The sequence below is a fragment of the Anser brachyrhynchus genome (genome assembly GCF_964034855.1).
Source record: "Anser brachyrhynchus genome assembly, chromosome: 38".
Lineage (NCBI taxonomy): Eukaryota > Metazoa > Chordata > Aves > Anseriformes > Anatidae > Anser > Anser brachyrhynchus.
Genome location: NC_137731.1, coordinates 111638 through 178934, shown reverse-complemented (window position 1 = coordinate 178934; position 67297 = coordinate 111638). Strand labels below are relative to the sequence as shown.

General features: G+C 58.3%; 7 protein-coding genes across 9 annotated transcripts in view; 6 read left to right on the top strand and 1 right to left on the bottom strand.

The window, feature by feature from the left end:
* Positions 1–2077: 2077 nt before the first annotated feature.
* Positions 2078–6838, top strand: LOC308184601 (kallikrein-8-like). The gene is made up of 6 exons (XM_080571804.1): positions 2078–2226; positions 3374–3432; positions 4533–4680; positions 5541–5794; positions 6039–6175; positions 6476–6838. The coding sequence occupies exons 2-6, from the start codon at positions 3390–3392 to the stop codon at positions 6626–6628; spliced, it is 735 nt and encodes a 244-aa protein (XP_080427930.1). The 5' UTR covers positions 2078–2226; positions 3374–3389; the 3' UTR covers positions 6629–6838.
* A 5940-nt stretch (positions 6839–12778) lies between these two features.
* Positions 12779–19454, top strand: LOC308184595 (kallikrein-14-like). 2 transcript variants are annotated; one of them, XM_080571798.1, is made up of 6 exons: positions 12779–12979; positions 13446–13568; positions 16445–16607; positions 17706–17953; positions 18298–18434; positions 19142–19454. In XM_080571798.1, exons 2-6 carry the CDS (start codon positions 13448–13450, stop codon positions 19289–19291), a joined length of 819 nt encoding a protein of 272 aa, XP_080427924.1. In that variant the 5' UTR covers positions 12779–12979; positions 13446–13447; the 3' UTR covers positions 19292–19454. The 2 variants fall into 2 exon arrangements, with proteins under 2 accessions (XP_080427924.1, XP_080427923.1); XM_080571797.1 differs by lacking the exon at positions 12779–12979 and having other exon boundaries at positions 13400–13568.
* Positions 19455–23071: 3617 nt separating this feature from the next.
* On the top strand, positions 23072–30690 carry LOC308184599 (trypsin-like). Its single transcript, XM_080571802.1, has 5 exons — positions 23072–23197; positions 25549–25711; positions 27872–28125; positions 28990–29126; positions 30446–30690. The coding sequence occupies exons 1-5, from the start codon at positions 23161–23163 to the stop codon at positions 30605–30607; spliced, it is 753 nt and encodes a 250-aa protein (XP_080427928.1). The 5' UTR covers positions 23072–23160; the 3' UTR covers positions 30608–30690.
* A 2120-nt stretch (positions 30691–32810) lies between these two features.
* Positions 32811–39913, top strand: LOC308184598 (trypsin-like). The gene is made up of 6 exons (XM_080571801.1): positions 32811–33000; positions 35969–36061; positions 36151–36313; positions 37049–37302; positions 38617–38753; positions 39561–39913. The coding sequence occupies exons 2-6, from the start codon at positions 35980–35982 to the stop codon at positions 39714–39716; spliced, it is 792 nt and encodes a 263-aa protein (XP_080427927.1). The 5' UTR covers positions 32811–33000; positions 35969–35979; the 3' UTR covers positions 39717–39913.
* Positions 39914–43304: 3391 nt separating this feature from the next.
* Positions 43305–50577, top strand: LOC308184600 (trypsin-like). The gene is made up of 4 exons (XM_080571803.1): positions 43305–44850; positions 45038–45681; positions 46257–46393; positions 47119–50577. Exons 2-4 carry the CDS (start codon positions 45228–45230, stop codon positions 47269–47271), a joined length of 744 nt encoding a protein of 247 aa, XP_080427929.1. The 5' UTR covers positions 43305–44850; positions 45038–45227; the 3' UTR covers positions 47272–50577.
* An 821-nt stretch (positions 50578–51398) lies between these two features.
* LOC308184597 (kallikrein-14-like) lies at positions 51399–59435 on the top strand. Of its 2 annotated transcripts, none has more exons than XM_080571799.1 (6): positions 51399–51509; positions 52643–52692; positions 54274–54502; positions 55760–56013; positions 57772–57908; positions 58361–59435. In XM_080571799.1, the coding sequence occupies exons 1-6, from the start codon at positions 51475–51477 to the stop codon at positions 58511–58513; spliced, it is 858 nt and encodes a 285-aa protein (XP_080427925.1). In that variant the 5' UTR covers positions 51399–51474; the 3' UTR covers positions 58514–59435. The 2 variants fall into 2 exon arrangements, with proteins under 2 accessions (XP_080427925.1, XP_080427926.1); XM_080571800.1 differs by having other exon boundaries at positions 51402–51509; positions 54277–54502.
* Positions 59436–59553: 118 nt separating this feature from the next.
* The window catches only part of LOC308184594 (synaptophysin-like protein 1), a 12997-nt gene continuing 5253 nt past the window's right edge, over positions 59554–67297 (bottom strand). Inside the window, exons 3-5 of the mRNA XM_080571796.1 lie at positions 66529–66739; positions 62925–63101; positions 59554–62607 (exon numbers count right to left, since the gene is read on the bottom strand). Of these exons, the coding sequence (XP_080427922.1) occupies positions 62494–62607; positions 62925–63101; positions 66529–66739 (502 nt within the window). The 3' untranslated portion in view covers positions 59554–62493. The remainder of the gene's footprint in view (positions 62608–62924; positions 63102–66528; positions 66740–67297) is intronic.

Genomic DNA, 67297 nt, shown 5'->3' with positions numbered 1-67297 from the left:
CACTTCCCCCATCGGGGCGAGGGCTGCCTCGGCCTCCCTGGTGCAGGGCACTGTGGGAGCTCCATGCAGGCTGGGACAGCCCAGGTTAATTAAAGCCGAGTAATTACAACCCTGCCGACTTGCCTGGAGCCCAATTAGCACCCGAGCTCATTAGGGGCCTCTTGACAAGCCTGGAGCTGGTTGGGCAACGAGGTGCCCAGGGCAAGTCGAGACGGTCCAAGAGGGCTGAGTCAGCCCAGCCCAGCCCAGTCCGGCCCAGTGACGGGGCAGGGTTAAACTGGGATTTTCAGAGAACTGGAAGGACCCGCTCGGGCCGAGAGCGGGGCCGCGGCAGCGGCTCCCTGCCCCCGAGGTGTCGCGGGGCCTGGGCGGCTCCCCAGGGTCCGCTGGGGTTGGACTGGGAGCAACTGGGAGCAACTGGGAGGCCCCGTGTGGAGGAAGGGGAGGAGACGTGGGCGCGTTTCCTCCTCCTCGGGAGGGAGGGAGGGAGGGAGGGAGGGAAATGGGGGTGTCCCTTGGTGTGTTCCCCCCCCACCTCAACCCTGATGCCTGGTGTGGGGTCACCTCCTCCCCATGGCCTTGGGGATGGGGTGGAAATGCCTGTGGGGTCTGCCCCGAGAGGTAGCCGGCAATGAAGGCAAGAAAGAAATCTGAGAAAATGAGGAAAATTCAGAAAAAAAAAAAATAATTACAGAAAATGGGACAAAAAAAAGATGAAGCTGCGTCCTGGTGCCACTCAAGCACCCTTGGCCAACCCCAAGTTGAGGAGACACCTTTGAGAGTTGACCTGCTGGAGGTGGAACCTGGCACGTTCTCAACGCGCCTTCTCCATTTCTGGATCCCACTTCCATCAAGGAGATGTTTTTTGGGGCCAACCCCTTCAGAACCAACGTCCTGGTGCACCTTCACCCATCCTCGTCCAACCCTGGATGAAGCAAGGAGATGTTCTGTGGTCCAGCCCCACCTAAGATGCACCCTCTTGACCGTCCTCATCCATCCCAAGGTCCCGTGTCCACCTTTGGGATTTGATCCCGTCAGAGCCACGCGTCGATGTTTTCTCATCCACCTTCTTCAAGCCCCAGGTCTTCCACCCAGCACGGAGCAACGTTTTGCAGATGGAGCCACAGGAGACGTGTCCTGATGTAACTCTCACCCAACATCATCCAATCATCGGTTCCTGCACCCAAGGGAGAGATGCATTTTGGGATCCAACCACATCAGGGCTGCATCCTGATGTCCTCTTGATGATTATTCTCCAGCTCTAGGTCTCACACCTAGCAAGGAGACACGTTTTGGGGTTGACTTCACTGGAGACTCGTCCTGGTGTCCTCTCAACCATCTTTGTCCAACTCGAGGTCCTGGGTCTAATGAAGAGCCATTCTGGGGGGGATTCAGCCTGGAAGAGCTGCATCCTGGGGCCTCAACCATTCTCCTCCACCTCCTCAACCACCTCAACCATCCTTCTCCAACCTCAGTGTCCAACGAGGAGCCATGTTTTAGGGTTGACTTCGCTGGACATGTGTCCTGGTGCCCTCTCAACCAACTTGAGGTCCCGTGACCAATTAGGAGCCACGTTTTAGGTTTGAACACAGCAGAGCTGCATCTTGGGGACTTCTTGATCATCCTCCTCCAAGCTCAGTGTCCAACGAGGAGCCATGTTTTAGGGTTGACATCACTGGACACATGTCCTGGTGTCCTCTCAACCATCTACGTCCAACTTGAGGTCCTGTGGCCAGTTAGGAGCCACATTTTGGGTTTCAGCCCAGAAGAGCTGCGTCTTGGAGCCTTCTCAACCATCCTCCTCCAACCTCAGTGTCCAACAAGGAGCCACAATTTGGGGGTTGACATCACCGGACACGTGTCCTGGTGCCCTCTCAACCAACTTGAGGTCCCGTGACCAATTAGGAGCCACATCTTGGGTTTGAATCCTGCAGAGCTGCATCGTGGGGCCTCCTCGACCATCCCCATCCCAACCCGGTGCCCCCGACCCATCCAGGTGCCACCTGGGGTCACCCCACGGTGTGGGCTTCCCAGAGCCGGGCGGAAGGTGCCACAGCCGTGGCCAGATTAGAAGCGAAGGCGGAGGAAGCTGTTTCCTCCTCCGGCCCCAGATAAAAACCCGGGGCTGGCGGTGGCAGGAGGAAGACGCGCCCGCGGCCGCGGCGCTTCACCAGCTCGGGTGGAGCCTCCCCTCCCCGTGGCCGCGCGGCCTCACGCCAGCCCCCGGTAGGAACGTGGGGCCTCAGGGTCGGGGTGGGGACATTGGGAGGGGGTGGGGGGTCCCTGGTATGCCCCAGGGGGAAATCGGGGCGGCTCCTGTCCTTCCCTCGCATCTCTCCTCCCTCCTCCTTTCCTTCATCTCGTCCTTCTTGTCTTCCCTCGTCCTTCCCTCCCTCCTCCTTTCCTATCCTGCAGGCCTCCTGTGCTCCTTCTCCTTCCTCCCTTCCTCCTTTCTCTGCTCCTTTCTGTCCTCCTTTCCCCTTTCTGTCCTCCTTTACTCTTTTCTGTCCTCCCTTCCCCTTTCTGTCCTCCCTTCCTCCTTTCTGTCCTCCCTTCCTCCTTTCTGTCCTCCATTTCATTTTTTGTCCTTCCTTCCTCCTTTCTGTCCTTCCTCCTTTCTGTCCTCCCTTACTCCTTTCTGTCTTTCCTTCCCCCTTTCTGTTCTCCCTTCCATTCTCTGTCCTCCCTTCCATTCTCTGTCCTCCCTTCCATTCTCTGTCCTCCATTCCATTCTCTGTCCTCCATTCCATTTTCTGTCCTCCCTTCCTCCTTTCTGTCCTCCCTTCCTCCTTTCTGTCCTCCCTTCCCCTTTCTGTCCTCCCTTCCCCTTTCTGTCCTCCCTTCCCCTTTCTGTCCTCCCTTCCCCTTTCTGTTCTCCCTTCCATTTTCTGTTCTCCCTTCCATTTTCTGTTCTCCCTTGCATTTTCTGTCCTCCCTTCCATTTTCTGTCCTCCCTTCCTCCTTTTCATCCTCCCTTCCATTTTCTGTTCTCCCTTCCTCATCGTCCTCCCTTCCTCCTTTTTGTCCTTCCTCCTTTTCGTCCTTTCTTCCTCCTTTTCGTCCTCTCTTCCTCCTTTTTGTCCTTCCTCCTTTTCGTCCTCCCTTCCTCCTTTTTGTCCTTTCTCCTTTTCATCCTCCCTTCCTTCTTTCTGCCCTCCTGTCCTCCCTTTCTCATCCTCCCTTCTTATCCTCATTTGCCTCCCGTCATTTCCTTCCCGTAACCTTCCCCTTCCTCCTCCTCCTCCCATTCCCATTCCCTTCCCCTTTCCCTCCTTCCCCAGTGCCCCACGTCCTCACCCCGACCCCCACCCTGACCCCCACCCTGCCAGGGCCCACTCAGGGTCAGAGCCAACCCCTTGCTGTCTCCCCACAGCTCCTGGCCCTCCGGTATGAAGGTCCTGGTCGTGATGCTCCTGGTGCTGGTGACTGCAGGTAGGAGAGGTCCTGGGGGGTCCTGCATCTGACCCAGGAATTCTGCGTCCACCCGTGGGACCCCCATGTCCACTTTGGATGTCCCACGTCCATTGTGGGACCCCCATATCCACCTTCACTTCCCTACGTCCACCCATGGGACCCTGTGTCCACTTCAGATGTTCCATGTCCGCCTGTGGGACCCCCACGTCCACCTTTATTTCCCCACCTCCACCAATGAGACCCCCATGTCCACTTTGGGTGTCCCATGTCCACCTGTGTGACCCCCGTGTCCACATGGGATGTCCCACATCCACCCATGGGACCCCCATGTCCACCTTTATTTCCCCATATCCACCCATGGGAACCCCGTGTCCACTTTGGATGTCTGATGTCCACCCATGGGACTCCTATGTCCACCTTTATTTCCCCACGTCCACCTGTGGGACCCCCAGGTCTACTTTGGGTATCCCACGTCCACCCGTGGGACCCCCATGTCCACTTTGGATGTCCCACATCCACCCGTGGGACCCCCATTGGTTGTCCCACATTCACTCATGGGACACCTATGTCCACCTTGGCTGCCCCACGTCCACCCATGGGACCCTCACATCCGTCCCAGGGGTCCCACACCTACCCTGGTGGTCTTGTGTGTGCAGGTGGGACCCCCACATCCACCCCAGATGCTCCTCATCTGCCCCAGGTCCCGTGTCCACCTATGGGACCACCCCATGCACCCTGGGACCCCTTGTCCACCCCATGTGCCCTCCAACCACCCTGGAGGCCCCACTTCCATGCGTGGGGCTGCCTCCCATCCACCTTGGGTGCCTTCCAACTACCCCGCGTCCACCTTGGTTGCCCCACATCTGCCTCAAGGGGCCACCAGGTGCCCCAGGATGCCCCCCACTATCCACCCTGGAGACCCCCATCTATCCCAGGTGCCCCTTGACCACCCAGTGGTCCCTTCCAGCCTGGGTTGGCCTCGTCCACCATTGATTCACCTCCTTGGTCGTGGCTCAGGGGACGTGTGGCAGTGGAGAGGGTCCCAGCCCACCCGTGTCCAGTGGTCCTGGGTCCCAGGCTGCCCACGTCCCCCCTGCCATGTCCCTTTGCCCCCACAGCCTCGAGGAACGTCCTGTGGGTGATCGAGGGGACCTCCTGCGACCTGCCCTGGCAGGCTGCCCTCTTCAAAGGGGACAAGTTCATCTGCGGGGGGACGCTGGTGGCCAGGAACTGGGTGCTGACGGCTGCCCACTGCCACGTCCCGGGGTAGGAGGACATGGGGGAGCAACGTCTGGGGGGTGTTGGTGGCGATGGGCTCAGGCCGCTCGGGAATCAGCCAGGGTTGACCTGGGGTCCTTCTCTGTGGCCAAGCAGGCTGGGGGGCTTGATGGCATCTCAGCGGGTTTCACTCTACCTATTTTGGGGCTACTGTACCCTTAACTCTGCCCTTTTCCTCCCCATTTGTACAAATAACCTTAACTCTGCCCATTCTTGACCTGCGAATACCCTTAACTCCACCCGTTTCCTCCCTATTTGTACAAATAACCTTAACTCTGCCCATTCTTGAGCTGCAAGTACCCTTAACTCTGCCCTTTTCCTCCCCACTTGTAAAAATAACATTAATTCTTCCCATTCTTGAGCTGCAAATACCCATAACTCCGCCCTTTTCCTCCTCATTTTTACAAATAACATTAATTCTACCCATTTTCTGGGCATGTGTAGCTTCAGCTGTTTCTTTCCCTTTTCTTTTTTCTATTTTTTTTTTTTGAGGGGGGAAGGGGGTCCATAAACTTAACTCTTTTTTTATTTTTTTTATGATTATCTATAACCTTAACTCTGCCCCCTTTTCCAGCCACTTATAACCCAAGCTCTGCCTCTTCAACGACGACATATAACCTTAACTCTGCCCATTTTATGCCTTTATATAACCTTAACCCTGCCCTTTTTATGACTCTGTATCACCTTGTCTCTGCCCTTCTCTGCTTTTGCTTCTTCCACCTTTGTCACCATCTTCTGGGACCTCAGCTCTGCCCCTGCCCCTGTTTTGTGGGGGTCCTTGGGGCCCCCACAACCTCTCCAACCATGATGGGTTTGTCTTGATGGGTTCATCCAACCTTTGGCTCTAGCTTCATCAACGTGCGGCTGGGGGGCCGGGGCCCCAAGGATCCGGGCATCTCCGAGCAGAGGCGGCTCTCGGCCAAGGTCATCAGCTACCCGCGCTATGACCCGGCCACCAAGGATGGTGACCTGATGCTTGTCAAGCTCCTCCAACCCGTCCACATCAACGAGCGGGTGAAGCCGCTGCCGCTGGCCTCCCACTGTCCAGTGCCTGGCAAGACGTGCCAGATCTCAGGATGGGGGTCCACCACCAGCCCTGAAGGTATGAAACCGGTAGCCTAAGACTCAGATGGCTGGGCATCCTGATACAACCCTTGGACGTCCTTCCAAGGATGTCCTTGGAGTTCCTTGGACATCCTTCTCCTCCCAAGGAACCCAGGTGTCCATGTCACCTTGGGGTTCCCCTTGGTGTCACTGAGAGAAACACGGGGACAAGCCCCAGGGCAGAGTCTGAGAGGTCAGAGTTGGGACCCTCCGTGTGACTTTGTGTTCTCCATCACGCGCAGTCACCTTCCCCGAGGACCTCCACTGCGCCAAGGTCACCATCGTCTCGGAGGAGCAGTGCCGGCGCATCTACCCCGGCTCCATCACCCCCAACATGGTGTGCGCAGGTGAACCCCGCAACCGTGCCGACTCCTGCCAGGTGGGTGCAAGTTTCGGCCACCCCAGACCCCTCTGATCATTTGGAACCCCACAGTGGTGTTGGGATGAGAACTGACACAACTCATTATAGCCAGCGGCACCCGGAGGGGATTTGGGTACGAGGGGTGGGAGGTGAGATGGCGTCGTGCAGGGATTGAGGAGAACATCTCCTTGGTGGGTCTTCATGTTCACCTCTTTGGAGTTCCCGGGATGGCCCTGAAATGGCCCCGAATTTGGGGTGAATCTATGGGGCAGACTGTGAGCCCCAGGCCCCCAAGTGCCACCCCTCTTTCCCCGGCAGGGTGACTCCGGGGGACCCCTCGTGTGTGACGGACGGCTCCAGGGCATAGTCTCCTGGGGCCCGGGCGTCTGCGGGGACCCCCAAAAACCCGGTGTCTACGTCAACCTCTGCAAATACACCCGGTGGATCCAGGAAACGATGAGAAGGAACTGAGCCCCCAGCCCCAGCCCATCCCCAGCTCCGATGGCCGCAGGACAGGCCCTGCAGCACCTCCTCCTCCTCCTCCCCGACGAAGGTCCCCGGAGCCGGCCGGTCCGAGCACCGGGACACGCGCCCCGGGGTGGGCAGGGGCCAGCCGCGGGGCCCTGTGGAGATGTTGATGAATAAAGTTTTATGACGTGGCTTTGCGCCATGTCTTCAGCGCGTGGAGTGCAGCTCTGGGAGCTTGAGGTGCCTCCGGTTGCCCCAGGTCTTGTAGGGGCAGGAGAGGACAACCAGCTTTGGGCCAAATCAGACGGCTCCACTGCAGCCAGACCTGTTGACACCACTGTGGGGTGGATGTCTCTTTTGGCCCCACCATGGGGTAGACACTTTGGCCCCTCTGCAGGTAGATCATTTGGCCCTGTCATGGGGTAGACCTGTTGACCTCGCCATGGGGTAGACATGTTGACCCCATCATGGGGAAGACCACCGCGAGGTAGATCTACTGGCCCCGTCGTAGGCCTCCTCACCATGGAGCAGACATTTTGACCTTGCCATGGGGTAAACCCATTGAATCTACCATGGGATAGATCATTTGGCCCCACCATGGGGCAGATCATTTGGCCCCACCACGGGGTAGACCATCACAACATAGATCTCCTGGCCCCATTTTGGATAGGTCTCTTGGTGTCACCACAGGGCAGACCTGTTGAACCCACCATGGGGTAGACCCGTTGACCCCACTGCGGGTAGACTTGGCATCACCATGGGGCAGACCCGCCGACCTTGCCATGGAGCAACTCCGTTGGCTCTGCTCCAGGTTGACCTCACCATGGGGTAGACCTGTTGGTCCCTTTATGGAGTAGACCCATTGGCTGTTTTGGGGTCGCCCAGGACCCCTCCCACCAACACGGTGGGGACAAAATCCATCTCAGCATCCTCCCCCAAGAGAGATGAGCCCTCACAATGCCCTGGGGTCAGACCTTCCTTCTTGGTCCCCCCACCCCAGCCGTGTCTCCATGGGCAGGCGCATGACCAGGGACAATTTCCCATCCCCAGAGGGGAGAAATTTCCCCGTGACTCAGCTGGAGAAGAAGGGGCCTAATTTCCCGACCTGGGGTAACTTTGGCGGCGCATCAGGGCTGTTTTGCTTCCCCGACAGGTATGCAACGGGCAGAGAGCATCCACCCAGGGCACGTTGGCTTGCGAGCGGGAAGAAATCACCTGCTGGAGGCCAAATTTACCTGTTTGCATGGAGCCAAGGCCTCTATTTTGAAGAACGGAGGGGTTGGGGGGGGGATTTTTTCTCCTCCATGTGGTCCACGCGGCCCTACCGTGGTGATGGGGCTGGATGGAGAGCGGTGCCAACCCGGCTTCACCGTGGTGGGTCCGTGTAAAGGGTGAGGGATTTTGGTGGGCTGCAGAAGCATGTCCACGCTTTCCCCCTTGCGGGAGGAGGTCCGGCGAGGTCACTCCAGCACGTGTTGTCCCTTGTGGCTCAGTGGGGCGGGGAGCGACGCCAGCTGCCTTGCGCAAGGTACCCCCTCCCTCTTCCCCCACGTGGCCAGGACCTGATGCACCGGAGGGTGTGGGCCTCGTCTAGCCACTGCGGCGGGGAAAGAGGTTTTGGTCCAGGTCCAAACCCCCAGGGAGGTGGAGGAATGGCTGTCCATCATTGCTGGGACCAACGGTGGCCACCGGTGGCTTCCAGCTCTTCGCTCAGCCTTTCACAAGGAGGTTTGAGCCTTTGGGGTTAGAGAATCCTACAGAGGTTTGGCGTGGAAGGTCCCAGGTTGGTGGCCATCAGCTGTGGTGGGCTACCACAGTGGGCTCTTAACAGCTCCTCCATCATCCATGGATGTCTGGTCAAGGTGCCTTTTGAGATCTATCAATGTGTCCTTGGAGGTCCAGTCAACATGTCCATGGAGGTCCAGTCAACGTGTCCTTGGAGGTCTGGTCAATGTGTCCATGGACATCTATCAATATGTTCATGAAGACACGGTCAAGGCATCCATTGGGGTCTACCCAACATGTCCATGGAGCTCTGGTCAATGCATCTAATGAGGTCTTCTCCCTGCACCCATGGAGGGTTGGTCACCGCATCCACTGGGGTCTGTGCAATGCAGCCGTTGAAGCCTGGTCAACGCAGCCCTCGTGGTCAGGCCAAGATGGTGACGGAGGTGCCGGTGACACAGCTGGGTCTGGTAAGTCACCACGTCCATGGAAGTGAGATTACAGCATCCCGTAGTCAACGGGACCACCACGGAGCCTGGTCCTGCTGGCCATGGAAATGAGCCACCAGAAGGAGACGTCTGTTGACCTTGGGGTGTCACATCGGGGGGGCTTGGAGGTCCTCGGGCACCCTGGTGTCCCCCACATCTGCCACTACCATGCCAGGGATAGCTGGAGTGCAACCACTGCCACCACGTCCACAAAACCGTCGCTGCCAGCACCCGACACCACTATTCCTGTGTCACCCGTGTCCCCTGAGCCACCCCCTGTGTCACCCAGGGCACTGCCACCCACGGTGCTGCCAGCCCTTGTGTCAACCAGGGCCACCCCCTCCTCCCTCCCTCCTGGGTCACCCAGGGCACTGCCACCCACGGTGCTGCCACCCCGTGTGTCAACCAGGGCCACCCACCGTGTCACCCAGGGCGCTGCCAACCCCTTTTGTCACCCAGGACCACCCCTGGACTCGGCACCCCCAAGGCTGTGAGGACACAGAGGGGACTTGTCAGGGTGGGGCGCATCCTCTCCGTGCCACTGAGGATTGGGAGAGGGGAGCGTGGGGTCCCCCGGCGGCCCTGGCAGTGGGTGGCAGGCCCGGGCTGGCCCTGGGGATAATTAGGTAATTAGCACTAATTACGCGGAGGAGATGGGAGCGGAGGAACTGGGAGAACCGGTTGGGCCCAGCCCCAACATCATCGTCATCGCGACCGGGGACGTGGCCCAACATGCACGCCCCCTCCCCGGCATCTCAGGGGGCCCCCTGTGTTCTTCTGTGGGTCCCCCTGTCCCCAACAGGTCCCCTCACATGACCCCATGTCTCCATGTCCCCCCCATGTCCCCTTGTGTGACCCCATGTCCCCTCACATCCCCACATGTGCTTCTGTGGACCCCCCCCCATGCCCCCTCTTGTGCCTTCAAGTTCTCCCCTGTCCCCTCATGATCCCCCCACGTGCCTCCACGACCCTTCGAGGTCCCCCAGTCCCTCCTTGTGCTCCCCTGTCCCCTTGTGTCCCCCCATGTCCCTTTGCGTCCCCTGTTGGGGTCCCACGTCCCCTTATGTGCCCCATGTCCCCTCATGGGCTCCCCCTGTCCCCACCACGCCCCTCATGTCCCCTCATGCCACCTGGAGACCCCCATAGATGGGCTCCCCCTCTGTGGTGGGAAGCCTTGTAGATGTGACCCTCATGGCCCAAGATCACCGCATCGATCCCGTGGGTGGGATCTCCCTGGGGACGAGATCTTTGCCCACCAGATCTTGGGGAACATGGCACAGGTGGGCCATGGGTGGGATATCCATGGAGGATCTCTGCTGTTGACCACTGCACGGACAGGTTCTCCTGGTGTGGAGGTCTCTGGTGGACCAGGACACCATGGATGGGATCTCGGTAGATGGGACTTCCATGGGATGGGATCCTCGTGGACGTGATCCTGGTGGACGGGTCTTTACGGACCACGACCACCATGGACTGATGGCTGGTGGATTAGGTCCCCGTGGACCAGACCTCCACAGGATGGGATCTCCACGGATGGCACCCTGGTAGGTGAGATCCTCGCAGGCCAGGCCTCCACAGATGGGCTCCTCAGCACCACGGCCTCTTCAGTGAGGACCTCAGCAGAGCAGATCCCCGTGGACTTACTGGGAACAGTTGCTCTGGGTTCGACTCCAGGTTTGGGACCAAACCCAGCCCTGGGCTTCCTCTGCCACCAGCGGAGAGCGAGATCAGCATCTCCAAAACGTGATTCATCTTGGCCCGGCCTTTCCTTTCGTCAGGGCTCAGCTCCTGGGCCTCTCCACCCTTAATTGCTTGGCAGGGGCTCTAATTGCCCCGCGAGCTGCTGGCGGCCTCAGCTCCTTTCCCAAAAGCTCTGCGAAAGACTTTCCTTCGCCCGAATCACGGCTCTGGTACTCTGCAACTCCAAGGATGGCCAAGCTGGGGTGGCACTGGAGGACCCCTGGGTGCCCAAAATCCTTCCAGGAGCTGTAAGATGCTGCAGGACGTGCTGGAGCTTGGACAGGGTTCTTCTGGAGGAGGGAAATCAGGTGGGATGAGAGCACCGGTGGCTTCAACTGCCCGGATCCTGGCTGATGTCCAGCACCAAACCCGCCCAGGGAAGGGCCAGGCAACGCCGAGGTCCCCGTGCAGCAGCGGGTGGAGATGCCCTGGGTGACCCTGGGGACAGTGGGTGACACTGATAACACCCAAGTCCCCATGGATGGAGACCCTAAGTCCCCATGGGGTGGAGAAGCCGGTGGTGACCTCCCATCTTGGAGACCTTCCCCTTGCCATCGGGGCTGGGGATGGACGGAAGGGGATCTGAGGTGCACGAGGGCTCGGGGACAATTTCCAGCTGGGGACAAGGTGGGGGACAAGTGTCACTCGCATCCCCGGTGCCCCCTTGACTCACCGGAGCCGACTCGCAGGGCTCGGTGGGGTTGGCACCAGGTCGTAGCCTCACCCATCGTTCACCCGCATCCGCGGCGTTACTCATCAGGAGGCGTGACCAGGAGAAGGTGGCACGTAGGTCCCCGAGGACCTCCGGCCTGGCGACGTCCTTGGGGACCTCCCGGAGCTGCAAACTGTCCCCCCTCGGAGGTGGCATCCCAAAGCTTGTGCCAAATCCCACACCCTTACACACACATGCACGGAGGGCATGTGCACACACGTGTGCATGATGTGAAGTCTACCCGGTGCGTAGCGGGTGGACGGACAGACGGACAGATGGAGAGGGAGGTGGATGGACGGATAGATCTGTAGATCTAGGTGGATCTATCCATCTCAGTGTAGACGGACAGATGGATTGAGGGATCCATCTATCTTGATGTAGATGGACAGATGGACGGACAGATGGATGGATAGGTAAACGATTGATAGACGGATAGGAGGACAGAGGGACAGACGGCCATCCAGCTTGCTGGAAGGACAGACAGATGGAGATAGAGCTGTACAGACAGACAGACAGACGGACAAAGCCCGGTGGATGGGCAGAGATGGACAGATAGACGGAGAGATGAGCAGATAGAGATGAGAGCGGATAGACTGACCGGCTGGTGGACAAACGGACGAAGAGATGAGTGGATAGACTGATGGACAGATAGATGCTGAAATAGCCACCTGGACAGACGGACAGATGGACAGCGAGGCTGCTGGATAGGCGTGCAGACAGATGGACGGACGGGTGGGCAGGTGGACAGATAGACAGATGGGCAGACAAACAGCTAGACAAAGCGGGATGGACAGATGGACAGAAAGACAGGGACGAGGGGACAGACGGACGAGGGGATGGCTGGATAGGGGTGCAGGTAGGTGGATGGACGGACAGACAGGTGGATGGATGGATGAGCAGATGGCCAGAGAGATGGCTGGACAGACAGACAGCTGGACAGACTTACAGGTGGATGGGTGGACAGACGGACGGGCAGACTTGCAGTCAGGCGGACAGATGGACGGGGAGATAGATGGATGGACAGGAAGGTGGAAGGACAGACGGATAAATACGGCCGGACAGATGTCCAGGCAGACTTACAGTTGCATGACCAGACAGACAGACAGACAGACAGGTGGCCAGGATAGATGAACAGACGGACAGACGGCTGGACCGGCAGGCAGATAAACAGACAGACTGGCCACACAGCTAGGCAGATGGACAGGCGGACAGCCAGCTGGACGGGCAGCCAGGGCGAGAGGCGGATGGACGTACGGACAGCACCCAGGCCATTCCATTTAACGACGCCCAGAGGCCGGATCCAGCCCATCCCACCCCAGCAGCTGTGGGGACAACCCTCCTCAAACCCACCCACACACCCACGAGGAAAGGGGGTGACCCAGCCAGTCCGTCCATCTGTCCGTCCATCCGTCCCTCTGTCCATCACGCAGGGCTGGTCTGTTTTCAGGCACGTCGGGAGGAGCGGGGCGGCGTTTTCCTCTGGGACATCAAAGCGGTAATCACCCGTGGGGCCGGGGAGACACCCACGGCCACGCTTGTCCCGCTTGCCGCTTGGACCCGTCGCCCAACCGCCCTTGAGTCACCCTGGCGGAGACACAACCTACTTTTTGGCCCGGTATAAATATGGCCCAACGACGGATTCTCGGCTTCCCGACGCACCGAGCCGGCCCCGTCCTTCTCCTCCAGCAGGTGAGTCCATCCCCACAGCGGGGACAGCGGCGGCCTCCATCTCCAAGGGGTCAGATGGTGCCAGGTGGGACTTGGGGGGTTCTCCAGGTTCTTCGTTTCTTCTTTCCTACGGGTCGGATCCATCCGTGCTGTGGTTTGGTGGAGGGAGCCTTCCATATCCCGGGTTGACTCGGCTCGCCCAGTTTAACGGGGACTGGGAGGGAAATGGTGCTTCCTGGGTTGCTGGAGTCACCGCCGGAGAGCTGAATTGGGCCAAAAGAGGGTGGAGAAGAGGGATTGAGGCCACAGCGTGATCTGTAGGGATGAAAGTTCACCAAAACACCAAGAGCATCCTGGTGGCGTTGCCTCTGTCCATTGTTGGGAGGTGGAAGGACAGCGCTGGGACTGTCCCCCTGTCCCCCACGTGGCACCGAGTGCTCTCCCATGGTCCCCGAGCTGGTCTGGTTTGGTTTCTCTGCCCCTCCAGGAATGGCTCGTGACGGGCATGGGGCCTTCAACTTCACCCCCATCTTCATCCTCATGGTGGGACTGCTGTCCGCCACCCCGCTGCTGGCACAAAACGGGAAGGGGGGCAATGAAGGCGATGAGCGTAAGTCAATCCGGTGGATGGAGATAGGGACGGGGACACTGCGGATGTTTCGCGGATGCGTCGCGGGGGAATGTATCCGGAGGGATGGGATGGGATGGGATTGGATGGGATGGGATGGGATGAGGAGATGCCTTCTGGCTCGTGGGAATCTTGCTGATGGGAAGGCTTGGGCAAAGCCCTGTAATTTCGAAACCTGTTTTCGTTTCGAGCTGAGATAAAGCAACCCCTCGCCGTAGAGAGAAAAGACACGGAGGAAAATTCCGTCACGTGGTTGGAGACGCTAGGATCCCTGGGACATCTTCCCTTCCTTCTCCGTGAGGTCGTACGGGGATTTCTGCCATGGAAAAGGAGACAAAAGCAGTCACCTGGGGCGAAGGAAAGCAAGAGAGACTTAATCCTGATGGGAGCATCCCCTTCTTTTCTTCTGGCTTCCAAAATGATGCTCTGACGAAGGGGAACCAGCACAGCCCCATGGATGGGTCCTGATCAGGGACGGAAGAGGAGGCCCATGATATATGCCCAAGAGTTGCCAAAACCTGGGATCTTAACCCAAATCGGTGCCCCCAGAGCTGAATCCGAAACTCCCAGATCCTGCTTAGAAGGAACGAGCTCATGTTCAGATGGCGCCTGGATAATTTGCCGTGTGGCTTTCCCAGAACTGTTTTCTGAGGGGGGGTTTCTTGTGATAAGGTTTATCACAGCTTGGTTTGGGGTGGAGACACCATCACCTTGGCTGGAGCTCTCTTCTGGAAATCCAGGCTATGGATCCCACCGCACGGCTCCACCTTCTTGCGTTGCTTCTCCACCAGCTGGCCTTCATCAACGGAGATCCTCCGGGCCCAGGGAAGCTGCCGAGATGTCTACAAGGAGCTCGGTGGAACCTAAACCTTCTGGATGGTCTCCAAAGGCCCAAGGACAGCCTTTGAGGTGACGAGGGATGCTTCCCCGATGAGCGTGCACGCTGGGATGGTTCCCACCCTCCAGTTTTGGCAGCTGGGACCGGATAGTGGCAGATTCCAGGCGGCCTGAAACTCGGGCGTCTCCCATTGCCACCCGTCACAGGTCGTAATCCCCACCAGCACAAACCAGTCCCACCAGTAAATTCCAATGTCCCAACGTGCGGTGGAAGGTGATTGCAGATAACCATGGACCCGAGCCACCTCGCACACACATGGATCAATACAGCTCTTCGCCAGGGCAGTCAACACGTGGAGGTGGCAACCACAACTTCTTCCCAAAAACACCCCAAAAGTCAGCTGGGATGCTCCAGGCTACAGCGTGGAGGACTCAGCCTCAAGACCCATGAAGACACCTGGGGGAACGAGGACTTGATGCCTCCCATGTGACAGAGGCAAAAGTCCAACTACTGCGCATTTTTTGGGTCAGGAGAGAGGATTTTTTGTTTAAAAAAATCTTTTTTTTTCTTTTTTTTTTTTTTTTTTTTTTAAATCTGGTTATCCTTTTGCTGTGAAGCTCATCTCCTGCTACTTGGACACAACTGATCACGAGGCGTCTTCTCCAGTAGAGAGCTTCTCAAAAATCCTGAGAGGTTCTTGCCCACATAGAGCTGTAGAGGGAGGGACACCAGGAGCACAGCGTGTCTGTTGTGTGGACACCCAAATGGAGTCTTGCATGGGCACGACCTCAAGATGGTCATCCCACAAACCTCATAAACATCCCAACATGGGGAGGGACACCTTGTCTTGTAGACATCCAGCGTTGGATGGGGTGGGATTGCCTCTCAGAATGGTCCCTCCCTCTCTCTGAGGACCATCAACGCTGGCCAACTCCAGTGGACAACCATCTGCTTCAGCGAGCTAAAGCAAGGGGAGATGCCTCCAGAGACCTTAAAGATTGAGAAACTCGTGTCAGAAATGGAAGCTTTGGGTGGTGAGACCCCTTTTTTTCTGCGATATGACCAAAGACCCCAAAACCAAGCTGATGGCTCTCTTCCCTGCAAACCTCATGGGACCAACGTGTCTTGGCTCCAGAGCCACGTAAGGACTCGCATTCCTGAGTGAGCTCCTGTTATCATTTCTCCCTGTGTCATGGCTTCTCCTGCTTGTGTTGATGCAACCGTCTTCTACCTCGGCCCTAACTAGGAGGTCTGGGTACATAACATGAGCCATCCAGGAGGTAGGAGTCTTTTCAAGCTGGTCCTACAGGCTTTCTTACCAACGGAGGAAGAAGAAATCAGCTCTTTTAGGGGTGCGTCATCTCCCTTTTAGAGTCCAATCTTGGGCTGGGAGGAATCTTAGAGGTGGAACGGATGCCCCTCCCCGAGGCACATGGCGAAACCGGCGGAGATAAGTGGCCCTTGGTGACTTCCTGACGCACAGCGATTTCCAGTACAGCTCATTGGCACAGCCTGGCATGATGGACTGGTCCCAGGGGGTCTTCTCGTGGGACCTCCCACCGCAACGCTCTCCCTGGGACGTGTGGTCGGGCCATGGAGCGGTGGGCTCCATCAGAAGGCATCGAGAGAATTCAGATCGTCGAGGACTGTTTGGGGCTACTAATGGTTGGATTTCAACTGCTCCTGGTCCAAAACCCATCTTTTTCTCATTAAAAAAAAAAAAAAAAAGATTTTGGTGTGACCTCAGTAGGTTAATAGATGACTCAGTGAAACAAAACAAAGCAAAACAAAAAAAGTTAATTATGATTTTGACTGTTCTGATGGTATTTTAAGGCTAAAAAAAATAACAAAACCCACGGGAGAGAGAGCTTTCCCTTCTGTGTCTCATTTCACAATTTTTAAAGTTGGTTTTATGCTTTTCAACCCAAAATAACATTTTTTTTTCTTTGGAAGGAGGCTTCCTGGCTGCCTATAGCCACGCAAGGTTCTCACGGTGCCCTTGGGTGCTCTTGTCTTGCAGTACCGGAGGTGGACGAGTCCCGTATCATCGGTGGGAAGCCCTGCTCCATCACCCAGCGACCTTTCCAGGTTGCCCTCATCAAGAGGGGACAAATCCTGTGCGGAGGAAGCTTGATAGACGCCCAGTGGGTCCTGACAGCCGCCCACTGCAAGCAGCCAGGCAGGTAAGCTGGCTCCGTGCTCACATTCCCCATGGCTTCCTACCAGCCGACGTCTCATTTTCCAAGACCCTTTAATGACTGAGGGGGAGAGTTGGGTCCCAGAGGTTGGTACCTCCAGGTATCGGTGCCCAGATGTCGGCACTTCCAGAGGATGGTGCCTCCTAATGGTGGCATCCAGAGAGAGATGCCCCAAAAGTCGGTGTCTCCGGAGTTGGCTGCTTCCAGATGTGGACACCTCCAGATTTTGGTGTCCAGAAGTTGGTAATGTTGAATCTGGTACCTTCAGGTAGCTCCAGAGGTGGGTATCTCCAGAGGTTGCTATGCCCAGGTAGTCCCACCCAGATGTTACCTCCAGATCTGATGTCCTGATGCCCAGAAGCACCAGATGTTGATGCTCCAGCCATGGGTATCTCCAGATGTTGGTATCCAGAAGCTGGTACCTCCAGAGGGCATCGAAGGCACAGCCAGCATCCCCAGGGAGACTGGAGCCGATGTCTCCTTTGCCAGGGGACAACATCTGGCCATCAACCCACAAGGGACTCAACCTCCCCCAGATTTGAGGCCAGGTCAACCCCCCTTTTTCCAGGTGATGACACCAAGTGGAGCAGGTCCCCCCACAGCCAAATTTCTCCAGCTTCCCCACAAGGCTCCATGAGAGGAAGCTTCACGTTCGGGAGGGGAAATAAAGATGAAAACCAAAAGAAATGTTGGCAAGAAGTTGGGCTCAGGGTGGCGTTGCTGGGATGTTGCAGGAGGGACTCCTTGCCTGAAGCCTGATGTGAGGAAGACGAAGGTGAAGTCAAGGAACTGAAGTCAAGACGTTCTCCAAAGTCCCATGGAGATGGGAAAGGCCCCAGGGTACCTGAGCCATCAAAGAGCTCTTGGAGAAGATCTAGCTCACAAATCCCCAAGGCATTTTCATTTTTCTCCTCGAGGACAAGGGGATGAGGTGGTCCCATGGACACATCACCTTAACTCTGCCTGCCGACTGGGTCTGGAGAAGCTTTGGGGGATGACCCTCAGTCATCCCCTTGACCCGTAGGGTTGTGCATCTCCTCTGGAGGAGCTGGCTCTGATTTCTTGACCTTCTTCTCCGGGCAGGGACCTCAGGGTGTTAATCGGGACGGACACGTTGCGGGATGGCACGGGGGAAGTGAGGATGATTTCGCAGTTAATCGTCCACCCGGCCTACAACCCCCGCAAGAACGACAACGACTTCATGCTCCTGAGGCTGAACAGACCCGTGCAGTTTAGCAACAACATCAAGAAGATCAGATTGGCCACGAGGTGTCCCATGGACGGGATGAGGTGCAGCGTGTCTGGCTGGGGCACGACCAAGTCCCCCGGAGGTACTGGCTCAATGTGGAGACGCCGGTGGAAGAGGTGGGATAGGGGGGATGTAATTTGGCAGGGAAAAGGAGGCCGAGTTCTCTTCTTGGTCAGGAAAATTGGATGAGGGAGGGTCCCTTATGTTGTCTTCACTCTACCCAACGAAGTTTCCCATGAAAAATGACTTTCCCTTGGGGTTGAGGTTGGGGTTTCCTTTGCGTTGGACTACCCACCTCCGGTGGAGGCATCTCCCTTGCCCGCCTCCAAAGGAACTTCACCAAAAATACCACAAGGTCTACTCAGGCCTCAGCACGAGGAGGCTGCCATTCCTCACCGTTTTTCTCTCCATCCCCCTCATCTGCAGCAAAGCTCCCCAGAAATCTGCAGTGTGCCGGCGTCCAAGCCTTCGGGAAGGATAAGTGCGCGAGGGCGTACGGGAGGTTGATCACCCCCAACATGTTCTGTGCCGGCGTCCCCCAGGGGGGCATCGATTCCTGCCAGGTAAGAGGTCCCTTCAGCCTCCTCCCATGGGGCCGTGAAAGGTTTGGGTTCCTTCACCATTATCTTCAAGCCATAAAACCGGGGAATGGCCTTAACACGTAGGTGAAGCTACATAATATTTGGGTTTCCCGCAATATTTGGGTTTCCCGCAATATTTGGGTTTCCCGCAATATTTGGGTTCCCCACAACCTTTGTTTTCCCAAAAATATTTGGGTTTCCCCACAACTACCTCATGCTTGAGGCCTGGAGCCAGGGATGGGCCACAACATGTAGATGGGTCCATGCAAGGTTTGGGTTCCTCCACCTTTATCTCCAACCCAAGCCATAAAACCAACAAATGGCCCCAGCATGTGGGTGAAGCTACACAATATTTGGGTTTCCCACAATATTTGGGTTTCCCACAACCTTTGTTTTCCCAAAAATATTTGGGTTTCCCCACAACTACCTCATGCTTGAGGCCCGGAGCCAGGGATGGGCCACAATATGTGGATGGGTCCGTGCAAGGTTTGGGTTCCTCCACCATTATCTCCAACCCAAGCCATAAAACCAAGGAATGACCAAGACACGTGGATGGGTTCCTACAAGGTCTGTCTTCCCCACAACTACCTCATGCTTAAGCCCCATAGACGGGACTGGACCACGACACGGGGTGCAAGGTCCATGGTGTCACCCAAATGAGCCCTACCCTTGTGCTCTTCTCCCCACAGGGCGACTCCGGGGGCCCGCTGGTGTGCAACGGGGTGCTGCAAGGCGTGGTGTCGTGGGGCATGGCTGTCTGCGGGCGCAAGGGGCAGCCCGGCGTCTACTCCAACGTGTGCCAAGCCGTGCCCTGGATCAGGAGATACATCAGGGGGTAGCGAGACCGACCCCCTCCCCGGCCCCACCACCTCCCCCCGCGCCCTCCCGATGACATTCTCGGCACTTAAATATTTGGGGTGGGGTGGGAGAAGCAAATAATTTCCCGGAATGCTCTTGGGAAGATGGGCGATTTGGGGAGAAATAAAGTAATTGAAAGAAAAAGGGGAAACTGAGTCATGGAAGAGTTTGGGGGGGGGCTCCAGAACCCTTGGATGTGGACCCCTCAGCATCCCCCAGGGTCCCTTTGCCTCATCCTTTGGGGAGGGGGACACCAGCGCAATAATTAATGAGCTATTAATTGCCATCCCGACAATAACCCCATCACTAGGAGGAAAACACTGTTTTAATTAGTGATTTCCCTCGTTAGCGTTAACGAGAAACCCTTTGGGATCTGAGATGGGGCATGGATCCTGTCTCCTGCACCCACACTGGGGGAAAGGGACTAATTAATAGAACTAATTAATAGGGATAATTAATCCCCTACACACCTACCGGCACCGGGAGCTTTCCTCTCCCAAACTCTCTAGGCAGCTTCACCGGCTGCAGGACCCCACCCTAATTAATCACCCAACTAATTAATGAATTACCGATGATGTTCGTGTTGGCCATGCTAATTGGGAGCGTGGCCAAAAGCCGAGGTCACCGGGAACGGGGAGGGGTGACGGTGACACGGGGACCTTGTGCGAGGTGCCCCCTCTGCAGGCATCCAGAAAGGGGCAGGGGATTTCCCCAAGGGAGTCCTCGTTAGGCCTAATTGGGCCGCTAATTAGCTGGAGGCCTGGGGGAGGTGTGGAAGGGACTGTCCCTAGGTGCCGGTGGTGTTATTTTGGGGACAGTCCCCGGATGTCCCCAGATCGTGGTGTCCTCCGGGACTGGAAGGGGACATGGGCGCCTTGGGGACATCATCCCTTTGAGGACATCATCCTGTTGGGGACATCATCCCTTTGGGGACACCGGCCCTTTGGGGACACCGACCCTTTGGGGACGTCATCCCTTTGGGGACATCGTCCTGTTGGGGACATTGTCCCCTTGTGGACATCATCCCTTTGGAGACATCATCTTTTTGGGCACATCGTCCCTTTGGGGTCATTGGCCCTTTGGGGACATCATCCCCTTGGGGACATCGGCCCTTTGGGGGACATCAACCCTTTGGGGACATCGGCCTTTTGGGGGACATTGGCCCTCAGGGGACATCATCCCACTGGGGACATCGACCCTTTGGGGACATCAGCCCTTTGGGGACACCAGCCCCATGGGGACATTGTCCCCTTGGGGACAGGATCCTTTTGTCCCTTAGGGTGTGGAGCTCCTGAGGACCTTGTAGGAGATATGGGGACACTTTGGGGACAAGGAGCACCCACCTGGTGCCAGCATGTCCACTGGTGCCCGTCCCCGTGGGGTGACATCCCCCTGAGCGCCACAGGGATGTCGAGGTGTCCCCTCAATTCTGCTTTGGGGTCCCCTTAATTTTCATTTCGGGTCCCCTCAATTCTCCTTCGGGGTCCCCGTAATTCTCTTTTGGGGTCCTTTTAATTCTCCTTTCGGACCGCCTTAATTTTCCTTTGGGGTCCCCTTCATTTTCTTTCGGGGTCCCCTTGATTTTCCTTTGGGGTCCCCTCAATTCTGCATTTGGGTCCCCTTAATTCTGTCCTGGCTTTGGGGTCCCCTCAATTTTCCTTGGGGTCCCCTTTTGCTCTGTCCTTGTTTTGGGGTCCCCTTAATTCTCCTTTGGGATCCCCTTAATTCTCCTTTGGGGTCCCCTTAATTCTCCTTTGGGGTCCCTTTAATTCTCCTTTGGGGTCCCCCTACTTCTCTTTTGGGGTTCCCTTAATTCTCTTGCGGGTCCCCCTACTTCTCTTTTGGGGTTCCCTTAATTCTCCTTTGGGTCCCCTTTACCCCCACTTTTTGGGGTCCTCTTTGCTTCTCCTTTGGGGTCCCGTTAACTTGGTCTCTTGTTTTGGGGTCCCCTTAACTCTCTTCTGCTTGGGGTCCCCTTAACCCCGCCCTTACATTGGGGTCCCCTTTATCTGCCCCTACTTTGGGGTCCCCTTTCTCTGCCCCTATTTTGGGGTCCCCTTAACTTCACCCCTATTTTGGGGTCCCCTTTACCTGCCCCTACTTTGGGGTCCCCTTAATTCTTCCCCTATCTTGGGGTCCCCTTAATTATGTCCCTCATTTGGGGTCCCCTTAATGATGTCCCTCATTTGGGGTCCCCTTAATTGCCCCTGCTTTGGGGTCCCCTTAATTCTGCTCCTATTTTGGGGTCCCCTTCCCTCTTCCCCCCAGAAAATTTGGGCAAAGGGGGAAACTGAGGCAGGGCAGAGCCTCCACTCATGGAGGGCCTCGATGGGAGGATTGTGGGTAATGCGGGGCTGGCACCCCACAGCCGTGTGGGCTGCACTGGGAGGGACTGGGAAGGACAGAGGGGGCACTGGGAGGGACAGGAAGGGCACTGGGAGGCACTGGAAGGGAATTGGGAGGCACTGGAAGGGACGGGAAGGAACTGGGGAGCACTGGGAAGGGGAGGGAGGGCACTGGGAAGCACGGGGAGGGAGGGCACTGGGAAGCACTGGGAGGGACAGGAAGGAAACTGGGAGGCACTGGGAGATGGGAAGGGAACTGGGGAGCACCGGGAAGGGGAGGAAGGGCACTGGGAAGCACTGGGAGGGACAGGAAGGAAACTGGGAGGCACTGGGAGATGGGAAGGGAACTGGGGAGCACCGGGAAGGGGAGGAAGGGCACTGGGAAGCACTGGGAGGGACAGGAAGGAAACTGGCAGGCACTGGAAAGGGCAGGGAGGGCACTGGGGGGCATTGGAAGGGTACTGGGAGGCACTGGAAAGGGCAGGCAGGACACTGGGAGGCACTGGAAGGGCACTGGGATACACTGGAACATGCTGGGAGGCACTGGAATATACTGGGAGGCACTGCAAAGTATTGGGATGTACTGAAAGGCACTGGGAAGCCTCTAGGAGACACTGGGAGGCACTGGGCGGTGCTGGGAGGGACTGGGAGGTATTGGAGGCCTCAGGAGTTCACTGGGAGGCACTGGGAGCACTGGGAGCCCCTGAAGGCACTGGGAGGAATTGGGAGGTACTGGGAGGGTGCTGGAAGGCATTGGAGACCTTGCGAGCAAACTGGGAGCACTGGGGGCACTGGGAGCCCTGGGGACACTGGGAAAACTGGTAGCACTGGAAGCTCTGGGGGCACTGGGACCACTGGGAGCACTGGGGGCACTGGGGGCAATGGGATCACTGGGGTACTGGGAGCACTGGGATCACTAGGATCACTGGGAGCACTGGGAGCACTGGGAGCACTAGGAGCACTGGGAGCACTGGGATCACTAGGATCACTGGGAGCACTGGGAGCACTGGGAGCACTGGGATCACTGGGGCACTGGGTGCACCGGGAGCACTGGCATCACCGGGGTACTGGGATCACTGGGAGCACTGGGAGCACTGGGAGCACTGGGATCACTGGGGCACTGGGAGCACCAGGAGCACTGGGATCACCGGGGTACTGGGATCACTGGGACCACTGGGGACACTGGGAAAACTGGTAGCACTGGAAGCACTGGGAGCACTGGGACCACTGGGATCACTGGAATCACTGGGAGCACTGGGGTCACTGGGGTCACTGGGAGCACTGGGGCACTTGGGACACTGGGAGCACTGGAAACACTAGGATTTGGGCACTGGTATCACTGGTATCACTGGTATCACTGGTATCACTGGGGGCACTGGGAGCACTGGGAGCAGTGGGCGTGTCCCCACTGTCTCCGCCCCAACCTGCCAGGGCGGGGCCCCCCCCGGGGATTTAAAGGGCCGGGCCCGGCCTCGGCAGCCTCCAGGTCCCTGTCCTCTGCTGCCATGGAGCGCCTCCTGCCCCTGCTGCTGCTGGCTGCTGGTGAGGGGACTGGGAGGGACTGGGAGGGACTGGGGGGCACTGGGAGGGCACTGGGGAGCACTGGGTGGGGACTGGGAGGGAGTGGGAGGGAACTGGGGGCACTGGGAGGGACTGGGAGGCAACTGGGGGGCACTGGGAGGGAACTGGGGGCACTGGGAGGGAACTGGGGGCACTGGGAGGGACTGGGGGGCAACTGGGGGGCACTGGGAGGGAACTGGGGGGGAACTGGGGGGCACTGGGAGGAACTGGAGGGCACTGGGAGGGAGCTGGGAGGGACTGGGAGGTAACTGGTGGGCACTGGGAGGGAACTAGGGAGAACTGGGAGGGACAGAAAAGGAACTGGTGGGCACCAGGAGTGGTTGAGGATATTGGGAGGGAATTGGTAAGGAACTGGTGGGCACTGGGAGGAAATTGGGAGGGAACTGGGGCATACTGGGAGGGACTGGGAGGCACTGGAAGTGAATTGGAGGGGAGTAGGAAGGGAGTGGGAGGACATTGGAGGGGTCTGGTGGGCACTGGGAGGGCGCTAGGGTGCACAGGGGGACTGGGTGGTACTGAGATGGTGCTGGGGGGACTGGGAATATGCTATAGGGAGCACTGGGGGGAACTGGGAGCTGCTGGGGTGCACTGGGAGTGAACTGGGGGGCCACTGGGAAGGTGCTGTGTGTGCTGCAGTGCACTGGGAAGGCACCAGGGGGCACTGGGATGGTGCTGGGGGGCACTGGGGGGAACTGGAAGGGAACTGGGGGGCACCAGGAAGGGGCTGGGAGGCAACTGAGGGGAACTGGGGGGACTGGGAGGTGCTGGGAAGCGACTGGGGGAAACTAGGAGGGCACTGGTGGGTGCTGCAGTGCACTGGGAGGGCACTAGGGGGCACTGGGAGTGCTGGGGGGCACTGGGAGGCCCTGGGAGGCCCTGGGAGGGCACTGGGTCACTGGGAAGGCATTGGGAGGGGGGTGAGAGGGAATGGGGGGCACTGGGAGTGTACTGGTGGCAGTGAGGCAGAATGAGGAGATCTTGGAGGCACTGAGGTGTACTGGGAAAGAGGTGGAGGTGAACTGGGGACACTGGGAGCATACTGGTGTGAGTGGGAGGGAAAGAGGAAGCACTGGGAGGCACTAGAGGGCACCGAGGGATACTGGGAGGGAGCTGAGGGTGAAATGGGGACACTGGGAGACAGTGGGAGTGTACTGGTATGGATGGGAGGGAAACTGGAGGCACTGGGAGGCAAATGGAGGGCACTGGGGGATACTGGGGCACTGAAGAAGGGCTGGGGGGCATGGCGAGCACTGGGAGCACTGGTGGGGTGTAGGAGGGACTGGGTTGGCAACCGGTTGCACTGGGAAGGAACTGGGGGTGAACTGGGGGCATTGGGAGCACACTGGTGGGGCATGGGAAGAAAAGGGGGGGAAGCACTGGGAGGCAACTGGAAGCCACTGAGGAGACAGCAAGGGTTTACTGGGAGGGAGCCGGAGGAGACTGGGGTCACTGGAAGGTACTGGGTGGGAACCAGAGGCTACTGGGAAGACCTGGCGGGCAGTGAGAGGCACTGGGAGTCACTGGGGACAATGGAGAGGAAGTGAGGCTGCATTGGGAAAGAAGTGGGAGGCACTGGGAGGGCACTGGGAGGTGCTGGGAGGGCAATGGGAGGCACTGGGAGGGCACTGGGAGACACTGGGAGGTAGTAGGTGGGAAGTGAGAGATCACTGGGAGAACTGGGAGGGAACGGGAGCAACTGGAAGGGCAGGAAGGTGACGTGGGGAGGCCCTGAGGACCCTTAGATAGGGAGGAACTGGGAAGGAAGGAACTGGGAAGGAACTGGGAGGCACTGGGATGGCACTGGGAGGCAGTAGATGCGAAGTGAGAGGTCAATGGGAGAACTGGGAGGGAATGGGAACAACTGGGGGAGCAGAGAGGTGACGCAGGGAGGCCCTGAGGACCCTTAAATGGGGAAGAACTGGGAAGGAAGGAACTGGGAAGGAACTGGGAAGGAACTGGGAGACACTGGGGCCCTTAGATGGGGACCCTTAGATGGGGAGGAACTGGGAAGGAAGGAAATGGGAAGGAAATGGGAAGGAACTGGGAGGCACTGGGATGGCCCTGAGAGACACTGGCAGGCAGTAGGTGGGAAGTGAGAGGTCACTGGGAGAACTGGGAGGGAACGGGAGCAACTGGGAGGGCAGGAAGATGATGCAGGGAGGCCCTGAGGACCCTTAGATGGGGAGGAACTGGGAAGGAACTGGGAAGAACCTGGGAAGGAACCGGAAAGGAACCGGGAAGGAAGGAACTGGGAGGAACTGGGAGGCACTGGGAGGCACTGGGAGGGCTGAACCCCGGTTCCCCTCCCACAGCGGCCACGGGAGACGAGAACCGGATCGTGGGGGGCCACAGCTGCCAGAAGAAGCACCACCCGTACCAGGCGGTCCTGCTGGGCCCCCAGAACAACATCCACTGCGGCGGGGTCCTCATCGACAAGTTCTGGGTGCTGACGGCCGCCCACTGCGACACCAAGAGGTGGGGTGGCCCCAGCTGGGGTGGGGATTGGTGGGGTGAGGGCCCTTCCCCTCCGCTGGGCCGATGGGCAGGTCTGGGAGAGGGTCACCAGGTCCTGGTGGGGATTGGTCTCAACGTGGAGGAGGTGGAGAACATCAAGGGTGGAAGTCGTGGGGGTCGTCTACTTGAGGTCCTCCTCCCCACCCTGCAGCCTTCTGGGGACCTTTCCCAGCAGCCACGATGTCACTTGGGACTGGGTGGCCAAGTGCTGGGCGGAGAGGAGGTCACCTCTATGGCCTGGAAGAACCTCTTGGCTTCCCATTACGACCATCCCGTTGGGTTGGCCAACAACTGTCCAGCTGGGCTCCAAGAATTACGATCTAACTGTGTTGGCCACCACAACCATCCAGTTGGGCTCCCAGTATGACCATCCCATTGGGTTGGCCACCACAACCATCCCATTGGGCTCCCAATACGACCATCCCGTTGGGTTGGCCACCACAACCATCCAATTGGGCTCCTAACATCACCATCCCATCAAGTTGGCCAACACAACTGTCCAGTTGGGCTCCAAGAATTAGGATCTAATTGTGTTGGCCACCACAACCACCCAGTTGGGCTCCCAGAATTAGGATCTAACTGTGTTGGCCACCACAACCATCCAGTTGGGCTCCCAACATGACCATCCCATTGGGTTGGCCACCACAACCATCCAGTTGGGCTCCCAGTATGACCATCCCATTGGGTTGGCCACCACAACCATCCAGTTGGGCTCCCAGTATGACCATCCCATTGGGTTGGCCACCACAACCATCCCATTGGGCTCCCAATATGACCATCCCGTTGGGTTGGCCACCACAACCATCCAATTGGGCTCCTAACATCACCATCCCATCGAGTTGGCCAACACAACTGTCCAGTTGGGCTCCCAGAATTAGGATCTAACTGTGTTGGCCACCACAACCATCCCATTGGGCTCCCAACATGACCATCCCGTTGGGTTGGCCACCAGAACCATCCCATTGGGCTCCCAACATGACCATCCAGTTGGGTTGGCCACCAGAACCATCCCTGAACACACCCAAGCTGTCCACAAAACCAGCATCTCCCCACCTTCAAGGTCCTGCAGGTCCTTCCCCATGTCCAAATTCTCCAAAATTTCAAATTTCCCAAAACCACCGCATCACCCCCCTCGGTCCCCACTCACCCATGGACGTCTCGGTCTTGTCCACACGCCCAAAAGGGGCTTCGAGGCCGCTGGGGGGTGGCCATGTGAGGTGCTTCTTGAAGACATTATGGAGAGGAGCTTCTCCACCCCCTTCTCCACGTGGGGTTGAGGGGAGAAGCAGGATGCGACCCCCTCAACCCATCCACGCAGAAGCCATTGATACGGTGGAGTTGGCCAAGAAGGACCTGAACTAACCCCAAATTTGGTGACCCCAAATTTGGTGACCCCAAATATGGTGGCCCCAGATTTGGTGGCCCCAGATTTGGTGACGGGTGATGTGGAGCAGCCTGAAGAGAGGTCTCCTCCTCTCCCCATTCCCACCAGCTCTCTGAACTGGACTAGAATGCGTTGAGTGAAGGGGGCAGACCAGTCTGGGGAGCTGGTGGTACTGGTGTGACTGGCCCGGGCATGGGAGGACCACGGGACCCATCCTCCCTGCATGACAGGGTCTGAGCCATCTCCTTGAGGGACACCTTTGGACTTCCCTCCGTTTATTTTTGGGTGGTCCAAGCTTCTCCCCACTGAGTCCTGACGCACAGGGCGTAGAGCAGGGAGGAGCTGCAGGAAAAACGAGGAAGAAAACACGAAATTTAGCATTTAGTTGAATGTGGTGGGGCCTGGAGAAGGGGTGAGGACACTTGGGCCTTCAAGGTGTAGAGGCTGGAGCTGGTTCTTCACCACCATGCCCAGCTTGGCACGGGCTGGGGAGGACCTCACGTCCCTTGCTGGGACATGCTGGGCCGCTTTTGTCTCCTGGCCTCGGTTTCCCCATCTGGTTCGAGATCCTAATGATAGGAGGGGAAGCCTTTTGCCCTACTTCCGCGGAGGCCGGGAAGCTTCGTCACCGCCCCGCTCCTCCCAGCCTCCCCGGCGTGGGCCTCCCCTCACCCTGGCCTCTGCCCCGGCCACCACCGAGCCTCACCGCGGTCCCTTTTCTCCACCTCCATGCCCAGGTCCATCCCCATCCGCATGGGCGACCACAGCCTGAAGACCAAGGAGGGGACAGAGCAGTGCATCAACTCGGCCCAGGCCTTCGTCCACCCCGGCTACAACCCCACCACCCACGACAACGACATCATGCTGCTGAAGCTCCAGAAGCCCGTGCGCTTCACCGACCACGTCCAGCCTGTGGCCCTCCCCAGGAGATGCCCGCCGCCCAACACCGAGTGCATCGTGTCGGGCTGGGGCAGCACCAGCAGCCCTGAAGGTCGGTGGAAACATCTCCTCGCGACGTGTGGTGGGGTCCCGAGGGACCTGGGGAGACAGCTGGGCGTCTTGGGGACGTCTCAGTGTCTTGGGGGCATCTGGGCAGGTTGTTTTGGGGACGGTTTGGGGACTTCTTGGTGTCTTGAGGATAGCTTGGTGTCTTGGGGACATCTTGGATTCGTGGGGACATCTCAATGTCTTGAGGACAGCTTGGGGACATCTTGCCCTCTTGGGGACATCTTGGCCTCTTGGGGATGTCGCAATGTCTTGAGGACATCCTGGTGTCTTGGGAATATTTGGGTGTCTTGGGGACATCTCAATGTCTTGGGGACGTCTCAATGTCTAGGGGACAGCTTGGGGACATCTTGGTGTCTTGAGGACAGCTTGGTGTCTCGGGAACGTCTTGGTGTCTTGGGAACATCTGGGTGTTTTGGGGACATCTAGGCATCTTGGGGACATCTCAATTTTTTGGGGACAGCTTGGGGACATCTTGGTGTCTTGGGAATATTTGGGTGTCTTGGGGACACCTTTGCTTCTTGGGGACATCTCAATGTCTTGAGAACAGCTTGGGGACATGTTGGGGATATCTTGGCATCTTGGGGACATCTCAACACCTTGGGGACACCTCTCTCTGGGCGGGGCTTCCTGGGTCCATTGGAGGTCTCCGTTCTCCACACCATGACCACAGGAGACATCAAATCACCTCCGCCGTGGCTGCTCAGCCCTGACCTTGGGCCGCGTCTCCCATGGTGGGGCCACGTCACCTTAGAAGGGAGACGGTCCCATTGCATCGGAGCCCTCTGGGGACCCTTCCCATGGGGTGAAGGGTGACCTGGGACCCCTCACCATGTCCCACCATCCCCAGGCTACTTCCCCGACATCCTCCAGTGCGGTGTGGTCTACACCATCTCCAACGAGGAGTGCAGCAAGCTCTACCCCAAGGGCATCACCAGGAACATGATCTGCGCCGGGCTCAGCTCGGGGGGCACCGACTCCTGCCAGGTGGGTCTGGTGGCAGTGGGATGGCCGTGGGGCGCTGCACCCATGGGTGGGTGCCTTCACCCGCCCTGTCCCCGGGGAGGGACCAATGGAGAGGAACCGGGGTTGGGGGGCACATCACACCCAGCTGAGGACCAGTGGTGGAGGTCCCCATCTCTGGTGGAAGATCAGCCCTGGGGATCTCAGCTGCTTCAGGGCCCCCCACTAAGCACCGTGGGGATCCCTGGCTGCTATAGGGACCACCTGGGTGCCGTAGGCACCCTGGGTGCTATAGGGACCCATCCCTAAGCACCGTACACATGCCTGGGTGCTATAGGGCCCACCAAGCATCACACCAAGCACCTTGGGTGCTAGAGAGAACCCCTGGGTGCTATTAGGACCTTTGGGTGTTGTAAAGACCCCCGGAATGCTATAGGGACCCCTCAACGAGCACCATATGGATCCCTGGCTGCTCTAGGGACCCCCAGGCACTCTACAGGTCCCTGGGAGCTATAGGGACCCCTGCACGCCATGGGGACATCCTGGGAGCTATAGAGACTGCCAGGGTGCCATAGGGACCTCCAGGGTGTTATGTAGACCCTATGGATGCTATAGGGACCGCGCAGGTAATGCACAGCCTCCTGGGTGTTAAAAGGACCCCCACGTGCTATGGGAATCTCCCTGATGCTATAGGACCCCCCCAGGGCGTTAAAGGGAACCCAAGGGTGCTATAGGGACCCCCAAACTCTGTATAGCCACCCCTGTGTGCTATAAGGACCCCTTGCATGCTATAGGGACCCTTTAGGTGCTATAGGCAACAAGGCAACATTCAGCCTTTTGAGTTCTATAGGGACCCCTAGGTTCTATAGGGATCCTCTGCATGCTATAGGGATCCCCAGACAATGTACAGCCCCCCTGGGTACTACCCCTGGACCCCATAGGGACCCCAACACCCAACCCCACAGGGCAATGGTGGTCTCCACCCAGCAGCAGGCACCACCAGGAGGACCATGGGGTCCCCATGGAGCAGGGTTGGGGACACAGGGGGACGACGTGTGGGTGGGTTGGCCACCACAACCACCCAGTTGGGCTCCCAGAATTACAATCTAACTGGGATGGCCACCACAAACATCCTGCTGGGCTCCCAGCGTGACCATCCCATTGGGTTGGCCACCACAACCATCCAATTGGGCTCCCAAGATGATTATCTCGTTGTGTTGGCCATCACAACCATCCAGCTGGGCTCCCAGTGTGACCATCCCATTGTGTTGGCCACCACAACTGTCCAGTTAGGCTCTGGTGAGATGGTGGGGACCATCTCACTGGGTGCCTCTGTCCTCCAGGGTGACTCGGGTGGGCCACTGGTGTGCAAGGACGAGCTGCAGGGCATCGTCTCGTGGGGCATGCAAGTGTGCGGGCGGCGGGGCAAGCCCGGCGTCTACACCCGCGTCTGCGAGTTCACCGCCTGGATCCACGACACCATCAGGAGGAAGAGCCACGCTTGAGAACCCACCGCGCGCTTCTGGGTCTGCTCCTCGCTTCTCTCATCCTGGGGAGGAGCTCCTGGAATAAAATCCTCTAGAACCTGGCCACCCTGTGCCATCATGTGGATGTGGGGAGGGGGAGAAGAGTGGGAGAACATGGCCACCATGAGCATGGGGTCTCCGGAGGTAGGTGGGCAACTCATGGCCATGGGTGTTTGGGGGTGGTCAACCTGGAACCACATCTTTCTGGTGCTGGTTGCCACAGTGACAATCTGCAACCATACATCTGGTGCTGGTGGCCACGGTGGCAACCTAGAACCACATCTTTCTGGTGCCGGTTGCCATGGTGGCAACCTGGAATCATGACTTTCTGGTGCTGGTGGCCACAGTGGCAACCTGGAACCATACATCTGCTGCTGGTGGCCGTGGTGGCAACCTGGAACCACATCTTTCTGGTGCTGGTGGCCATGGTGGGCAATCTACAACCAAAAATCTAGTGCTGGTGGCCACAGTGGCAACCTGGAACCACACATCTGGTGCTGGTAGCCATGGTGGGCAACTCATGACCACGCATGTCTGATGTGGGTGGCTATGGTGGCAACCTGCAACCACACGTCTGGCGCTGGTCAGCAACCCGTGGCCACACATGTCCAGGTCTGGAAGACATATTTCATAGTGTAGAGGACACACGTGTCCAGTTCTGGAGGACACACGTGTCCACATCTTTAGGACATGTGTCCAAATCTGGAGAACACACGTGTCCATGTCTGGAGGCCACGTATGTCCACAGGAGGAGGCCACACGTGTCCAGCCCTATAGAACGTGCACGCAGCTGGAGAATTCACAGCTGGTGCCCCACAACTTCGTGTCCCACCTGGTGACCGTGACCATCACCCCACCACCACGCGTGTCCTCCTCCGGAGGCCACAGCCCACGTGTCCCATGGACCCACTGCCACCGGGCCACCCAGGGTTAGCACTGGCCGCGTCAACCAGGAGCAAAGCAGGGAAGCTGCTCCTCCTGGCAGCGCGTGGGCTGCCCTAATTGGTGCCAATTAAGCACTCGCTAACGAGGAGGCCGCTAACGAGGGCCTCCCCCCACTGAGAGAACCAGTCTGGCCATGCCCGCTGCGCGCGGCGCCGCCCGAGAAGCTGCACCGCCCTGTTTACACCGCTTACACCCCGCTTCAGATTTACACCCCGGGGTGGGCAAGCCCCGCCCCTCCGAACTCGTGACCAAGCCCCCCGGCTGGAAGCCCCGCCCCCTGTGCGTGTGCAAACGGTGTGGGGTGACAGCTCCCCCTAGGGGCGCACGTGACGAAGGAGCTGGGGAACCTCCAGCTTCGGTCTTCTTCTGCTCTGGTCTTCAAGACCAGCCAGCCAACCTGATTGGCTAACCAGCACAGGTTGGTCTACAAAGCCAGCTGGCCAATCAGAAAGTATCGGTCTACAAAGCCAACCGGCCAATCAGCATGCGTTGGTCTACAAAGCCAACGGGCCAATCAGCATGCATTGGTCTGCAAAGCCAGCTGGCCAATCAGCTTGTGCTGATCTACAAAGCCAACTGGCCAGTCAGCACGTGTTGGTCTACAAAGCCAACTGGCCAATCAGCACATGCCGGTCTCTCAAGATGATTGGCCAACAGGGCTTGCTGGCTGGACAAGGCAGCCGGCTGGACAAGGCAGCTGGCCAATCAGCACATGCTGGCCTCTACGGCCATCAGCCAATGAGCATGCCCCCATCTCAAAGCCAGCTGGCCAATCAGCATGCACCCATTTCCAAAGTCACCAGCCAATGCCATGAGTTTGCCTCCAACACAGCCATCCAATCATCTGTCATTTGTTCCCACAGCCTGTTGGTCAATCAGCATCTTGCCTCCAGAGCCAGCCGGCCAATCAGCACGCGCCGTTCCCCAGAACTACCAGCACCTGCCACGCTGTCGTTCCCATGGCACAGCCTTCCAATCAGCTCTTCCCTATCACCTCAACCGGGCGGGGAGCCAATCAGCAAGCTCCTTCCATCCAACCAACAGGTTCCAACCAGCCAATCGGAGAGCTCCGGCTGACCAATCAGCAAGCGCCGCCCCGGAGAGAGCACGAGGGAGGCCGGGCGAGGTGGTGCCGAAGGATTAGGGGAGGATTAGGGAAGGCGGCCTCCACGCTCGGCCTTGGGGCGGGACGAGCCGGGCCCTGACGCCGTTATAAAACCGGCGGTGCTCACGTGGGTGGGACGGGCGCGGAGCGGCGGCGTCGGAGGAGGAAGAGGAGGAGGAGGAGAAGGAGGAGGAGGAGGAGAAGGAGACACGTCAGGGCTGGTCGGAACGCTTCTTCCCGGCGCAGAGGGGAGGACACGCGAGCCTCAGGAGCGGGGAGGCCTCCCCGGCCCCCGCGGGGCACAGCGGGGACCTGCGGAGAGGTTTGGTGGGGTGGCGGTGGAGGGCGGGGGGTGGTGGGGGAGGCTCCAAAGGGAGGCCGCGGTCTGTGGTCATGCTCTCCACCTGAGGCCCTGCTCCCTGTCCATCCTTACTTCATGCTCCATCCCCAGCCTCCGTCCATCCTTCCTTGTTCATTCCGTCCCCAGCCTCCATCCATTCCTCCCTATTGTTCCATCTCCAGCCTCCATCCACTCCTCCTTCTTGCTCCATCCCCAGCCTCCATCCCCGCTTCCTTGTTCGCTCCGTCCTCAGCCTTAGTTCTTCCCTCCTTCTTGCTCCATCCCCAGCCTCCACTCATCCATCCTTCTTGTTTGTCCCATCCCCAGCCTCTACATCCTTCCTTGGAGAAGGAAGCTCCATTTCTAGCCTCCATCCACGTCTCCTTGCTTTCTCCATCCCCAACCTCCATCCACTCCTCCTTTCTTCCTCCATCCCCCAACCTCCATCTATTCTTTCTTCCTTGCTCCATCCCCGACCTCCATCCACCCCTCCTTTCTTCCTCCATCCCTAGCCTCCATCCCCCCTTCCTTCCTTGCTCCATCCCCAACCTCCGACCACCCCTCCTTTCTTCCTCCATCCACCCCTCCTTCCTTGCTCCATCCCCGACCTCCGTCCACCCCTCCTTGCTTGCTCCATCCCCAATTTCCACCCCTCCTTGCCCGATCTCCACCCATCCTTCCTTGCGGAAGTTTTCCATGATGAGGGTGGGGAGGCACCAGAACAGGTTGCCCAGAGGAGCTGGGGTTGCCCCATCCCTGGAGGTGCTCAAGGCCACGTTGGATGGGGCTTTGGGCAACCTGGCCTGGTGGGAGGTGGCCCTGTCCATGGCAGTGGGGGTGGAACTAGAAAGGCTTTGAGGTCCCTTCCAACCCAAACCATTCTGTGATTCCTTCTCCATGGTTGCTTTATCCCTGAGTCCACAACCTCCGTCCATCTCTCCTTGCCTCCATCCCCGATCTTCATTGTCACAAATGATGCAGAACGGTTGATTTGTCTTTCTTCCTTCCTTTTCCTTCCTTTTCCTTTCTTTTCCTTCCTTTTCCTTCCTTTTTCTTCCTTCCTTTTCCTTCCTTCCTTCCTTCTGTCCTTCCTTTCTCCCCTCGTTCCCTCCTTCCTTCTTTCCTTCCCTCCTTCCCTCCTTCCTTCTCCATGTTTGCTCCACCTCTGGTCTCCATCTCTCCTTCTCCATCCTCGTTCCTCCACGTTTCCTTCCCGTTCTCCCTCCATCCCTCCCTCCCCACGCCACCTCCGTCCCTGTCTCCATCCCTCCTCTCGCCATCCCTCCATCCTCAGCCTCCCTCCATCCTCAGCCTCCCTTCCCTGGCCCCACGTCCATGGGGCCCACCACGCATCCGCAGGGAGTGGTGCCCCACACCCATGGGTGGCTCCAACCCACGGCCGTGGGAACCGTGACCCACAGTCGTAGGGTGCCTTGATCCACCTCTGTGGGGCCCACAATGCCTCTTCTTGGGGAGCAATGACCCACGGTTATGGATGCCTCCAATCAATGGCCATGGGGGACCATGACCCACAACCACGGGGGACCATGACCCAAAGCCATGGGGGACCACGACCCATGGCCATGGGGAGCATGGACCCAAATCCACAGGGAACAGCGACCCATAGCCGTGGAGAACCATGACCCGCATCCCTAGGGGACCATGACCCATGGCCATGGGGAGCACGGACCCAAACCTACATGGGACAGTAACCCATGGCCATGGAGAACCATGCCCCCTAAATTGGGTGTCTCCAACCTAAAGAAGCCCATGAGCCAAAACCACGGGGAGCCTTGACCCACAGCCATGGGGACCATGACCCACATCCTTGGGGAGCAATGACCCACGCCCAAGGGTGCCTTCACCCCACGGCCTTGAAGAGCCATGCCCCAAAACTACGGGAGGGGGGCCCCAACCCGCTGCCACAGCCCGAGGGAGGCATCCGAGGGCAGTGTGGGGTGCTGGAAGGTCAACCGCCCCGAGACAAGGAGGGGGAGGCGGAGGAGTTGGTGGGGCCCATAATTACGGGCCTCATTAACAATGACTGTGTTGATTGCTGCCGTGGCACTTGGCATAATGATGTTGCCATTGCAAAAGCACGATGACGGGGCGAATCGTGCAGCTCCCAGCACTGGGCAGAGGGGACCGTGGAGACCCCCCACCATAGTGCCATAATCCGCAAAATGGTTTGGAGCTACCAGAAACCCGTCAAGAAATGTGCAGGGCTACCATAATGACCCCCAAAATGTCTTGGAGCTACCATAACCCTCCCCAGAAACGTGTAGAGCTGCTATAATGTCCCCCCAGAATGGTTCAGAGCTACCATACACTCCTCAAGAAATGTGTAGAGCTACCATAGTGCCTCCCAAAATGGTGCAGAGCTACCATAAACCCCTCAAGAAATGTGCAGGGCTGCCATAATGCCCCCCAAAATGTCTTGGAGCTACCATAACCCTCCCAAGAAATGTGTAGGGCTGCCATAATGCCCCTCAGAATGTCTTGAAGCTAACATAATCCTGCCAAGAAATGTGTAGGGCTGCCATAATGTCCCCTAGAATGGCTTGAAGCTACCATAAAGCCCCCATGAAATGTTCAGGGCTACCATAGTGACCCCCAAAATGTCTTGGAGATACAATAACCCTCCCAAGAAATGTGTAGGGCTGCCATAATGCCTCCAGAATGGCTTGGAGCTACCATAAATCCCCCAAGAAATATGAAGGGCTATCATAATGACCCCAAAAATGCCTTGGAGCTACCAGAACCTCCCCAGGAAATGTGTAGGACTGAGCTAATGCCCCACAAAATAGTTTGGAGCTACTATAAACCCCCAAGAAATGTGTAGGGCTGCCATAAGACCCCTCAAAATGGTACAGAGACACTTCAGCGCCACCCTCAAAATGCATAGCCCCACAAAACCACCACCGTGGTCCCAACGCTTCTGTCCCCGCAGTGGCCACATTGATGGAGGTACAAGCCATGGTGGCCCCCCGGCCATGGGACCGAGTGAAGCTGTTGGGAGCCTTGGTCTTGGTGGCGTCCATGGGTGAGTTCAAGGGTGAAGGGTCTGACCAGTGTTGCACACGCGTGTGGAGGTGCTGACACACACCTTCTCGCCCCCATCATGCCTTGCAGTGTCCTCGGTGGCAGGTGACACGCGCGTGGTGGGCGGCATGGACTGCGAGCCCCACTCACAGCCGTGGCAAGTGGCCATCCTCGACATGTACAAGCTCTACTGCGGCGGCGTCCTGGTGGCCCGGCAGTGGGTGGTGACGGCGGCCCATTGCACCACGCCAGGGTAAGGGCACCGTCGTGCGTGTAACGCATGTCACGCGTGTGCCGTGTCCCCTGGGTCATGAGAGTGGCGTGGTCGCCATGGCCCATGTGTGTGTGCTGTGTCAGGGTCCTGTGGTCCCACGTGTTGGCGTGGCCATGATGTGGTCTACATGGGTCCTGGCCATGCCGTGACCAACGCATGCCATGGTTGCACCAAGGTGTCCATGTTCATGGACCACATCTTGTCCCACATGTTTTGGCCATGCCATGACCAACATGTGCCGTGGTTGCACCATGGTTTCCATTTTCATGGACCACATCATGTCCCACAAGTGTCTTGGCCATGCCATGACGCGACCAATGCATGCCATGGTTGCACCATGGTCTCCATGTTCATGGACCACATCATGTCCCACAAGTGTCTTGGCCACGCCATGACCAACGCATGCCATGGTTGCACCATGGTCTCCATGTTTATGGACCACATCTTGTCCTACATGCGTTGACCATGCCATGGCCAATGTGTGCCATGACTGCAATACGATCTCCATCTTCATGGGCCACGTCATGTTCCATGCATGCCATGACCTGCACATGCCGTAGCCGTGCTGCAGTCCCCATGTTACACATCCCATCATGCTTCTTCCCACAAGAGCCGTGGCCACACCGTGGTCTCCAAGACCCCTACAAGTGGCCGCGTTCCCCGTGTCCTGGCCACCTCGCCATCCATCCCACGTGTGTCCCTTGGGTGCTGCAGGATCACCACCATCCGCTTGGGCAAGCACAACCTCTTCACGCGAGAATGGGGCGAGGAGCGGAGGCTGGTGCAGAAGCTGGTGCCTCACCCCAACTACAACCCCAGCACCAAGGACAACGACATCATGCTGATCAAGCTCCTGACACCCGTCACACTCACCGAGAGGATCCAGCCTGTCCCTGTGGCCTCCTGCCCCCCAGTGCCTGGCACCAGCTGCACCACTTCGGGCTGGGGGGCCACCACCTCCCCAGAAGGTACCCAGTGCTGACGGCCCCTCCTGGATGCCTGGGTCCCCTCCTGGACACCCAGGTCCTCTCCTGGACACCTGGGTCATCCCCTGGACACCTGGGTCCTCTCCTAAAAAAAATAGGAACAAAACAGGGCAGCAGAGGAGGAACAGGAAGGAAATAAAGTGAAATCAGGTTAACTTCTACCAAAAACTCAAAAAATTACAATGAAAAGAAACCAGAGCGAATAGACTAAAAGCATCTAAAACCCTGTAAATCGAATAGTGGGTGAAATGAGAAGTAAACAGGACCAAATATGATCAAGTGACAAAAAGAAGTAAGGCGAAGGAAGGGGAGAAAAGTTAAAATAAAGTCAATTAAATTAAATGAAGGGAAATGAGTTAGGTAGAATAGAAGGGAACAGAGTAAAATTAAAACAGATTTTTTTTTTATAGAAAGAAGAAAGAAAGAAAAAGAAAGAAAGAAAGAAAGAAAGAAAGAAAGAAAGAAAGAAAGAAAGAAAGAAAGAAAGAAAGAAAGAAAGAGAAAGAAAGAAAGAAAGAAAGAAAGAAAGAAAGAAAGAAAGAAAGAAAGAGAAAGAAAGAAAGAGAAAGAAAGAAAGAAAGAAAGAAAGAAAGAAAGAAAGAAAGAAAGAAAGAAAGAAAGAAAGAAAGAAAGAAAGAAAGAAAAGAAAGAAAGAAAGAAAGAAAGAAAGAAAGAAAGAAAGAGAAAGAAAGAAAGAAAGAAAGAAAGAAAGAAAGAAAGAAAGAAAGAAAGAAAGAAAGAAAGAAAGAAAGAAAGAAAGAAAGAAAGAAAGAAAGAAAGAAAGAAAGAAAAAGAAAAAGCAGATGGAAGAAGATAGAGTGAAACAACAGAGAAACACCCTAAAATTAAATTAGAGGAAACGAAAGGAAAATGTAAAACTAAGGCAGTTTAATAGAAGACACAAAATCATGGCGCAAAAACGGGTTGGACTGGGCGAGTCCTGGTTCCCCAACCTCTGCGTGTTTGGTTTCAAATCAGACCTTTTTGGGGCAGAAATTCCTTATTTTTGGCATTCCCCTCTGGAAATGCCCGCCCGAGGGAGGTTTCGCCCATGATGGGATGTGTCTCCATGGGTGTCTTTCCAGCCAGAAGTGTGGAAACATCCCCAAACAGCACATTTTCCACCCCGAAACAGTCAGGAGAAGCCACCTTCGTGTGAGACCCCGGGGGAGACCCAACGCCCTCTTCCCCAAGGCGGGGGAGTCGGCGCTGGGAGTTCGGGGGGGCAAATTTCTGCTGGTTCCCGGGTCGATTGCTCTGGTTTCTTTCTCCCCTCCCCTCCGTTTCCCATCTCAGTCTCTTACCCGGACGTCTTGCAGTGCGTCACCGTCACCATCTTCTCGACGGCTGAGTGCAAGCGGTTATACCCCGGCTCCATCACCGAGAACATGATATGCGCCGGGAGCCTCCAAGGCGGTAGGGATTCCTGCCAGGTACGGCCATGATGTCCTCCTTCCACCGCTGCCACCGGGGGGCTGTCCGCAAGGCGGACCAAGGGGACACGTCCCCCGGTCATCACCATGGGGTCGGTGGTCTTCCCGGTGGCTCATGAACCCAACGAGGGTTGGCCAACATGAGTTAGACAAGTGTAATTGGGCAAATCAAGCATAACTGGACAAAACAAGTGTAATTGGCCAAAACAAGTGTAATTGGCCAAATCAAGCATAATTGGACAAAACAAGTGTAATTGGCCAAAACAAGTGTAATTGGCCAAAATGAGTGTAATTGGCCAAATCAAGTGTAATTGGCCAAAGCAAGTGTCATTAGCCAAAGCGAGCATTATTAGCCAAAGAAAGAGTTATTAGCCAAAGAAATTGTTATTAGCCAAAGAAAGTGTAATTAGCCAAAGTATAATTGGCCAACTCAATGATGGTTGGCCAACCCAAAGAGATTTGGACAAGCAACCGTGGTGGTTGGCTGACCAGTGACCGTTAAAGAATCTTCCAAGCATTGCGTCCTGGTGCAAAGGTGGTGGAACAACTGGCTAATTAGACAGCCTGATGTCACGGGTTGGTTGAACCAATGGTTTATCAGCCCAATAAAGGCTGGTCAAATCAGTTGGAGGCCAAACCGGTGATGTCTGGTCAACCCAACAATGGTTGGCCAACCCAACGATGGTTGGCCAACCATGAGAGGTCATCCAACAGGATGAGGCCTGAGAGTGGTGGGCCAAGCCACGAGGAGTTGGCCAACCCAAGAAGCGTTGGGTGACGGCTGGCTCACAGCACCTCTTTCCGTAGGGTGACTCTGGGGGACCTCTGGTTTGCAACGGGACCCTCCAAGGTATCGTGTCCTGGGGCATGGAAAAATGCGGGCAGCCCAAGAGACCTGGTGTCTACACCAAGGTCTGCAGATACGCCCAGTGGATCCAGAAAACCATGAAGGACAACCAGTGACACTCCAGCAACCTCCGAGCGCCCGAGGGAGGTCGGAGGGCCACATCCAGGCTGCTGCTGCTCGCCGGGGCAGGTCGCGGGGACAACGGAGGCTGTGGCAAGGTTGTGGGTGCAGCCAGGGTGTCACCTGGTGAAGCCAGTGAGAGGGTGGATGGGAAGGAACCAGAAATTAAAGCGTTGCGATGTTTGGTGGGAAATTTCGTCCTTTCGACCTGTCCCCTCAAGACAAATCGCAGACCTGGCCTCTCCTCCAGGGTCCTCCGCGGGTCCGGTTTCCATTTATGGCTTTGTTTTGAGGTCAGAGCCCTCCCACCATCCCCCAAATTTGCGATTTTATGTTAATTTGATTTGAAGATGAGTCCTGTTTCCTATGCTCGTGCTCTCCCATCATCTCACAAGGACGAAGATGTGGCCTGGCCTTGCAATGGCCCCATGGACATGGGATGCTGGTGGATGAGTCCTCCAACCCAAACGGAGTTGGCCAACCCAACAAGGGTAAACTAACCAATGATGGCTGCCCAATTCGTTGACGTCTGGCCATCCAGCAATCTCCTATCCAATAGGAGATCCCCGGTGGGAACAAACAACACAAGGAGCATCAGCAGGGGACACCCAATCCCACGAGGGGCACCCAAGGGCCCCAGTGATGGTTGGCCAACCCAACAAGAGTCTATCAGCAGCCAAGCTGGTTGGCAAACCTAAGGCAGTTGGCCGATCCGATTGGCTGGGAGGGTCACCCAACCAACGATGCGTGGCCAACCCAACGAGGGTTGGCCAATCCAACAAGGGTTACCCAACCCAGCGATGATGGTTGGTCAACCCAATGTCTGCTGGGTCCTTCTGAGGCTGGTGGCCACGGGTTTGTTTTGGCTGTGATGTTGCCTCCTAAGTTCCTCCATCCCACCCCATCTTTGCATGCCATCAAGATTTTTTCATTGTCCTTTTTCCCCAAATCTGGGTGTCCCAAGATGATGCACACAGGTCCCCGGGGGAGTTCGTGGCCCCGAGGAACTTGTTGGCAGGGAAAATGGTCTCCTTCCTTGTGGAGGAGGCATCTGGAGATGCTTTGGGTCCATGCAGGGGCTCAGCTGGGGGACTTTTTTGGCACTGACCTCCACAGTTTGGCCACCACGGGGACTTCCCTTGTGAGCCCGAGGTGGGACGAGCTGGTGGGACTCGTCTTGGTGGCATCTGGGGAGGGGTCGTGGCTCCCAGCCCCTCAACACCACAGAGGGGATGGGGCCACGTCAGCCACACGATCCGTCCCGCCCACCCCGCACTGGGGAAACGCCATTGGGTGGGCTCTTCCTAAGCCCCGCCCACCTCAAACTGGGGAAGTGCCGTTGGTTGGGCTCACCCCAAGTCCCTCCCACCCTGAACTGGGGAAACTCCATTGGCCGGGCTCTCCCCAGCTCCCACATCAACTGGGGGAAACTTCTCAAGTCCTGCCCACCCCAAAACAGAGAACCGTCATTGGTTGGCCTCTTCCCAACTCCCACCCACCCCAAATTGGAGAACCTCCATCGGTTGAGCTCTTCCCAACTCCCACCCACCCCAAAAAGGAGAAACACCATTGGTCGGGCTCTCCCCAAGCCCCACCCCTGCCCAATTTAGGGTCTCGCCACCACCACCCCCGTACCACCCCTACGGACGCGTAGACCCCACCAAATCCCCCATGGGTGGGCGATGGGAGGTGACCACGAACCCCCACGAGACCCCACCACCCCATCCCACGCAAGGGGGTGCCACCTCCCCGCCGGGTGTGGGTGCACCCCGTGCGAACGCCCGAGGGGGGCCGATCGTTAATTCCCCCTAATAACACGCGGCACCACGCTGTTTTCCCCCATGATTACGGCCCCGCCGCGAGGAAAATCGTTATTACTGTAATTAGCGTTAATGACGGGGGGGGCAATAATATTACAACAGCGGCCGCATCACGCCCAAGGTGTGTTCGTTGCCCGCCCCGGGCGGTTTCTCAGCCGCTGCGTCAGGGGGTGATTTGCTTAATCCGGATTAAATCCGGAGGAGGAGAAGCGCCAATCCCCCGCTCCGTGATCCCCCCCCCCCCGAGAAATCGGGGTGCCCTGCTGCACCCCATGAGCACCATAGGGGATCCAAGGGTCTGGGACCCCCTTGGTCATCCCTATTAATCCAGGGGATTTAGGGGTCTGGGACCCCCTTGCTTGGCCCTATTAGATATTTTGCGGGTCTGGACCCCCTTGATCCAGGGGACTTGGGGGTCTGGGACCCCTAAGCTCAGCCCCATTATTGCAGGGGATTTAGGGGTCTGAAACCCCCTTGCACAGCCCCGTTTTTGCAGAAAATTTAGGGATTCGGGACCCCTTTGCTCAGCCCTATTAGGTATTTAGGGGTCTGGGACCCCTAAGCTCAGCCCCATTGATATAGGAGACTTAGGGGTCCAAGACCCCCTTGCTCAGCCCCATTAATCCAGGGATATAGGGGTCTGGGACTCCCTTTGCTCAGCCCCATTGATCCAGGGGATTTAGGGGTCTGGGACCCCCTTGCTCAGCCCCATTGCTGCAGGGGGTTTTGGGGTCCAGGACCCCCTTTCTCGGCGGCCCCACAGCTCGCCCCAAAGCCACCACCGCGTCCCTTCGAGGGGGGGCCATGTGAATGTGGCACCTGCCTGGGGACGTCAGCAAGCAAACATGGTTGGGGAGGGGGGGCTGCTAATGAGTCCCCGTTAATAATTAACACAAAGCCTTGATAGCCGGGGGCACCCAGCCCCCCGGCACCCAGCCCCCGTGCCCCCCCCCCCGTCATGGCGTCTCCTCGCCTCTTCTTCCTCCTCCTCTTCCTCCAGGCGCTGGTGGCCCCCGGTGAGAGGCTGGGGGGGTCCCAAGGATGGGGACGGGTGGGGTCTTGGGGGCCCCCAGGGTGGGGGTGAGGGGTCCTGGGGGTCCCCAGCATGGGAATGGGGGGCTGAGGGTCCCAAGGATGGGGATGGGGGGGTCCTGGTGGTCCCCAGGGTGGGGAAGAGGGGTCCTGGGGGTCCCCAGGGTAGGAATTGGGAGGGCTGGGGGTCCTAAGGGTGGATATGGGGGTGGGGGGGCGTCCCCAGGTGGGGATGAGGGGTCCTGGGGGTCCCCAGGGTGGGAATGGGGGGTCCTGGGTGTCCCACGGTTGGGTATTGGGGTGCAGAGGGTCTTTGGGGTAGGGAGAGGGGGGTCCTGGGGGTCTAAAGGGTGGATGTGGGGGTCCCTGGGGGTCTAAAGGGTGGATGTGGGGGTCCCTGGGGGGCCCAAGGGAGGATATGGGGGGGTCCTTGGTGTCCCTTGGGTGGAAATGGGGGGGTCCTGGGGGTCCTAAGGGTGGATGGGGGGGGATCTTGGGAGTGTCCTGGGTGCGGATGGGGGATCCTGGGGTTCCTAAGGGAGGATATGGGGGGTCCAAGGGGGGGGGGGGTCCCAAATTTGGGGATGGGGGGGTCCCAAATGTGGGGATGGGGGCGGCTAAGGATGGGAACTGGGGGGGTTCTGGGGGTCCCTATGGTGGGAAAGGGGGTGCAGGGGGGGTCCCAAGGGTGGATATGGGGGGGAGACATGGGGGAGGGGTCCAGAAAAAAAGGGGGGGGGGGGGTCCTGGTGTTGTCCCCCCCATTTTAATGTGGGCGGTGCCAGCCCGGCCTTGGGACGAGCGGATCCTGGGGGGCAGCGAGTGCCCCCCCCGGGCCCACCCCGGCCTCGTCCTGCTCTTCTACTTCGACCAGCACCAGTGCGGGGGGGCCCTGCTCAGCACCGAGTGGGTGCTCACGGCCGCCCACTGCCTGACCAGGTGGGGCGCTGGGAGGCACTGGGAGGGGCGCTGGGGGGGACTGGAGGCACTGGGAGGGGCACTAGGGGAGGGCTGGGGGTGACTGGGAGGCACTAGGAGGCACTGGGAGAGGCGCTGGGGGGGACTGGGAGGCACTGGGAGGGTCTCTGGGGGATACTGGGGGGGGAATGGAGGGGTTCTGGGGGCACTGGGAGGCACTGGAATGGAGTCTGGGTGCTACTGGGGGGGACTGGTGGGGGACTGGGGTCTACTGGAGGCATTGGGAGGCACAGGTAGATGGACTGGGGGAACTCGTGGGGGGACTGGGAGTTACTGAGAGGCACTGGAGGCTACTGGAAAGCAATGGACGGGGACTGGTGGTACTGGGAGGGGGACTGGGGGCTAGTGGGAAGCATTGGGAGCCACTGGGAGAGTAACTCAGGGGGGGACTATTTGCTACTGGGAGGCATGAGGAGGGACACTGGGGGCACTGGGAGGCACGAGGAGGGGGACTGGGGCTACTGCAGGGTACCAGGATCACTGGGAGGGGGGCTGGGGGCTACTGGGAGACACTGGAATGGGAACTGGGGACACTGAGAGGCACTGGGAGGGGCACTGGAGAGAACTGGGAGGGGAACTGGGAGTGCTGGGTGGCACTGGGAGGCACTGGTAGCCCTACTCAGCACCCACTGCATGTTCATGGCTGCCCACTGCCAGGCAGTTCTGGGAAGCGCTGGGAGGGGAACTGGGAAGCGCTGGGAGGAACTGGGAAGCACTGGGAGGAACCGGGAGGGTAACCAAGAAGTACTGGGAGGGGAACTGGGAAGAGAACTGGGTCATCACAACCTGCGCCCTGCCCCGCACGTCCCCATCCCTCCTGTCTCCGTGTCTCCATGGCCACGTCCCTCCACGTTGGTGTCCCCCATGTCCACGTCCTCCCATGTCCGTGTCCCCCAGTGTCCACGTCCCTCCATGGCCACGTCCCTCCATTTTGGTGTCCCCCATGTCCACGTCCTCCCATGTCCATGTCCCTCCGTGACCATGTCCCCACGTCCACGTCTCTCCATGACCATGTCCCTCCATGACCACATCCTCCATGTCCCCATCCCTCCCATCTCCATGTCCACATTCTCCCATGACCACGTCCTGCCATGACCACGTCCTCCCATGACCACATCCCCCATGACCACGACCGTCCATGACCACATCCCTCCATAACCACGTCCCTCCGTGACCATGTCCCCATCCCTCCCATCTCCAGTTCTCCATGTCCATGTTGCCCATGTCCACGTCCCTCCATAACCATGTTCCCCATGACCAGGTCCCCATGACCATGTCCCTCCATGTCCACGTCACCCATGTCCCCATCCCTCCCATCTCCATCTCTTCATGGCCACGTCTCCCACATCCACATCCCTCCCTGACCATGTCCCCCATGACCATATCCCTCCACGCCATGTCCCTCCATGACCACGTTCCCCCATGTCCATGTCCCTCCATGTCCATGTCCCTCCATGACCACGTCCCTGCATGTCCACGTCCCTCAGTGTCCACATCGCCCCATGCCCATGTCCACGTCCTCCCATGCCCATGTCCACATTCCCCCATGATCACGTCCCTCCATGACCACGTTCCCCATGACCATGTCTCCCATGTCCACATCCCTTCATGACCATGTCCCCCATGACCACGTCCATGATCACGTCCCTCTATGTCCTTCCATAACCACGTCCCTCCATGACCACATCCCCCGTGACCACATCCCCCATGTCCACGTCCCTCCATGACCACGTCCCCCATGACCACGTCCCCCATGACCACATCCCCCATGACCACGTCCCTCCATGGCCACCTCCCCCACGCCTCCAGACATGCCATCCCACATCCCTGAGGCCACGTCCCTCACGTGTCCCCTCGTCCCCAAGCCACATCCAGGTGCGGGCGGGGTCCCACAGCTTGGAGACCCTGACGGGACAGGAGCAGTACGCAGTGGCCACGAAGGTGGTGGTCCACCCCGGCTTCAGCGACCAGGAGGGGGATGGCAGCTACGCCGACGACCTCATGCTGCTGCGCATTCAGCCCACCCTGACCGTCACGCGCTACGTCCGGCCCCTGGCCCTGCCCAGCGCCCCCCCGGCCCCCGGCACCAACTGCACCGTCATGGGCTGGGGGACCACCACCAGCCCCGAGGGTAGGGAGCTCCCAGGGGTCCATGGGGTGGGCATCTCAACCAGCGTTGGGTTGGGTTGGGTTGGGTTGGGTTGGGTTGGGTTGGGTTGGGTTGGATTGGTTTGGGTTGGGATGTCTCTGGAAGGAAGGGACCCAGGTGTCCAGGGTTGGGTGGGGACCCAGGTGTCCATGGGATGGACTTCTCCACCAGCATTGGGTTGGGTTGGGGGCATCTAGGCAGAAAAGGGACCCAGGTGTCCATGGGATGGACATCTCAACCACCATTGGGTTGGGTTGGGTTTGGCTGGGTTGGGTTGGGTTGAGTTGGGATGTCTCTGGAAGGAAGGGACCCAGGTGTCCAGGGTTGGGTGGGGACCCAGGTGTCCATGGGATGAACATCTCAACCAGAGTTGGGCTGGGGACATCTAGGCAGAGAAGTGACCCAGGTGTCCATGGGATGGACATCTCAACCAGCGTTGGGTTGAGTTGGGTTAGGTTGGGTTGGGTGGAGGCTTCTCTGCAGAGAAGGGACCCAGGTGTCCGGGGAACGCAGCCCAGGCCTGGTTGGACATCTGTGTCCCCCCTTCCCCCACCCAGTGACCTACCCCGACACCCCCCAGTGCGTGAACGTCACCGTGGTGAGTGACAGCCGGTGCCAGGAGATCTACGGCAGCAAAGTCACCGAGGACATGCTGTGCGCCGGCGTGGCCGCGGGGGGCAAGGACTCCTGCCAGGTGCGTCTGGTCACCCGCGTCCCCTGGCTGTGGGGACCTGCCCGTGTCCCCATGTCCTACAGCCACATCTCCATCTCCTACAGCCACATCTCCGTGTCCCATCACCATGTCCCCATGTCCTACAGCTATGTCCCCATATCCCATCACCACATCCCCGTGTCCCATAACTGTGTCCCCATGTCCCATCGCCACGCCTCCATGTCCTACAGCCACATCTCCGTGTCCTTCAGCCACATCTCCATGTCCCATCACCACATCCCCGTGTCCCATAACCGTGTCCCCATGCCCTACAGCCACGTCCCTCTTGTCCCCGTTGTCCCCTGGGCTTTGGGATGGAGCTGTCCCACCACCATGTCCCCGTGTCCCACAGCCACGTCCCTCTGGTGCCCATTGTCCCCTGGGCTTTGGGATGTCCCCGTGTCCCCTTGCCACAACCCCATACCCAAGCCCTTTTGGTCCCATGGTCTTCAAACCACCACCGTGTCCTGACACCCCATGGCCACCTCCTGCCCCACAACCACGTCTCTGTGGGGCCGCCACCGTGTCCCCATGCTCCACAACCACCTCCTGCCCCACAGCCACGTCTTTCTGGGTCCACCTCGCTTTGGTTGGACCCACACCGTTGGCTCCAAGACCAGTTGTACACCCCCCCCCCCCGGTGGCCAGGTGTCCCCCCTGTCCGGGGGCTGTGGTCCAGGTCCTGTCACGGTCCCTTTTGTCCCCAGGGTGACTCGGGGGGACCCCTCATATGCAACGGGGTGCTGCAAGGCATCGTCTCCTGGGGCGACCACCCCTGCGGGCAGGCAGGGAGGCCAGGGGTCTACAGCCGGGTCTACAACTACCTTGACTGGATCAGGGAGACCATGGCGGAGGACTGAGGTCTCCTGGTCCCACCACGGACCCACCAAACCCATCACAGACCCTCCAATCCCATCACGGACCCACCGACCCCACCACGGACCCACCAACACCACCACAGACAAACCAACCCCACCGGGGATCCCACCGGGGAGCACTTGAGCCCACCACGGACAGGCTGAAGCCACTGAGAAAGGATCAACGCCACGGCAGACCCACCAACACCGTCGTGGGTGGATTGACCCCCCCCCCCCAAAACGGACCCCAGCTCGGCTGGGTTGATCCCACCAAGAAGCAGCGAACCCCATCATGGTCTTACCTCATCATGGACTCCACCATGGTTGGGTTGACCCCATCAAGGACCAAACCCCACCATGGTCTCACCCCATCATAGTTCAGTTGATCCCACCAAGAACCAGCAAACCCCATTATGGTCTTACCTCTTGATGGACTCAGCCCATCATGGTTGTGTTGATCCATCCCATCGAGAACCAATGAAACCCATCTTGGACTTTACCCCATCGAGGACCAAACCCCATCATGGACTCACCCCACCATGGTTGGGCTGATCCCATCAAGGACCAATGAACCTCGCCGTAGACTCCATCATGGCTCAGTTGACTTCATCAAGGACCAATGAATGTCATCATGGTCTTACCCCATCATGGACTTCATCATGGTTGGGTTGATCCCATCAAGAACCAATGAACCCCTAAGTGGACTTACCCCATCATGGTCGTGTTGATCCCATCAAGAACCAATGAAACCCATCACGCTCTTACCCCATCATGGCCTCCGTCACAGTTGGGTTGACCCCATCGAGGACCAATGAATGCCGCCATCTTCTGACCAGCCCCACCACAGAACCCACCTTGGTTGGGTTGCCCCCACCATGGACCTCTCCACCAGGCTGACCCCATCACGAGCAGGTTGGCTCTACCGTGGTCTCCACCATGTCTGATTGATCTCACCGTGGACACTCCAAGCACACCACAGATCCCACCACGCGTGGACTGCCCCCGTCGTGCTTGGCTTGAACCTACCACAGATGGAACAACCACACCATGGAAGGACCGAGCTCATGAAGCTTGGAGTGATCCCACCACAGACAACCGATCCCATCATACCCAGCTGGGCCCACCATGGATCTGACCCCCACCATAGGTCCCACCATGGATGGACCGACATCAGCATGGGTGGAGTGACATCATGGATCGAGTGACATCACAGATGGAGTGACATCACTGTGGATAGACCGACATCTCCATGGATGGATGGACATCATGAAAAATAGACCAACATCACCATGAATGGACCAACATCATGGATGGCGTGACGTCACCAAGGATGGCGTGACATCACCCTGGATGGAGTGACATCATGGATGGAGGAACATCACGGATGGAGTGACATCACCAAGGATGGAATGACACCACAGATGGACCAACCCCACCACGCCCCCCCAAAACGTCCAGCGCAGGCCCACCTCCCCCCAATAAACCCCCTGCATCTCCATGGCCGCATTCACATTCCTCCAGGGGAAACGAAGCTCAATTTTGGGGCAAAATGGGTAAAAAAATGAGGGGAAGGCAAGTAAAATGAAGCCCAAGGGGAGGGGGCAAGAGTGTGAATGCGATGAAAATTGGGGAAAAAAGAGAGTTAAATCGGAAGGAAGCAGGGGGGAAGAGGTGGGGAAGCAGGGGTGAAACTGGGAAAAAGGGGGAAACTTGGGGAAAAGGGGGCAAACTGGGGGAAATAGGAAAATGTGGGGGAAATTGGGTAAATGTAGGCTAAATGAGGCAAGAGTAAGGTAAATTGGGCAAAAGTGAGCAACGGTGGGCAAAATCAGGCAATGACTGGTGAAATTGGACAGAAGTGGGTAAATCTAGCAAAAATGGGCAAAACTAGTCAAAGTGGGCCAAAGTTGGACAGAAATGGATAAAATGGGCTAAGAAGAGCCAAAGGCAGAAGAAGTGAGCAAAAGCAGGCAGAAAAGTGGGTTAAACTAGGTAGGACTGGGCAAAGATGAGAGAAATTGGGTAAAAGTGAACCAAATTGAACCAAAGGGGGGAAATTAGGCAAAGGCAAGATGAAAAGTGGGTGAAATCTGGCATAAAAGGGCAAAATCATGAAAAGTGAGCAAAAGTCAAGCAAAAGCAAGTGGAAAAGTGATTGAAATTGGGCAGATCTGGGCAAAGTGGTGAAATTCTTTAAAAAAAGGGCTTAGATTACACAGAAATGGGCAAAAGTCAGGCAAAACTGAGCCAAAGCGCTCCAAATTGGGCCAAAACATGCAACATTGGGCAAAATCAAGGGGAAGGGAGGCCCAGCCGTGTTGGGGTCCCCCCGGCCTTGCCCTGGGCCCGATCCCTGAGCACCCCGCGAGGCGTCGGGGCGCTCCGGCCTAGTCAGCGCGGAGGCAGGGCCGTGAGTCACGGGGTGCGTCGCCGCCCGCGTCGGCGGGGTAATTAGGGCAGATAACGAGGCCGGAGGGAAAGGGAGGCCAGGGGAACGGGAGGCCGCGGCCGCCGCGTGCTGGGTCGGGTGGAGGAACCGGGCTGAGCCCTGGGAGGGCGCCCGGGCGTCCTGGCACCTGCGGGTGCCGCACTCCGCCCTGGGCGCGGGCAGGGCACCCAGCGTCTCCCACCGCCACCACCCTGTCCAGTTTAACTGGGAGGAGGAGACTGGGTGCAACTGGGAGAGCGGGAGCGTGGGTTCCCATGGCTACGTTGCTGCTGGGGAGCTTGGGGGGGGTGGCACAAGGGGCGTCTGGGGGGGTTGGGTCCCCAAGGAGAATCTGGGGTGCCATGGGTCATCTGGGTCCTCTTGGAGGATTTGGGGTGCCATGGGGTCATCTGGGTCCTCTTGGAGGATTTGGGGTGCCATGGGGTCATCTGGGTCCCCTTGAAGTATCTGGGGTCATCTGGGTCCTCTTGGAGGAGTTGGGGTGCCATGGGGGCCACCTAGTTCCATCCCTGGCTGCATCCCAGCATCCTTCGCTCTGTCCCCCACTGCATGATCCCCTCCCTCCTTTTGCTGAGTCCTCCATGGGCCGTTGATTCTTTCCACCCATCCCTTCCTCCCTCCCTCTCTCCCTCCTTCCTCCATCCTTCCTCCATTCATCCTCCATCCCACCCCTCTTTCCATCCTCCACCTCCTCTCTCCTCCACCTCATCCCTCCATCCTCCCTGTGTTGCATCCTCCGTCCCTTCCCTCCGTCCCTTCCCTCCATCGCATCCTTCCATTCATCCTCCATCCCATCCCGCCTTTCATCCTCCACCTCATCCTTCCATTTCATCCTCCATCCTGACCCTACATCCTTCTTCCATCCCATCCCTCCATCTTATCCCATCCCATCCTCCATCCTCCATCCATGCTCAATCCCATCCCATCATCTCCATCCCATCCTAACCCATCCAATCCTCTATCATCCATCCTCCATCTGATCCCATCCTCCACCCATCCCATCATCTCCATCTCATCCCATCCCATCTTATCCCTCCTCCAGCCTCCATTTATCCCATCCTCCACCCTCCATCCCATCCCATCATCTCCATCCCATCCTATCCTCCACCATCTTCCATCCCATCCTCCATCCTCCACCCGTCTCATCCCTTCACCTCCATCCTATCCCCCATCCTCCATGGCATCCCATCCTCTAGCCTCCATCCATTCCCATCCTCCATCCTCCATTACATCCCATCCTCTATTGCATCCCATCTTCATCTCATCCCATCCCATCCCATCATCTCCAGTCCATCAGCTCCATCCCATCATCTTCATCCCATTCCCATCCCATCATCTCCAGTCCATCCCATCCCATCATCGCCATTCCATCCCATCCTCCATCCTCCACCCATTCCATCCTCCACCTTTCACCTGTCCTCCATCCTCCACTCGTCCTCCATCCCATCATCCCCATCCCACCCCACCCCATCCCATTAACTCCATCCCATCCTCCATCCTCCATCCATCCTCTACCCTCCACCCCATCCTCCATCCTCCATCCATCCTCTACCCTCCACCCCATCCTCCATCCTCCATCCATCCTCCACCCATCCTCCATCCCATCCCATCCCTCCCTGGCCCCGGGCACCCCGGGGTGGGGCGGTCCCGGCCCCTCCCAGCCGGGCACAAAACGGGGCCACCCCGCCCCGCCCCCACCAAAAGCGGGCACGGACCCGCACGGACACGGACACGCGGGGCCAGCGACAAGCGGCGACATGCCCCGACACATGGCGACACGCGGTGACATGAGGTGGGGGACACGCAGCAACACGCGGGGGGGACGGCAAGTGGCGGGGGGGGGGACATGGTGGAAGGGGTGGAGAGAGGGACGGAGGGATGGAGGGAGGGGCAGAAGGGGGAGATGGGGCAGAGAGAGATGGAGGGGGGATGGAGGGACGGAGAGGGGGGTAGAGAGAGGGATGGAGGGATGGACGGGGGATAGAGGGGTGGAGAGAGGGACAGAGGGATGGAGAGAGGGATGAAGAGAGGGGTGGAGGAGGGATGGAGAGATGGAGAGAGGGCTGGAGGGATGGGCAGAGTGGTAGGGAGAGGGATGGAGGGGTGGAGAGAGGGACAGAGAGGTGGAGGGGGGATGGAGGGGTCAAGAGAGGGATGGAGAGAGGGATGGAAGGATGGGCAGAGGGGTAGAGAGAGGGCTGGAGGGGGGATGGAGGGATGGGAAGAGGGATGGAGAGAGGGATGGAGGGATGGGAAGAGGGGTAGAGAGGGATGGAGGAGTGGAGATGGGGATGGGGAGAGGGACAGGGGGTGGAGGGGGGATGGAGAGATGAAGCGAGGGATGGAGAGAGGGATGGAGTGATGGGAAGAGGGGTAGGGAGAGGGATGGAGGGGTGGAGAGGGGGATGGGGAGAGGGACGGGGTGGAGGGAGGGATGGAGGGATGGATAGGGGGATGGCGAGAGAGATGGAGGGATGGACGGGGGGGTGGAGAGAGGGACAGAGGGATGGAGAGAGGGACAGAGGGATGGAGAGAGGGATGGATGCAGGATGGGTGGAGAGATGGGGGAATGGAAGACGGAAGAAGATGGAGGGAGGGGTGGAGGGAAGATGGAAGGGGATGGAGAGAGGGATGGAGAGAGGGATGGAGAGAGGGATGGAGAGAGGGATGGAGAGAGGGATGGAGAGGTGGAGAGATGAAAGGAAGGATGGCTGGAGAGATGGATGGGGTGTGGACGGAGGATGGAAGGAGAGATGGAGGGAGGATGGGAGGAGGATGGAAGGAGGAGGAGGGGAGGGAGGGAGGGAGAAAGGAGGGAGGAGGAGGAGGAGGAGAGAGGGAGGAGAAGGAGGAGAAGGAGGAGGAGGAGGAGGATGGTTGGAGGGGTGGCCGGGGCGTCCCCTGACCTCCTCCACGTCTCCCCAGGGCCACGGAGCTGCTGCCCATCACGGTGCTCCTCCTGCTGCTGCTCGCGGGTACGTGGGGCCCCCGCCCCCACGGCGTCCCCATGGGATGAAGACGGGGAGGGGACACATTTGGTGCCCCACGTCCCCATGGGGCAAAGGGAGGGGCCACCCATGGTGCCAACGTCCCTATAGGACACGGGGAGGGGGCATTTTTGGCGTCCCACGTCCCTAGGGGACATAGGAAGGGGCCACCCACACCATCCCCATGTCCCTATGGGACAGTTTTGGTGCCCCACACCCCTATGGGACATGGGGAGGGGACACTTTTGTCATCCCACGTCCCTATGGGACACAGGAAGGGGCCACCCACGCCGTCGCCATGTCCCTTATGGGAAAGTTTTGGTGCCCCACGTCCCTATGGGACATGGTAAGGGGCCACCCATGGTACCCCATGTCCCTATAGGACATGGGGAGGGGACACTTTTGGGGTCCCAGGTCCCTAGGGGACACAGGAAGGGGCCACCCATGCCGTCCCCATGTCCCTGTGGGACAGTTTTGGCATCCCACATCCCTAGGGGACATGGGAAGGGGCCACCCACGCCGTCCCCGTGTCCCTATGGGACACTTTTGGTGTCCCACATTCCTACGGGACAAGAGAAGGGGACATTTTTGGTACCCCATGTCCCTATGGGACACGGGAAGGGGCCACGCACGCTGTCCCCGTGTCCCTTATGGGACAGTTTTGGTGTCCCACGTCCCTACAGGACATGGAGAGGGGACACTTTTGGTGCCCCATGTCCCTAAGGCACACGAGGAGGGGACACTTTTGGGGTCCCACGTCCCTAGGGGACACGGGAAGGGGCCACCCACGCCATCGCCATGTCCCTATGGGACAGTTTTGGTGCCCCACGTCCCTATGGGACAAGAGAAGGGGACACTTTTGGGGTCCCACATCCCTAGGGGACACGGGAAGGGGACACCCACGCCGTCCCCACGTCCCTTATGGGACAGTTTTGGTGTCCCACATCCCTATAGGACATGGGGAGGGGACACTTTTGGTACCCGATTTCCCTAGGGGACATGGGGAAGGGGACATTTTTGGCATCCCAAATCCCTATGGGACATAGGAAGGGGACAGTTTTGGTGCCCCACGTCCCCACGGGACACGGGAAGGGGCCACCCACGCCGTCACCACGTCCCTTATGGGACACTTTTGGTGCCCCACATCCCTATAAGGACACGAGGAGGGGACACTTTTGGGGTCCCATGTCCCTAGGGGACACAGGAAGAGGCCACCCATGCCATCCCCATGTCCCTGTGGGACATTTTTGGCATCCCATGTCCCTAGGGGACATGGGAAGGGGCCACCCACGCCGTCCCCGTGTCCCTATGGGACACTTTTGGTGTCCCACATTCCTACGGGACAAGAGAAGGGGACATTTTTGGTACCCCACTTCCCTATGGGACACGGGAAGGGGACACTCACGCTGTCCCCGTGTCCCTTATGGGACAGTTTTGGTGCACCACGTCCCTATAGGGCATGGTAAGGGGCACCCACGCCATCCCCACGTCCCTGTGGGACCCTCTCGGTGCCCCCCATCCCTAGGGGACACGGGAAGGGGCCACCCACGCCATCCCCCGTGTCACCAGCAGCAGGAGCCGAGGGAGGGGATGCCGCCAGCTCCCCGTGCCCCGGGGGCCAGGCGGAGGCGTGCGCCCCGCGGCCGCGGGCGGTGCAGGACGAGGACCGGATCATCGGGGGGTACCCGTGCGTCCCCTACTCGCAGCCGTGGCAGGTGTACATCTACCAGCCCGTGCGCTGCGGCGGGATCCTGCTGCGGCCCCGCTGGGTGCTGTCGGCCGGCCACTGCCTCTACAGGTGGGGGCACGGGGACGGGGGGTGGGGGCGTGGGGGGACATGGGGACATGGGGGACAGGATGGGGACATGGGGATGGGGACGGCAGGGGGACAGGGACATGGGGACATGGGGAGGGCATGGTGACAGGGACATGGGGACAGGGATGTGGGGACATGGGGACGGGGCGTGGGGATGTGGGGGACGGGATGGAGACATGGGGATGGGGACGGTATGGGGATGGGGGACGTGGGGACATGGGGACATAGGGGAACGGGATGGGGACATGAGGATGGGGACGGCAGGGGGACAGGGACATGGGGAGGACATGGGGACAGGGCTGGGGGACAGGGATGTGGGGACGTGGGGACATGGGGACATGAGGACGGGGTGTGGGGACGTGGAGGACAGGGGATGGGGACATGGGGATGGGGACATGGGGATGGGGACGGCAGGGGGACAGGGACATGGGGACATGGGGCAGGCATGGGGACAGGGCTGGGGGACAGGGACATGGGGACATGGGGACGGGGTGTGGGGACATGGGGGACGGGATGGGGACATGGGGATGGGGATGGCAGGGGGATGGGGATATGGGGACATGGGGACATGAGGGATGGGATGGGGACATGAAGATGGGGACGGCAGGGGGACAGGGACATGGGGACGGGACGCGGGGACGTGGGGGACAGGGGAGGGGGACATGGGGATGTCAGGGGGACAGGGACGTGGGGACATGGGGATGGGGGGACGTGGGGACATGGGGACATAGAGACAGGGGGAGAGGGACAGGGGGACACGGGGAGGACATGGGGACAGGGCTGGAGGACAAGGACATGGGGACAGCCGTGTCCCCACATCCCCTACCCATGTCCCCATGTCCCTACCCATGTCCCCAAGTCCCCTACCCATGTCCCCATGTCCCTACTCATGCCCCCACATCCCCTACCCATGTCCCCATGTTCCCTATCCACATCCCCACATCCCCTACCCATGTCCCCACGTCCCTACTCATGGCCCCACATCCCCTACCCACGTCCCCACGTCCCTACTCATGGCCCCACATCCCCTACCCACGTCCCCACGTCCCTACTCATGGCCCCACATCCCCTACCCACGTCCCCACGTCCCTACTCATGCCCCCACATCCCCTACCCATGTCCCCATGTCCCCTAATCATGGCCCCACATCCCCTACCCATATCCCCATGTCCCTACTCACGCCCCCACAACCCCTACCCATGGCCCCAACGTCCCTACCCCGTGTCCCCAACCCCGCAGGGGCCTGCGGGTCCGCCTGGGCGAGAACGACCTGGGGCAGGCGGAGGGGACGGAGCAGGAGCGCAGGGTCCTGCGCGCCTTCCGCCACCCGGCCTTCGACCCCACCACGCTGGACAACGACCTCATGCTGCTCCAGCTCGACCGCCCCGCGCGCCTCAGCCGCGCCGTGCAGCCCCTGGCCCTGCCCCGCTCCTGCGCGCCCCCCGGCACCACCTGCCTGGTCTCGGGGTGGGGCACGGTCACCAGCCCGCAAGGTGAGAGGTTGGAGGGAGCGCGGAGTAAGTCCGGAGTGAGCATGGAGTGAGCCTGGAGTGAGTGCGGAGGAAGCCCGTAGTGATCCTGCAGTGAGCCTGAAGTGAGCCCGTAGTAATCCTGCACTGAACCCATAGGAAGCCCATAGTGATCCTGCAGTGAGCCTGTAGTAAGCCCAAAGTGAGTCCATAGTAATCCTGCAGTGAGCCTGGAGTGAGCCTGCAGTGAGCCTGAAGTGAGCCTGTACTAATCCTGCATCGAACCTATAGTAAGTCCATAGTGATCCTGCAGTGAGCCTGTAGTAAGCCCAAAGTGGGCCTGAAATGAGCCTGGAGTAAACCCAGAGTAAGCCTGAAATGAGCCTAGAGTAATCCTGCAGTGAGCCTGGAGTGAGTTTGGAGTGAGCTCAGAGTGAGCCTGCAGTGAAACTGCAGTGAGCCCATAGTAATCCTGCATTGAACACAGAGTAAGCCCATAGTGATTCTGGAGTGAACCTGTAATAAGCCCATAGTGAGCCTGCAGTGAGCCCAGAGTAAGAATGGAGTGAGCCTGCAGTGAACTCACAGTAAGCCCATAGTAATCCTGAAATGAGCCCGTAGTAATCCTGCACTGAACCTATAGGAAGCCCATAGTGATCCTGCAGTGAGGCTGTAGTAAGCCCAAAGTGAGCCTGCAGTGAGCCCAGAGTGAGCCTGTACTAATTCTGCACTGAACCTACAGTAAACCCATAGTAATCCTGCAGTGAGCCCATAGTAATCCTGTAGCGAGCAAGCAATGAGCCCAATAGCAAACCAACAGTGACCCTGCAGTGAGCCTGGAGTGAACCCATAGTAAGCCCATAGTGAGCCTGTACTGAACCCATAGTAAGTCCATAGCGAGCCTGAAGTGAGCCTGCAGTGAGCCCATGGTAATCCTGCAGTGAGCCCATAGTAAGCCTGCAGTGAGTCGATAGTGAGCGTATAGTGAGCCTGTAGTGAACATGGAGTGAGCCTGCAGTGAGCCTTTAGTAATCCTATAGTATGCCCACAGTTAACCCATAGTAAGCCCACAATGAACCCATAGTAAGCCCCTAGTCAACAGCAATCCTGCAGTGAACCCATAGCAAGATCTAGTAAGCCTATAGTGAACCCATAGTAATCCCGCAGTGAACCTGTACGAAGCCTGTAGTAAGCCTGTACTAAGCCATAGTAAACCCAGAAGATCTGGACCCCCCCCCCCCAGACCCTTAGTAATCCCCTCTAAACCTGCAGCAACCCCCTAGCAGAGCTGTCTTAAACACGTAGTAAACCTCAGAAACTCTGGTGTGGCTCCCCTAGTAGACCTTCAGTAAACCCCACTGAACCAGTAGTAAACCCATAGCTAACCCCTAGCAAACCCGGTAATCCTAGAGTGACTCCCCTAGTAGACCTTTAGCAAACCCCACTGTATCCATACTACGTGTGCAGCAAACCAATAGGAAACCCAGTAGCCCTAGAGTGACCCCCCTAGTAAACCATTAGTAAACCCCACTGAAACTGTAATAAGCCACTAGTAAACCTGTAGCAAACCTATAGCAAGCCCCAGTAATTTCCAAGACATCAGGCAGCTGCCTCACAGCCGTAAGTCTGAATATCCCGCGAGTAACTTGCGAGTAGCTTATTAGTAACCTGTGAGTAAACTACGAGTAACCTATGAGTAGGCCCCAGAGCTGCCCGGAAGCCCCCAGGGGGTGTCCCTCACCCCCCCCCCCCGACCTCCCCAACGCCCCCTCCCCCCCACAGTGACCATGCCCCGGCAGCTGATCTGCGCCTACGTGGACATCTTCCCCGACGACGTCTGCCGCAGGGCCTACCCGGGGCGCGTCACCCCCAACATGCTCTGCGCTGGGGTGCGCAACCAGCGCATCGACTCCTGCCAGGTATTTTTTTTTTTTGGGGGGGGGACACCCCTAAAATCCCTCCCCCGTCTTTACACCACCCTCCAAGCCCCCCCCCCCCCCCCCCCCCCCCCGGTTGGGCCACCCCTGTGCTCGCGAAGTCGCCCCCGCTCCCGTCCCCCAGGAATGAGGGTGGTCGTTCCCTTTTGGGTAAGAACCCCCAAATCTACGCTAACCCTTGTGTTGTGGCCCCCCCTCACCCCAAATCCAACCCCAAAGACGCCCCCCCCCCCAAAAAATCCACATCTTGCTGGTGGAGGCCCACGCTCCGTCTCCCACCTCCCACCTTGATGTCCCCCCAACTCCACGCGTCCTCCACCCCCAAGCCCTGCACCCAGCTTGGAAACCTCGGCCCCAAGGTGGACCCCGACCCTTGGACCCCCCCCCCCCAAAGTGTCCCCCTCACAGTGTCCCCCACCCCCCTCTCCCCACAGGGTGACTCCGGGGGGCCGCTGTCCTGTAACCGGACCCTCCAAGGCATCGTGTCGTGGGGGCTGCAGACCTGCGCCCTGCCGGGGCGCCCGGGGGTCTACACCCGGGTGTGCAACTACGTGGACTGGATCCTGAACACCATGAACAACAACTAGGAGGTGGCGACACCGAGCCAGACCACCGCAGACGCCGTGTAGGGACACGGAGCTTGGGGGAGGACAGACCATGAGTAGGGACACCACGGACTACGACTAAGGACACGAGGACATGAATCCAGGCCACCACCGACCACAAGACACAGAATTTGACCGCCACCTACCATGAGTAGGGCCACCAAGACACGGAACTTGGCCATCACTAACCATGAGTAGGACCACCAAGACATGGAACTTGGACACTGCAAGTAGGGCCACCAAGACGTGGAGCTTGGCCACCACCGACCACAAGTAGGAACACCAAGATGTGGAACTTGACCACCACCAACCACGAGTAGGGCCACCAAGACACGGAACTTGGCCATTACTAACCATGAGTAGGACCACTAAGACACAGAACTTGGCCACCACAAGTAGGACCACCAAGATGTGGAACTTGGCCACCACCAACCACAAGTAGGGCCATCAAGACACAGAACTTGACCACCACCTACCATGAGTAGGGCCACCAAGACACGGAACTTGGCCATTACTATGAGTAGGACCACCAAGACACAGAACTTGAACACCACAAGTAGGAACAACCAAGACGTGGAACCTGGCCACTACCAACCACGAGTAGGGCCATCAAGACACAGAATTTGGCCATTACTAACACTGAGTAAGGCCACCAAGACACGGAACTCGGCCACCAAGACACGGAACTTGGCCACCACAAACAGGACCACCAAGACACAGAACTCGGCCACCACCTACCATGAGTAGGGACACCACCAACCACGCGTACGGACACGGAGACGCAAACCCCGACGACCACGCAACCCGACGGGGGACCCGGACTCGGGCCACCACGGACTACGACCGAGGACACGGACGGGCACACGCATTTGGGGGTAGGGACAATAAACTAGGAGCAAAACCAGCCTCGAGTCCCTCTCTGCATCCCGACCCTCCCCACCGGAACCCCCAAAACGCCCCCGACCACCCCAAAAAAGGCCCCACCAGGGGGGTGGGGACCCCCTAGACACGGATTCTTGGCGTTCCACCATAATCTCTTTATTGAGGCAGTTGCAGAAAAAGTCGGGGGGGGGAGTGCAGGGGGGGGGACAAGGACAACCCCCCCGTTGAAAAAGTGGCCGGGGGGGGGGTGGGGTTGGGGGGGACACGTTCCCGTAACAGCAGATAACGGGGGGGCGTGGGTAGGAGGGGAACGAAGCTCCGCCCATGAGGGTTGGGCTACGCTCGCCCCCACGGGGCCCCGAGGTCACCGTAACTCTGCCCCCCGAGAGTAGGTAGAAGCATCGGGGCGGGGGCTGTAGTGTTCGTCCCTGCCCGGTCCCCCGAGGGCAGGAGGAGTTGGGGACACGGGTGGGGGGCGCCGGAGGTGTCCCCCCGCCCCCCCCGGCCCCCCCCGGGGGTGGAGCCCTGAGAGGAAGGAGTAGGAGAGGGTTGGGCGCGGAGCAAGATGGCCACCGGCGGTCAAGACGCATGGAGGAGGACTCGCGAGGAAGAGGCGAGCCCAAGCCTGGACCCAATCACCAGCGGGTCTCGGTCAACTCACCCACCAATGAGTAACCTGGGTTAGGAACAAGCCAATCGGTGAAGGCCACGCTGGGCTTGGTGACGCGCTCGGCCAATCAGCGGCGGTCGCGTCGCGTCTTGACCGATCGGGAAGACGCGAAGCCAACCGTGGCGCGAAATCGGCGGTCGATCCAGATCTTGGAGGAGCCAGTGGGAGAAGGAAGAGGCCAAGACACCCAACCGTGATTGGAGGAACCCAACCGATGCCAAATGGACCCAACCGCCAACAGCCAATCAGCCTTGATCGAAGCAAGCAAGCAACCAATGAGCAAACTGCCTTTGGCCTGGGCCAATTGGAAGAGGTTGGCCCATGCCTGCTCCCATCTGGCCACCATTGGTCACCTCCGGATCTGCCTCACGCCGACCTTCAACGGTCAAAACTGGTTTTGGTCTCATTTAACCGAATTCAACCAATCAGCGACTCGCAACCCAAAATCCACTTGGGCCAACCGGGCCAATCCTGTCCCGCTCCAACCCCGCCCCCCCAGCCAATCACGAACCTCGTCTGGATGAAGCCAAGACCCTGCTCTTGACCGTCTCAACTCAAATCCCGACCGATCGGAGCCCATCCCCACCCAGGGCCAACTGGAAGGGGCCGATCCAACCCCCCCGATGACGCCCGACCCCAAATCTGGCCCCAGCGACCACCGAAGGTCAACGAGGTCCCCAAGGGGCCGACCCAAACCCGACCCAACCCAACCGCTCCTCTTGGTGGTCTTCTTGGTCAAACCCGACCCAACCCAACTCTCGATCCAGGTGGTCTTGGCCAAGTTGACCAATCCCAATGCAGCCCTCGTGCAACCCAATCACAGCCCTGCCCCGTTGACCAACCATCGATAGTCAACCGAGACCTGCAAGAAGTCAATAAGCCAAAGGCCGTTGGTCAACCGCCGGCCAAACCGCTGGTTGGCCAAGACCTGCAAGAAGTCAACGAGCCAAGGCCGTTGGCCAACCGATGGCCAAACCCAACTTGACCGAAATCCCTCTGAAAGCCCCAAAAAAAAGGAGAAATAACGAGGCAAGCCCGACCCAAGGTCAAGACGACCTCGTTTCCCACGTGCCCACCTCACCCTGCTCCAACCGCGGCTGATCCGCGCCCGGGGCCAAGCCAACGCCGCCCAACCGTGCCCGTGCCAAGGGGTGGACGCCGCTCTGCCCGCGGGGCCCCCACCCAGCACCCAACCCACGCGGCCGCGCCGCGCCCACCCCGCCCCGGGGAAGGCGTCGGGGCCCTTCCTCGGCAGCGCCTCCCGCCGGGCGGATCTGTCTCCGGCAATCAAATTAGCTTAAAAAAGGAAAAAAAAAGAAAAAATATATATATATATATCAACCCGGCAAGCCCCGGATGCTCCGAATTCAGCGACCCCCCCCCCACCCGAAAACAGCACTAAAAAAAAAAATAGAGTAATCCCAGATTTAGCGACCCTCATCCAAAAACAGCACTAAAAAAAAAAAAATACTAACCTCAAATTTAGCGACCCCCGACCAAAAATACCGAAAGAATTAATAACAATCCCGAATTTAGCGACCCCCACGCAAAAATAACACTAAAAAAAAAAATTTAGTGACCACCCACCCAAAAACACCACTACAAAAATATACTAACCCCAGATTTAGCGACCCCCACCCAAAAATAACACTAAAAAAAAAACCAATCTCAAATTTAGTGACTCCCCACCGAAAAATGATAATAAAAAAATTCCCAAATTTAGCAACCTTCACCCAAAAACAGCACTAAAAAAAATATACTAATCCCAAATTTAGCGACCCACACACAAAAATATCACTAAAAAAAAAAACTAACGTCAAATTTAGAGACTCCCAACCAAAAATACGAAAAAAAATAGTAATAATCCCAAATTTAGAGACCACCACCCAAAAATAGCACCAAAAAAAATACTAACCCCAAATTTAGCGACCCCCAACCAAAACTACCAAAAAAAAATAGTAATCCCAAATTTAGCGCCCCCCCCCAAAAATAACACTAAAAAATATACTAAACCCAAATTTAGTGACCCCTTCCACCCAAAAATACAAAAAATCGCAAATTTAGCGCCCCCCACCCAAAAATACAAAAAAAAAAAATCCCAAATTTAGCGACCCCCACCCAAAAATGCAAAAAAAAAAATCCCAAATTTAGCGACTCCCACCCAAAAATACCACTAAAAGTAAAAATGACCCAAATTTAGCGACCCCCCCCACCCAAAAACAAGGCCCCCCAAAAACAATACTAAGACCGACGACGCCGAGGGGGGGGCGGAAATTCCGGGAGCGACTCCCCGGAGAAAAGCCGGAGGTGGTGACGAGGGGGGCCGGGAAATTTTTTGGGGTGGGGGGGGGGGGACGGGGACACGGACCCCGGTCGGGGAAGGAATTTGGGGGGGCCGGGGGTGGGGGGGTTACATGGCGGTGGGGGCGGCGGGGGGCGGCGGGGCCGGGCGGTGGAAGTCGGTCTCCTTGTAGACGAACCAGGAGCTGCCGGCCCAGAGGACGAGGTTGAGGAAGCCGAAGACCTGGAGGGACGCGAATTGGGGGGGGGGGGAGTGAGGCCGCCCCAAAACACCCGCCCCGTGCCTCAGTTTCCTCCCCCCAACCCTCCATTCCCTTCCCCTCCCCGTGCCTCAGTTTCCCCTACACTCAATTTTCCTCCCCGTTTTCTCATCCCGGCCTCCGTTTCCCCCTAAATCTCCCTCAACCGTGCCTCAGTTTTCCCCCACCCTCCATTTTTTCCCCTCCCCATGCCTCAGTTTCCCCCCCACCGCCATTTTCTTCCCTTCCCCGCCGCCCCCCCCCCCCCGCCCCGCCTCAGTTTCCCCTCCCTGGCACCCACCACGGAGACGTTGAGGGACCCCATGGGGCTGACCCCCGCGTGGTAGCAGGCGACGTGGGGGCCGTTGCAGTTGGGCAGGGGGGCGCCCGTCGAGATCTTGACGTCCGTCAGGGCCTTGGCCCACGCCGAGGTGCTCACCAGCCACAGGAAGGAGAAGGCCACGGTGGCCAGGAAGTCCTTTTTTGGGGGAGGGGGGGGGACACAGGAGGTGAGGGGGGGCACCCCGAAAAAATGTGGGGTGGGGAGGGGAGGACGCGGCACGGACGGAGCCCGAGGCGCACAAGGCGGAGGCGGGCCCCAAAAAGGCGAGGAGAGAGAGCCCAAAGCCCTTGGAGAACCCCAAGTCCCACAGATCCAGGTGGACCCCAAAAGCTAGAGGAGAAAGACCCCAAATTCTTTGGAGAACCCAAAGACCCACAGATCCAAGTGGACCCCAAAAATTTGAGGGGACAGACCCCAATCCCCTTGGAGAACCCCAAATCCCACTGGAGAACCCCAAATCCCGCAGATCCAGGTGGACCCCAAAAGCTTGAGGGGACCCCAAATCCCTTGGAGAACCCCAAATCCCACAGACCCAGGTGGACCCCAAAAGCTTGAGGGGAGAGAGCCCAAACCCCTTGGAGAACCCCAAGTCCCCCTGGAGAACCCCAAAGCCCACAGATCCAGGTGGACCCCAAAACATAAGGGGGGAGACCCCAAATCCCTTGGAGAACTCCAAATCCCACTGGAAAACCCCAAATCCTACTGATCCAGGTGGACCCCAAAAACTTGAGGGAACCCCAATCCTCTTGGAGAACCCCAAATCTCACTGGAAAACCCCAAGTCCCACAGATCCAGGTGGACCCCAAAACATAAGGGGGGAGATCCCAAATCTCTTGGAGAACCCCAAATCCCACTGGTGAACCCCAAATCCTACTGATCCAGGTGGACCCCAAAAGCTAGAGGAGAGAGACCCCAAATTCCTTGGAGAACCCAAAGACCCACAGATCCAGGTGGACCCCAGAAATTTGAGGGGAGAGACCACAATCCCCTTGGAGAACCCCAAATCCCACTGGAAAACCCCAAATCCCACAGATCCAGGTGGACCCCAAAAACTTGAGAGAACCCCAATCCTCTTGGAGAACCCCAAATCCCACTGGAGAACCCCAAATCCCACAGATCCAGTGGACCCCCAAAACTTGAGGGGACCCCAAATCCCTTGGAGAACCCCAAATCTCCCTGGAGAACCCCAAATCCCACAGATCCAGGTGGACCCCAAAACATAAGGGGGGAGACCCCAAATCCCTTGGAGAACTCCAAATCCCCCTGGAAAACCCCAAATCCTACTGATCCAGGTGGACCCCAAAAGCTAGAGGAGAAAGACCCCAAATTCTTTGGAGAACCCAAAGACCCACAGATCCAAGTGGACCCCAAAAATTTGAGGGGACAGACCCCAATCCTCTTGGAGAACCCCAAATCCTACTGGAGAACCCCAAATCCCACAGATCCAGGTGGACCCCAAAAGCTTGAGGGGACCCCAAATCCCTTGGAGAACCCCAAATCCCACTGGAGAACCCCAAGTCCCACCGATCCAGGTGGACCCCAAAAGCTTGAGGGGGACAGAGCCCAATCCTCTTGGAGAACCCCAAGTCCCTCAGATCCAGGTGGACCCCAAAAACTAGAGGGGAGAGAGCCCAAACCCCTTGGAGAACCCCAAGTCCCCCTGGAGAACCCCAAAGCCCACAGATCCAGGTGGACCCCAAAACATAAGGGGGGAGACCCCAAATCCCTTGGAGAACTCCAAATCCCACTGGAAAACCCCAAATCCTACTGATCCAGGTGGACCCCAAAAACTTGAGGGAACCCCAATCCTCTTGGAGAACCCCAAATCTCACTGGAAAACCCCAAGTCCCACAGATCCAGGTGGACCCCAAAACATAAGGGGGGAGATCCCAAATCTCTTGGAGAACCCCAAATCCCACCGGTGAACCCCAAATCCTACTGATCCAGGTGGACCCCAAAAACTAGAGAACAGAGATCCTAATCCACTTGGAGAACCCCAAATCACAGAGATCCAAGTGGACCCCAAAAACTTGAGGGAACCCCAATCCTCTTGGAGAACCCCAAATCCCACTGGAAAACCCCAAATCCTACCGATCCAGGTGGACCCCAAAAACTAGAGGGGAGAGAGCCCAAATCCCTTGGAGAACCCCAAGCCCCACAAGATGGAGGTGGACCCCAAAAACCTGAAGGAGACAGACCCTAATCCCCTTGGAGAACCCCAAATCCCACTAGTGGACCCCAAAAGCTCAAGGGAACAGAACCCAATCTACTTGGAGAACCCCAAGTCCCAAAGGTCCAGGTACACCCCAAAAAATTAAGGGGAACAGACCCCAATCTCCCCTGGAGAACCCCAAATCCCACAGATCCAGGTGGACCCCAAAAGCTTACGAGGACTCCAACCCCCTTAAGAACCCCAAATCCCCCTGGAGAACCCCAAGTCCCACAGATCCAGGTGGACCCCAAAAACTTGAGGGGACCCCAAATCCCACTGCAGAACCCCAAAACCCGCAGATCCAGGTGGACCCCAAAAGCTTGAGGGGGACAGACCCTAATTTTGGGGGGAGGGACCCCAAAAACTGACAGCGCGAGGGGCCAGCCCCCAAATCCCAAATACGGGGGACACCCCCAAGTCCTTCGGGACCCCAAAACCCAAACCTCGGGGAGGCGGGGAGAACCCTCCCATCCCCCCCCATTCCAGCCCCCCCCCAAAGAGGGGGATCCCCGCACTGTGCCCCCAAATCCCGCCCCCGTGCAATTTTTGGGGGAAAAATCGGGGTATTTGGGGACCGAGACCCCAAAAATTAGGGGAGGAACTTACCCCGTGCCCTGTCCACGGCAGCAGCAGGAGAGAATTCAGAGGGGGGGGTTATAAACCCCCAAAAACGCCCCCCCCGCGCCCCAAATTCCCACCCCAATACCCCCAGGACTACAACTCCCATGATGCCTCAGGGCGGGAGGGGCTCAGACTACAACTCCCATGATGCCTCAGGGGGCGGGGGAGCCATGGACCGGCCAATGGGGGCCACCGGGTTGGGAAGGCCAGTAGCCCAGCCCCCACAGGGCAAAGGATCATGGGAGGCACCTCAGGGTGTTGAGCACAATGCATTGTGGGAGTTGTAGTCCCGGGGGTGTTGCCCCTTTAGGGCTGCCCTACAGGGTAGGCCTCAAACCCCACAATGCCCTGGTGCATCATGGGACCTCTACGAATGGCGGCCATATTGCCACAAGGCCAACAGGCTGCCCAATCCCTGCAACGCAGTGCATTATGGGAGTTGTAGTCCACCCAAACACAACACAGTGCATTGTGGGAGTTGTAGTCCTGGGGTAGGGCTGCCCCACAGGGTAGCCGCAACCCCCACAACGCCCTGGTGCACCATGGGACCTCTACGAACGGCGGCCATATTGCCACCAGGCCAACAGGCTCCCCGATCCCCATGACACAATGCATTATGGGGGTTGTAGTCCACCCAAACACGACACGATGCATTGTGGGAGTTGTAGTCCGCCCCGTAGGCCCCACCACCACCACCACAAGGACGGACGGACGGACGGACGGACTCACCGCCAAGGGCAGCTTCCCGCCCGCCCCCCGGTAGAGGTGGAAGTAGCCCAGGTAGACGGCGAGGGCGGCCATGCTGTAGAGGAAGGCGAAGACGGCGACGGTGACGAAGAACTGGGCCGAGGAGGAGAAGTCGCCCACCAGGTGCACCTCCCCCGGCTCCGTCTTGTTGCACAGCTCGGCCGTCGGCGGCGAGAAGACGGCCTGGTTCAACCTGGGGGGGGGTGGGGGGGGGGTGAAGGGGGTGTCCTCACCTCTCCCCACCCCGTAGCCACCCCACAGATCCTTCACCGGGTTTATTTTCCCCCAAATGCGTCCTACGCGGTCCGGTTGACCGACCCTACAGGTCTCCAACCCAACGGCTGCTCCTCTCCTCTTCCACTCCCAAATTTAAGGACATTTTCCTGGATTTTCTTGGATTTCCTTGAACCCCAAGACCCCCCAAACCCTTCTAGACCCCCATTTTCCCCTCAACCACATCCTACGGGTGCTCGTTGACCGACCCTACAGGTCTCCAACCCAACTACTGCTCCTCTTCTCTTCCATTCCCAAATTTAAGATTTCCTCGGATTTTCTTGGATTTCCTTGAACCCCAAGACCCCCCAAACCCTTCTAGACCCCCATTTTCCCCTCAACCACACCCTACAGGTGCTCGTTGACCAACCCTACAGGTCTCCAGCCCAACGGCTGCTCCTCTCCTCTTCCACTCCCAAATTTAAGGACATTTTCCTGGATTTTCTTGGATTTCCTTGAACCCCAAGACCCCCCCAAA

Excerpts from the sequence above, each read along its gene's own strand:
- LOC308184598 (XM_080571801.1), top strand. The coding sequence starts at position 35,980 with ATGGAGGTACAAGCCATGGTGGCCCCCCGGCCATGGGACCGAGTGAAG. Across the intron at positions 36,314-37,048 it reads GCCCATTGCACCACGCCAGG|GATCACCACCATCCGCTTGG; the intron begins GTAAGGGCACCG and ends TGGGTGCTGCAG. Across the intron at positions 38,754-39,560 it reads GCGGTAGGGATTCCTGCCAG|GGTGACTCTGGGGGACCTCT; the intron begins GTACGGCCATGA and ends CTCTTTCCGTAG.
- LOC308184597 (XM_080571799.1), top strand. The coding sequence starts at position 51,475 with ATGCCCCGACACATGGCGACACGCGGTGACATGAG. Across the intron at positions 51,510-52,642 it reads GCGACACGCGGTGACATGAG|GGCCACGGAGCTGCTGCCCA; the intron begins GTGGGGGACACG and ends ACGTCTCCCCAG. Across the intron at positions 52,693-54,273 it reads CCTCCTGCTGCTGCTCGCGG|CAGCAGGAGCCGAGGGAGGG; the intron begins GTACGTGGGGCC and ends CCGTGTCACCAG.
- LOC308184599 (XM_080571802.1), top strand. The coding sequence starts at position 23,161 with ATGGAGCGCCTCCTGCCCCTGCTGCTGCTGGCTGCTG. Across the intron at positions 25,712-27,871 it reads GCCCACTGCGACACCAAGAG|GTCCATCCCCATCCGCATGG; the intron begins GTGGGGTGGCCC and ends CTCCATGCCCAG. Across the intron at positions 29,127-30,445 it reads GGGGCACCGACTCCTGCCAG|GGTGACTCGGGTGGGCCACT; the intron begins GTGGGTCTGGTG and ends TCTGTCCTCCAG.
- LOC308184601 (XM_080571804.1), top strand. The coding sequence starts at position 3,390 with ATGAAGGTCCTGGTCGTGATGCTCCTGGTGCTGGTGACTGCAG. Across the intron at positions 3,433-4,532 it reads CCTGGTGCTGGTGACTGCAG|CCTCGAGGAACGTCCTGTGG; the intron begins GTAGGAGAGGTC and ends TTGCCCCCACAG. Across the intron at positions 5,795-6,038 it reads GTCCACCACCAGCCCTGAAG|TCACCTTCCCCGAGGACCTC; the intron begins GTATGAAACCGG and ends CATCACGCGCAG.
- LOC308184600 (XM_080571803.1), top strand. The coding sequence starts at position 45,228 with ATGACCACATCCCCCGTGACCACATCCCCCATGTCCACGTCCCTCCAT. Across the intron at positions 45,682-46,256 it reads GACCACCACCAGCCCCGAGG|TGACCTACCCCGACACCCCC; the intron begins GTAGGGAGCTCC and ends TCCCCCACCCAG. Across the intron at positions 46,394-47,118 it reads GGGGCAAGGACTCCTGCCAG|GGTGACTCGGGGGGACCCCT; the intron begins GTGCGTCTGGTC and ends TTTTGTCCCCAG.
- LOC308184595 (XM_080571797.1), top strand. The coding sequence starts at position 13,403 with ATGGTCCCCGAGCTGGTCTGGTTTGGTTTCTCTGCCCCTCCAGGAATG. Across the intron at positions 13,569-16,444 it reads GGGCAATGAAGGCGATGAGC|TACCGGAGGTGGACGAGTCC; the intron begins GTAAGTCAATCC and ends CTTGTCTTGCAG. Across the intron at positions 17,954-18,297 it reads CACGACCAAGTCCCCCGGAG|CAAAGCTCCCCAGAAATCTG; the intron begins GTACTGGCTCAA and ends CCTCATCTGCAG.